Raw genomic sequence first — 72,089 nt, forward strand, 5'->3', positions numbered from 1 at the left:
ATATTATTGGCTCACAATGTTTGGAGTTTTGAGTGATACTTGTTACGGGTCACATTTCATATCACCGGTATTAGAGTTTTAGCGGCACATATTTAAGGTAGCGCTTTAGAGTTGCCTCCCTTCGGTGTGTTTTGACTGAATGTAAACACGAGGACTATCGCGAACGTTCCACACTGCATATATCAGGCTGGTTGGTGTGCTGACACACGCACGGAGTTGTGGCATTATTCATCCTACCTACATCTGTCTATCTCTTCGTCAAACCTGACGTACATTCAAGATCGCTCGCTGAAAGATTTAGTAGAACTGTTTTTCATTGAAAACCAAGACTTTGGTGAATTGATATTATATTTGTGACCCATTATTTTAGATTAATTGTACTAGATGCATTGCACTAGAAACCTCTATTGTGAATCATTGTATCTTGCTCTTTGGTCAATAGACATTGCTGAATATTTTAGACTTGTTTTAGATATTTTGCTGGTTCTCGGGGGATTTCTTATACCTTTTGTCACGGCAAACTATTCACCGTAACATCCTGAGTGTTTATGAACACTAAAATAACTGTGCAAAGGTTACTTTGGTAAACATGACTACAGATCGATTGCTTTACAATATTATGCTAACGTGTTTGGTAGTTTGATGGCATGTGCAGCTATTCCAGATTTACCTGGTCTTCTTAAAGAAGACTTAAGCTCATTCTCTGGAAAAGATTGTGAGGTACGTAAATTATCTATTGTCCACTTAAATGGTATCAAACTGTAGAAAACCTATATACAAATAGTACATGCATCTATTCAGAATATTTATAAAGAAGATAGTTGTCTAAATGTTGTTGCAGGTGGAGAACACTGTCCCCTCATACAAGAGGTTTGAGGGAATGGAAGATGATCTTTCAAGTTCATCCCTTTCTGAGGGGAGCTATGTGTTTAATATCAGACATCTGTTGGAAGCTATGTCTGTGTTCATGACGGTTCTTTAGTGCTACAATCTACAAAACCACCAAGCATTGCTCAGGATCAATGTGTTTTAGACCGACTGGTGCTCAAAGTGTTTTAAGCCAAAGGGAAAAAACCTGAAACTCAAATGACTGTATGCATAATTTCGTAATATAAGTGTTAGAACAATCACCTGTGCCCGTTTCACTTTTCTAGGACTATTCGATCTATTAAATTTGAATTTTGAAACTACGAGGTTTGAGGTTCTTTTGAGAAACTAACTTTAGGCAATTCTATAGTTGTTTGCTTATATGGCAAAAGTTCCAGTGAAAACGTGACCTAAACTTGTTCTCTGCTGCCTCAATTTCCATTTAATGAATTTGTTTGGTCAAACTGAAATAGTCTTTTATGATTCCGACTCAATAAATAATTTCTACTTTGAGTGTTCATCATTGTTGTTATGTATGAAGACATGTAATTGTCAAATCATACTGCTTTATTGAAATCTTTATACAGTTACGATTATCGACAAGTGGCTGTCATTATGACAATTGAATATTATTTACTTAACATTACTTTCAAGCTGTCCTGTATGTGCACATTATTATTCAAAATGTTGTTGACGTGGTTCAACGTTGCTTATAGCGACCAGCATGCTGACATACCATGCATCTTATTCCGTTACTTTTTATAGCCTTGTGTTGATCGCAGTGTCATTAACATTAACACCTCGGCTGCGTTAAATGTTTCATATTCTGCAGCTGTCACACACTCTGTGGAAACGTCCACTGTGACACACACACGCACACTAAAAACAGTACAGTTTTTACAGTAGAGTGATAATTCAACGTCATTAATTGTCACAAAAACAATAATATACTCTAAGCATTAGAACACAAGTTTATGATGATAACGTTTATATACTAAACAAAAGTTAAATTGTATTTTTCCACTTTCTCCTGAGAACAAACCTGTAATATGTATGGAAGTTTCCATGCATCACTGTTACACATGTTGATTCTTGTATTATTGTTGTGGTAGTTATCTTGTATGACGGGCAACTAAATATGAAGTAATTTTCGTCTTCAATGGCATAAATGTTATTTTGGCAGAGCAATATTCACAAAAATGTTTTTCTCTGGGTACATCTTCCCATCTTCCATTTCCACATTAGGTTATGGCTTGCACATCTCTATTTACACATGTATCTTATGAAACGAATGCTTTTAACGTATAAAAAGATACTTTTCATGTTGAAGTACTGATGTACGTTGACAGTACAATTCTAGTTCATGGCTTTTCTGTGCATTCCAATTCTGTGGGTTAATGTCCTTGAGACGTCGAGAAAAAAAAAAAAACAATAAAAATGTCTTCACACACCCACCACTTAGAGCAACTCATGCGTATCCAAATTCTGACGTTAGCAGGCCACGTTTTCCTACCATCATTATCCAGAGAAGTTAGCATTTTATAACAGTTCTTAAGGTGTCTGTTCCTCAATATGTCTAGCATTTTCAACCACTAAGCGATCCATTTCTTCATATAGTTAATTGGCAGTAGAAATCTTCGCCAAGTACAGCAGAGTTACAAGGTTTACTTCCCACCTCTACAAAACTGATGGTGATCCTTTCCATGTGTTCCTAGTACTTGTAGCTCCAAATTTCAGATCCATATGTTAATATTGGCAGAATCATTCTGTTAAACAGAAACAAATATTTATCTGAAATTTACATAGAAATTGAACGTCTTTCCTCCTCATCCATTCTTCTAAGAACATAAATAAAAAGTGTTGCAACAAAGCGAAGGCTCTAGAAAAGGCGATAAACATTGCATACATTCTGCCTTTCCTCTTTGGTAGGTACGTCTGAATGATAGAATGTTGTCTGTGGTTGAATATCTTCTACTATAGCCGGCCTGTTGTTTATGAAACTTGCTGTGTTCTCCGCCCACGTTACGATCCTTTTTTTCTTGGTGAAGAGCTTTCCCAATTACATTCAGCAAACATATTCCTCTCTAATTATTCGGCCCTCCATTATCACCACTCTTGTATAAAGAACGTATTCCGTCAATAAAAGCTTAAAATGTCCTGTGTCCACTGCTCTGTTGTATATTGACAATAAATAGGGTAAGGTAAGATGAATGGACTATTAAAGCACCTCAACAACGATACCATCAGGAGCAGGAGCGTTTTGGATTTTGAACTCTTGAAGTAAATTGCTATCGCCTACGTCCGTCTGTGAAATCATGAGTTATCTCTGAGTTTCCGTTTCGCCATGTTTGCTAATTACAGTTATTTAACACAATAGTAAAGTGACCAACCCATCCGTCTGGTGGACAGTTTGGTTTTCTAAGAAACGGATGTATCTTCATCCACGTGTACTAAACAGAGTCAGCACGTTCGCAAATATTCATAACTTCTCTTCTTCAATTTACCTTTTCTTCCTGTCACATTACAGAGGTACTTGAAGTATAATATTTGAGGTCGTCATTATTGTTTGGTCTCTTGAAACATATTGTTCAATTTTCAACTCCTCACTTTCACTGTCCCACCAATAAGACTGTTTCAGTGTGTGAGCACACTTTTGCTTCTTCCTGAAGCATTCTCCACACCGCTGCTCGTCAGCGTCATGCCCTTGAAATGTCGATCGGCACAGAGACCACGAATGCGGAGTCGTCTCAATTTCTGTATGCGGTTTGGATATCCAGTACTGTCGGCGTTTGGCGTATAGCAGTGACGCATCAGTTCCTCAAGTGAGACACCCGTAAATACCCGTCCTATTTTTGTGTAGTGGCCTTCAGTCTTTGGCCTATCTGCAGTAGTGCAAGTATGTCATAGACGTGTGACAAATCTTCGAATGGTGGGTTTGCAATACTGTCCTAGGCCCATGCTTTTTGTTCCACCTGTAGCATACCGACTGTTCTCTCCCTCTGCTCCCCTGTTAAAGGCATATTCCTTGTTGTCAATCGATCAACATGATGTGAGATAATAAAGCTGTTAAGCTTTTAAACCCTAATTTGATACGGGTGACTTTGTGCACAGTTTCCATTTTATTCGTAAAAATTCGTTTTTTTTCCCACAAAATACGAAATGCAAGTGCAAGTATTAACTGGGAACAGACATTCTGAGTTCGAGCTATTTACAAAGATTATTTTGACAATTTACTGTCGCTTTTATTTTGGTAGGGTTTCTTTTGGCCGCTATTAACTTGTGTGCTCAAGGTACTAACTCGTGCTCTCAACATACTAACTAGTGCCCTCAAGATATTATTTTGTGCGCTCAAGATATTAACTTGTGCGCTCAAAATATATTTTATTTCATCAGGTCCCTTCAGCGCTTCCGTATATTATACATCCTAGGCATTTGCGAAATTTCTGCTAACTGAGTATGTATAAACAGTTAGCATTGATGCCCACCTTTAGGACATACATAGGCAAGTATGTATGTAATTATTTTCTGCGTTACATTACGAGCAGGGTAATGTTGTTTCCACATATTTTTTAAAGCATTCTGATTTCGATGCTTTTCTGTAACAGCTTCGCTTTAATTGCCACACATTTACTTGTCTCCCCTTCCATGTTAGCAGTTGTGAATTATCAAGCCTGGACAGCACAGTCCAATGTCCATCTGTCTGTGCAACTGGAAAACGATGATATCTGTCAACCAAGGCAGCGAGACTAGCCACCAGATCCGGTTGGCCAGCTCTTACGGGTTGTAGTGTATTACAAATGGATAGCACATTCAAGTCAATATGGTCGAATACCATGATATAGTCATTACTAACCTGACTCATCGGCTGATGGCATGCAACAAGCTCTTTTGTGAATACGCAACACAGCCCGTGCGCATGGTCACATCACCACAATAGCACGTGCATAACCGCCAGGAGGAGTGCAAAATTGCTAGTCTTTGACCACTTTAAGAATCTTCTCATCTCGAGAGTGGTTAAAGAGTAGAAAACAAATCCGAATTCATCAAAATGCAAAGATTCTTATGCGACCTTCAGATTGGAGTACTCTCAAACCTTGAGAAATAGGATGAAATGATATATGAGTACAAGCGATACTAAGACATGAAACCATATAAATTCAAACACAGATTCCCAGTCATATCTGCAAACAACGAACAATTTGTACCATACCTATGAAGTCTTGCAGCTTGACGTCCATCTGAATGTCTGTAACTGTAGAATCTATCCTCTGGAGACATTGCAGGATCAGAGCCTTGACTTCATCATAGTGACTGATCATCTTCAGGGCGTCTTGTGTAGTTTCGTGAAGAACGATGAAATTGACAGATCCGCTCTCAACACTTTCCAAATCAGCCCTGTATTTTCTTCCTATACATTCCTTCAACCTTGCTAAATGTTTCTGTGACATACCAGAGTCAGCAACCTTAAATCCGACATCAGGTACACACAACCATGTTGTTTCCAATGTATATTTCTTAGTAGTGTCCGGCGTCGACTGGAACAGACACACGCCCCCTTAAATGAAAAAAAAAGTGTTTTGACAGAATTGTTTTATTTTAGACAACTTTGACGCACATATGAATAATGTCATATGCTAACCAGATATTGAACGTTCTGTTGATAATATTGTATCACTTTGCCCGGAACTGATGTCTTAGAACCTTTAAAATACATGTATGTAATGTAAGCAACAAGAATCAGAAATTCTAGATCCTTTGGTTTTGAGAGACAGCACCTGTTACATCGTACATATTGCATCATGTCTTTCCATGTTGATAACACCGACCCACCACTCAAACCTTCACACATATCACGGAGTATAGACTTAATCAGGTATTGCCTGGGTGGTACGCGCAAAAGTCTTATGCCATGTTAGACTAAAATACCAAGATGAGCATTTGTCACCTGGGGGGTCACCAGTTTTCTTCTGGACAAGGGAGAGGTGTATCGTCAGTGTTGTACACATCTACTGGGGGGGGGGGGGGGGGGGGGAGAGGGTGTGTTGGGGGTTGGGGGGGTCAGCAAATTCGTACACAGACCTATGAAAACGCATTGTTGTATTCTTGTGAAGGGAGGGATTGGTGGTGGTGGGGGGTGACATTGATTTTGGACATGACATTTTTGGACACCCTCAGAGCCAGGTACCTGATCGCCAGCACAGAAAGCCAGCCGCCTCACCCGTTCAGCCACCACGACTTCCACACATGTTACCTTTGTACCCTTTCTAAATGCCATTGTGTAATTATTGCATGTTTTGTTAATACAGTGTTATCAGGTCATAACACATCATATTCTGGGCTCAAACACAGCTGTCCGAGAAGTATATTGACCATATTACGACAGGGTCAAGCTTGTAAATACATTTCTCTGTTCCTTATGCAGCTGTGACGTTTTACCTTATATTTTGTTTTATTTAAAATGTCAGTAAAGAACATCAAACAACATTTCTTGTTGTAACATATACACCTCAGCATAAGCATTGCACCACACCATTTTTTACTAAACCGCTTTCTTATAACCCCATCTCTATTCCTGTGAACACATTTAATATTTTCAAAGGCATCAGTTTAAACAGAATTACATCTTTGGAGCATATGATAGAGATATCATTCTGACGATGGAGAAAATTGTGACTTTATTCAGGTCAAGCAAATCACAATGAAAAGCCCCAAATCAAGCAATGGAAAAGTTTTTTCCTACGGAATATGAACTTGCTATTTCTTGAGCAAGACATTTACAGAAGGTAAGGGCACACTTCAGAGTTACAGAATATGATGGTCTGTTTAATATCGGTCATATCCACCTCTTGCGTCAATGGTATCCCGTACATGACGTCACTTGCTCTGAAGCAGTCTTCTGATACTCATCATTGGGATCCTGTGCCATTTATCGACCATGATCTGTGTTCATGTGCAAATTGTGTGTGAAATACAAGTTTATTTACATATTCACTGCATAATCATTGGTGGTGCACTAAGCCTTGAGTGTCATTCTGTCCATAATGGTTGACCAATGGTTGTGGATACACGGTATCTGGCATACCGTAAAACCTGGGGTGGGGTTGGGTCTGGGGTCTTGGACACTTTCCGTCTACTTTCACATAAGGTGTCTACTTTCACATAAGGTGACTTTGGGGAGTAAAAAGAATCCTTTTAACTTCGATGGCTTATATAGCGGTGGCCCCAAACCTCCTATTCCCTATACTACTCTACGTGTTTCATTCTCTATAAACAGGGGTGTGGGGAAACCCCCCCACACCTATATCTATGAGTAATTCGTCTATAATTTCTTTCTTCTCACTTTGTTCTACAATCGCAGTTTGTAACTTCACTCCGAGTGAATTAAACATCATCCCCAAATACAAAGAACTCACATCGACTACACCCGAATGTTTCGTTCCTTTGCTCAGAAGTCTGTGAATGTTATTCTGATCTGGCACTTTATTATTTTCCATTAATAGGTGATATCCGACTATTCTATTCTTTAGGATGACCGGTTTACTCTTATCATAAAATCTCACATTATCAGCAAATTGAGATGAATCCGGCAGCTCTTGGATTTTCACCCTGAGGATTGAATTTTCTAACGCAGCCCCACTTTGCAGAGTAGTTTGAATTTGTGTAAACAGAGGCAGATTATAAATCTCAATTCCATTTTGTGGTGAGCACTTTGATGCAATTTCTTCCTTGACTGCTTGTGCGAGTAATGACACAGCTTTAGATAATGGGGATTCTCGGTTATCTTGTGTATATTTCATGATTGAAATCGGCCCATAGGGGCGGTTCACTTTAGTCATAATTCTATTTGCTTGAACTTCTTCTGGGAATTTGAGCTTCAGCAGTCTCTTCTTAAAATATGTTTGCACATAATTTGCTTCCGTCGTTGTCAATGCATTTTTATCCCAATCAAATGTTCTCAAATCTGGAAAGTCTTATTCTCGATTGTTGTTTCACAGGCGGCAATAAAATCATTTGCATGGCTCGTCATGGTATACCCATAAAGTATTTACAGTTTAAACATACTGCAAGGATGTGGGGACAAATATATCAATCTAAAACAATGACTTCAGCGAAACAGTTTAACATGTATCTTCTATTATGCCATTGGTTTTCGTAATAAATGCCTGTTGAGCTTGTTGTGTCCCTTGTTTTATATATATTTTTTTCTCATCCTTGCTTATAGAAGATGTTTTATTAACCTTTGATCGAATCTCTTCTTTCATTTTGTTGCATTTTACTGGTTCACCTAGGATCAAACGAAACTTCTCTTCTGAGATTTTGTTATCATTGACTGCGGTGGAAACATGATCTTCTATCGTGTTCAACTTTGATTCAGCAAGTATTCTAATTTCATCGTGTTTCCTCGCTTCACTATTAAATTTGTGGGAAACAAATTTAAACACTGACCCAACTGTTCCTGTCACTACAGCTGCTAATCCAAGTCCTAACAGTAGTATAAACAATGGTGGTTCTGGCTCAACCTATATAACCCCATGAAAAAAAGCCCAACCACTTTTCATCTTCCATGTAAAAAGTTTACGATTAGTGATAACAGGGCACTATGAGAGGTTGTGACTCAGCCTATATAATCCATGAAAAAAACCCTATCCTTCCCTCAATCATCTTCATTTATAAACACCATAACACTATCATTTTTCATCTCCCCTTTAAACATTGGGACTAGTTTCAATTTAAAACATTCGGTGACCTTCTCTTCTGTTTCATCATTTAGTACTTCATCCAAAGTATCTTTATGTTCATCTTCACCCTTTCGTACAAAAGCAGTTTGTAACTTAACACTAACTGAAGTACCAATGCTACTAATACATAAAGAACTAACATCAACCCTGAATGTTTTGACCCTTTAACAAGAAGTCTATGAATATTATTCTGATCAGGGTCTTTATCATTTTCCCTTAATGGATAATAACCAGATATTTTCCCATTTATAATGATTGGTTTATTTTTATCATATATTTTCACCCAACCAGCAAATTGAGAAGAATTGAGTAATTCATGTATTTTAATTCTTAGAGTAAACGATGCCTCAGTATTACACTTCTTCAGAGGGCCAGAAAGATCATGAGTTGGTCTTTGTGGCACTTGGTTTAGCAACGACAGTGTTAATTGTTAAACAATTAGACTAATTACACAAACTATTATTTCAATGAGATCAGCACTACTGAACATCATTGAAAACGCACCACCTGTAAATTTTGAAATAAGGCAATAGAATCTTTTGGAAATGGAAAATTAATGGTAGGAATTTTGATAATAACACACTAGATCGTAAATAACGCTCTACAGTAAAAAACGGATCGTTCGAACACATCATCGAACACATCACATGAAAACAACAAAATGCATGCACATCACACACGAACGGCACAAATTGCATGCAGAAAGCATGCCGTTCAGGGGTATAAATGACCTTCGGCACAAAACCGTTCTCATTTTCGCAGTACTTTCGTAAGTAAAGTTTTTTTCGCCATGCCAAGATTGTCACCAGAGGAACGAGAACAGGCCTTGGGTATGTTGCAGGTCGGGGCTTCAAGCAGAAACATTGCACGATTTGGGTGTCATCATTCGACCATTCTGAGGCTTGCTAACAGATACCACAAACAGGAACCAGCAGGGACCGGCAACGCCCAGGTCAGGCACGTGTTACCACCCCTCGTCAAGATCGAGACATTGTACGGCGCCATATTCGGGATCGAACCTTGCCCGCTGCCAGAACCGCCAACGCTGTCCAGGGTCGACGTGGTTTGATCGGCGCTTCCACCGTCCGACGCCGTCTCCGTGCGGCAGGATTACGTTGTCGACGCCCTTACGTTGGACCCATCCTGACTGACAGGCATCGCCGTGAACGCCGACAATGGGCTGAACAGCATCGTGTGTGGTTGTTACGACGTTGGCATGGTGTGGTGTTCTCCGACGAGTCGCGTTTTCACTTGCGAAATGCTGACGGGCGTCTACGGGTATGGCGTCGACGGGGTGAACGTTATCATCAGGATTGTGTTGTGCAAACCGATCGGTGGGGTGGAGGCAGCATTATGGTGTGGGGAGGGATAAGTTATCACCACAGAACCGCTCTGATTGTTTGTCGTGGCAGAGTGAATGCCGTTTACTACCGTGACAACATTCTTCAGAACAACGTCGTTCCCTTCTTTCACCAGCATCAAGATCTGCACACATTTCAACATGACAATGCATGAGCCCACACTGCACGTGTTTTGATACAGTATCTGGCTAACAACAACATTCCTCTACTTCATTGGCCTGCATTGTCACCAGATTTGTCACCCATCGAACACTTGTGGGATTACATCGATCGGCCAACGCCTCGCACGTCGTCCGCAGATCAACAACCTTGGGGAACTCGACAATGCCTTGCAGCAAGAGTGGAATGCAGTGCCTCAGGACTTTATTCAGAGACTTATCCGTTCAATGAGGAGACGTTGCACAGCTTGTGTTGCCGCTAACGGGGGTCATACACGCTACTGACTTTCCATTTTGACCCCATCTTTATTTCATTGTCAGCTGCATTAAATCTTCACTGTTTTGCTTGATTGTTTTTTGCTTCTTTTCTTTATCAAACATTGGTCTACACAAATATGTAAAATTTACATAGATTGCTCACTTCTGCTCTTAGAAATCCACAATTTTAGGGGTGGTGCGTTTTCAATGATGTTCAGTATATGTGCCAATGGGTATTTATGTCGAAAACTGGAATTTGTGATAAAAAAGCCGCATTGAGGGTTATTGTTTTTTTTACCATAAAGGTTATACTAACTATACGTGCTTGGTGTGTGGTATAGGAGTGAAAGGTCAGTACCGATTATGTAAAGGCCCATGGTGCGAACAAAATACGATTTCAGAGAAATAAAAGACCACATCAGTGAAGTTAAACATTTGTTAAAGATCAAGGTATAATTTGTAATTCCTCGTGAACAAATCCTCTACGTGGCCCATTTCCAAGAAGTAGTACAGGTTAGGTTCTCTGTCTTTGATATCCACTCCATTAATATTGTACATTTTCATAGACCAAACAGGATCTGCTGCACGTTTACGGGTGTCTCCTTCATATTCACCTGGTTGACATAAATATCTAACAAGTGTGCGATCTGGAATTTTTTCTTCTTTTTTATGATGGGGTGCTGCTGCCTCTGCTACAACAGATTTCATACGAATTTCTACAACTGGTCTCTTATTGAGTAGTCTTGCTGCTTCATGATTCATAATGTCAACCACTCAAAGAAGTCATTGGTTGTGTGTGGGGGGCCCTAATTCTAGATTGCATGAATATTGGTGTGCAAGCAAACATTCGGCTGTGGTGCGATTATTACTCCCGACTATAGCATGACTTTGATGGTGTCTGCCTGTGCCACGCCTTACCTCGACATTGTGCTTGGCTAGCAGTTGTGACATGGCACCCAGGAATTCCTGGCCTGGGTTGACTGGCAGCTCCGAGGGCCACTTCAGCAGACTGCGTTTGTATATGTGTTCGAATATGTGGGCTACTTGAGTAGCATCCCTTGTGGCCAAGGGTTTGACTTCCTTATAGCAGCTGGCTATGTCTACAACTGTCAGCCTACTTACAGATTTTACCTCTGACCATATCGTGTGGAAGAAACAACAGGTCAGCCTGGTGAACTTGATTAGGTATATGAATACCGAATTTTCTCCTGTTTATATATTTTGTTGCCGGTAGGTATATCTGCCATATAGCTTGTTTTTGTACCCAGGCTTTGGCTTTTTCTTCCGAAACATGTGCATCTTTAGCTAATTTGTAAATAACGTCTACCCCTTTCCAATATCATCGTGAGCCGTAGTAAATTTTCTCCATTATGTATCTGTAATATGAATACTTTTATGGCTGTAAGCATAGGTATTGACACCATCAGAAGTTATCCATCATTTTGTATCCATCGGCGATAGAGACGTCAACCCGTAGATCTTATGCCCGTCACAAGAAAGTGTTTGTTCATCTGGTGTTTAAATGCTTTCTTCTCGAATAGGGCCTGTTTGTAGAGGGTATGCCTGATATGTTGTTTCACCACTTTCTTTTTCACACCTTTAGCCTTTCTTGTTTCAGCGTCGTCTGCTGTTTTGATAGAATACATCTTAGTCTCAACCCAACGTATTCGGTGATTGGTGTGCCCGCACATTCACATCCTTCATTTTACCTAATACCTTTTTGTTGACTTGGCTATGCATAGGGTGGTGTCTCGGGTAATCGCTGGTATCATACAGATGTATATTGTTTTTCATATACTGCATAATCAAGTGTGAGGATTATATAATACGACAGGGATGTGCATCAATTTCAGACTTATCCATAACTTTAATTTGCACACATTGTGAACCGCCCCTTGGTATTCCCCAGACAGTGATCTCGCTCTGAAACACCATTGAGAGGTTTACTGCAGATGTGACAATGTGTGCTTTTGTTGTGGGTTTCCCAATCTCCTGGGGTCGTCTTCCCCTTATATTTTGATTGATTGTACACCAAGCGGCTGAAATGTGTTATCGTTATGTAGTGATATTGTTCACCTTTTTGTATTAGAAATATATCAGCTGTTTTTCTACCCTCCTTTTACAATAAAGGACTTATCCTGTTGACTATGACTTTTTCCCTTCACATCCAAAGACACTTATAGCCAAATCTGGATTCTGTTTTTCTATTTTTGTGCACTGAGAGATAGGAGTGGGTTCCTCTATACCATCCCAAATGATCCCATCATCTTCTGGATAACTGGAAAGTCTGTGTGGATGTTTCTTGGCTGGAAATTTGGTGACTCTTAACGCTATCCTCATGCAATTATCCTCAGTATTTGGAACATTAACCATAGCGTGTTTGTCTGTGAAATATTTAGGAGTGGGTAAAGTTCTCTCTCCTTTCAATGGTACATAATTTGTGATATCCAGGTAGACCATGTCAGTCTTGTCAACCACCCAACCAGATCCCTGATTAGTGTACCGTTCTAATTCACAATTTTTTGCAAATGACCTGTCAACTGTGGAGTTAATAGCTTCTGAGTGTGGTGTAACTTCCTGTTTACCTCTGAAGTAAACATTGGTGTATTCAGTTGCTCCATTCACATCTTGTTTCTCTAGTGTCATGTTTAATGTGAACTAAAATTCAATACCTCTTAAATCTTTCATTTCTTCATCACTTTATGAAATACCAATAGTTTTATATCTCCAACGTCTATATTTTGTTGAACTTCCATCTTTCGACCTCTCAAATACTTTCCCATAGCACGCTCAGTAGGCGTGAATTGTAATTCTATAGGTTTTGTTCCTTCACAAGTTCAATGAGCTCAGACTTCCTCATACGGGAATACCCTTGGGAATATACTTTATTAGCTCTTTCACAGTGGGTGTTTTTTGATACTTTAACCTTAAAAAATCTAGTAACTCATGTTTCCTCATACGAGAATAACCTCACATTGCACATTCATGCACTTGCTTTTTCAACTCATGTACTGTAAAACATGTTACACAGTGTTTATGCTATATGTGAAACAATTGTCTAAAGGTACATCAAGGGAGTGATATAAAAGTACATCGAACAAGTGATATGCATTGTTTACCACCGTTGTCATAGAGCTATCATGTGATCACAGTAATACAGGATAGGCCGTTTAACCAAGATTATTGTTTTCAGTCCTGAGTAGCTCAATAGCTTGAGGTGCGAGCTTACCGTGGACAGTTGCGCAGCTGTGCATTGTGAGTTTGTTTCCCGCTGGGCCTCATGTTGACTTCCTTGTCATTTCGAGGCAAGGTATCACGATCATATCAGCCTCTCTGAAAAGGGCCTTTCTGAGCTGGGCACTCCCATGGTGAGAGAAGGCACCGACGCAGTCCTCCTTGGGAGAAATATGCAAGGAAATCTTTCTAAGATCACTTGAAGGACTGTGGCTTAGAACAGACCTCTTTTACTCTTTTTTTAATCTTTCTGTGGGGGTTTCCCCCACACCCCTGTTTATAGAGAATGAAGCAGGTAGTGGGGGAAACCAGTTTGTAGAGAATGAAACACGTAGAGTAGTAAAGGGAATAGGGTTTTTTTGGTACCATCCCAATAATTATAAGCCATCGAAGTTAAAAGGATATTTTAGACCCTAAAGTCACCTTATGTGAAAGCAGACACCTTATGTGAAAGTAGACGGAAAGTGTTTCTGAAAAAGAGGGTCTAGATTCGCGTCATTGGCTATTATGTGGTTTATATGGGGGGTGGCCCAAAACCCCTATTTCCTAAACTACTGAAGGCGACAACCAGCACTAAAACGTCAGTCCATTATTGTAGTAAAATCTTACACTCAAAATTCAGTTAATGTACTTCAGTTATACTAATCTTAAAATAACTGGTTTGAATTGTAAATCACAGATTACGCAAATAATAGGAAAAGATTTGCATACCTACTGTCAACTTGAATTAATGGTCATCCAGATGTGATCATCATATGCTATGGACTTATGATTGTAATATTCTTGGATCAAGTTAAATATTAACAAGAAACTGGTCACAAACACATTTCTCACTGAATGAAATGAATATTATTTACGCTACGTTTACCTAATTAACTAGTCTGTATAAGCACGTAATATCCCATACAATAACATCTTTTCAGAAGGAACTGTCAAGCATTATTTTGATGGAATCTTCAAATCTTTTTCCCCATGACTGGCTAAACATGCGGCAGTCCACAGAGATGAACATGGGCAGCACAAGTACCTTAGGCTTGAGCTATCAAGAACATAAGTACTAATTTCTAGTACCCACCAGAATTTGTACCTACTCAATCAGTGTTGAACATTTCTAATCATAAAGACAAATGCACGTCCACATACACATCCTAAATATACTGATTTCAAGCTTTTCTGAAAGTAAATCCTTGATACCAATGCAGTAAGTGATCATGCCAAAAATCAAGTATTAAACCTACCTATAATAATATATCATTATAACGTTTTTGGTTTAAAAGTTTTGTAATTGTGATAAAATGGTGACAAACAGAATGCTAATAAAGCACTTCAGAAACGTCTGGTTTTATGGAAGTACATGTCATGTTTTCAGTATGTTCACAGTGCCAAATACAATGTTTATCACATATAAACAATTATATTGTGGTATTTCTTCACATTCTCTATTATGATTTTGAATTTCTTCCATCAGGACGCCGTCTGTGCATGCCGGCAGCCAGAACAAACAGGTTCCGTCAATCTTTTGTACCAGCTGGTATTCGCTATTTTAACAACAGTTAATATTTTCTATAACTTTTTTACCATCTTATCCCGTGAGGCTTCTTTTTTACAAACTGTTTTCACCTTTTATCGCAGCATGTTAGTCCTATCTTACTGCAACATCTTAGTGCTCTTTGTATGGTATTTATCTATATGTGCATGATTTTAACGTTCTTGTAAAGTACGTTGTAATTCAGTGTTTTGTTTATGATGTAACCAAAATTTCACTCGGGATAATAAAGTATTATCTTATCTTATCTTATCTTATCTTATCTTATCTTATCTTATCTTATCTTATCTTATCTTATCTTATCTTATCTTATCTTATCTTATTGTTTTCTTTCTTCCTCATTGTCAGTATAAATTGCCAGCATTCATGTAATAGTGAAGAAATACCTAAACAGACAAACAGAAATCATTTTGAATTCTGGAGGCATCAGTTAGTGCATGTACATTTTAAGAGTAAACTGTCAATGTTGCGGAAGTTGTTCCATAACTGCATTCAGCGACCTTTTTAACTTAATTATATCACAACTAACTAACAGGGACACCTCTAACAGGCTATGATAAATATCCAGCAGTGTCCTGCACAGCTATGTTTACATGTGCTAACTATTTATTGCCAACTATTTATTGCCAACTTCAGACAGAGAACATATGCTATGAACTAGTTCACAACCCAGCCCAAAACCCTATCCCGGGACCCCATCCCAAGACCCCAGCCCCAGACCCCAACCTAAGACCCCAATCCAAGAACCTTGCCCAAGACCCGAGCCCAAGATCCCGTCCGAAGACCCAGCCCATGTCCCCAAACCAAGACCCCAACACAAGACCCCACCCCAACCCAAGACCCCAGCCTAAGACCCCAGCCCAAACGATCTGGTCGTGCCTCCAGGGTGAATAGGCACTCCCTCCTCTGAACTTCTGGCCCACACGCCCGATCTGTTTCACAATAGGCACTATTCAGGGACGGCTAACTTTATTACACGCAGTGGATGTAAAGGGAGAGTGAGCGTGAGTGTGAGTGTGAGTGTGAGTGTGAGTGTGAGTGTGAGTGTGAGTGTGAGCGTGAGCGTGAGCGTGAGTGTGAGTGTGAGTGTGAGTGTGTGTGAGAGAGTATGTGTGTGTGTGAGAGAGAGAGTGTGTGTGTGTGTGTGTGCGTGAGTGTGTGCGTGTGTGTGTATTTGGCGGCGGAGTATTGATGGTCGCCAATCACGAATACCGAATCCGTTTCTAACTTCATGTTCCCGCGATTGCTCTATGTCGCCCACAACGAAGGGCATCTGCTATTGAATTCTGACGACGATATATCTCCCTGAAAAGGTGCTTTGGTGAACAATCATGTGTCGTGCAACTGCACGTTGAGACTAGCCAGCTTCAGGGAGACAAATGGCGATATGACAAATGACTTCACTTAGACGTGACATTTTGCGTTCGTCAATAATATTCTAAATATAGTGACTAATCGACAGGCAGCGATTCGCCTTTTATACATTTCATCGCGATTATCTGATCTCTAACTTGCAGGTGCATTACATGTGAATTGTGTATTCACTGACTCTATACGCCGAAGTTGAAAATCATGCCGTTAAATACAGATAATTTTAAGAACGGTGCGTTTTGTTGTGATGTTTCAAGACATAAACAACACAGGACTGATAAACAGAGCAAAACTTTTAAAAAATGAATCATGTTTTAATTCACAGCTACATGATGCGTTTCGTTTTTTGGGAGGGTATATTCATTTCTGTTGAATGTGATGTGCATATCGCTCATAGATGTTTCAGTTTTCCGTTAATCAGTTGTTGAAAATGAATTTGCGATAATACCCTTGTGATAAAAAAACATACAGTGTATATTGTGATATTCATATACAAAAATGAAATATTAACAGGGTGATGTCTTACGAATAAGCAGACTCCCACCCCACTGCAAGTCGAAGACGTGTTTTCCCGGCTAAGTAACTGTGACACTTACATTAAACATGAGTTATGTATCGTTTTTGTACTATCTACACTATTTATGTCAGGACATATATGTTAATGTTTTACCTCCGTTCTGCTCCTCTGCTGGTTCATTCAGTCTCTGTAGCTGAACACTCACACTGATATCACCGGCTGGTATTTTCATATTTCGCAGAAACGCTACAACAGTCTCTTTCACATCAATCATTTTACACATCATTCCTAGGGCGTTTTTCCTTGTGTCATGTCGGAACACAAGTTTGACCTTCTGTTCAGGGTTACGTAAACTCGCCAACTTCACCGCTGGAGGATTGTGAAAATGATGTACCATATCGCAGTAGTATTTGTGTACATTTCCTGAATATACAATTCCACATGTCCCCGATGAAGGAATGCATGTCCACTCTGTAGAGTACACCTCAGCTTGTTCTTCGTTCTCGTTGAAATCAACCGTGAAGACGCCATCTTTGTCACAATGCACTGTAATAATATAAACAATATGCAGTAAGCACGTCAATGTAATATATTCTTATGTTGATATTAGATCGACCTATGAGACGATTCCTGACCCGAAAAGTTGTTTCACATTGCATCCATTGTTTGTTTCCTTATGATTGTACGGAAGCGTATTAGGGTCATGGTGAAATTTTTTTGGGGGGTGTCACTATCTCCTACGTAGGACGTAGTACTTACTATACTCTTCCAAAAAAGCAGGGGATCTTCATTTTTGAATTTACAATCAAACATATTTAGGAGATTCATCGAAGCCAATCAATGTTGATTTGATATTGCTGAATGTTTTCAGAGTGCATCACTATTTGGATTTCCTAACAACCATAGTTATTTGGAATGTATTTTGAAAGATGATTGGTGGGTGGCATGCAAATTGCATGCATACGATTCTCATTAAAAAAAACCAAACACTAGAAACAAACACTAACAAATGTGTGATGCAAGATGAGTGTCAAAATTAATGTTCTAATTGATTTCTCGACCTTCTTAAAAAAACGTCAAAATCAAGAATGGGACCCCATGCGCATGTATGGGGCTACTGCGGGCTATAGGGCTATAATAGTGGGAAATGGTGGTGCGTTCATAAGATGTCTGTCCTTGAAACGTTTGTTAACGTTTACACTTCCTATCCAAACTGAAAGTTCAGGTTCCCGTACTTATTTTGAAGAGTATATATCCATTTTAAGGTTCGGATTATATGAAGTGTGGTTATTGAGAAATGTATGGTTATGCAGGACGTTAAATAGTAGAAATGCACTTCAATGCATACTTATGACTCAAACGCAGTGTTACTACACAGTGTTATTGTGGTGTGTGTGTGTGGGTGGGTGGGTGGGCGGGTGTTTGTGTGTGTGTATGTGTATGTGTGTGTTTTACGTTTGGGAGACGTGAACCTTGATCTAATTGCAGTAATGGGTACACACACACACACACACACACTCACGCACGCACACACACAGAGGAGGAGGGATCAGTTTCTGATATGAAATTCTCGTTATGACACGTCCTCCTAAAGTTGTTCTTGTCTTCATATGAGGCTAGGTTGGATCAGATATAACGCTCGTTTCCGGTTTTATTTTCGGAATCGTTACAAGTTGACTTGTCTCGAGTGGAAAAGTGTTGAATGCGGCGTAAAGCAATACGGAATTAAAAGAAGGCAAAAGAATGTCATTATAGTTGTTTGTATAGGTATAAGGATATAAGTACGCATAGGTTGCCACTGATAGACGCATCTGTCCACGCAGATTATGATTAATGTGCAACTAACTCTGAAATATCCAGCGCATAATAGAAAAATGTAACTGCAACGCGTAACAACAGGGCAAACTGAACGCGAGGCAGTAAAGTGCACAGTCGGTGCAACACATGAAAGTAATATGCAACAAGTATACTACCCATCAAAAGTCTAGACTCACTTAAAACATCCACTATATGTTATATATGTATACATAGTTACAAGGAAGATGAATTTCTCCAAAAACGTGGGGAAACAACTGCAAACGTTACGCAGATTAAATGCACGAGGATGATTCATCAAATTGCTGAAAAGCATGTGCAAATATCGTGCATGTGAACTGCTGCGTTTTGGTGCCGAGTTTTGATAAGAATTTGCCATTTCTTACCGAGTTTAATCATTTGTTGAACGCATGGCAATAATCGTGTCAACGTTACGCATTTGTTTTGTTATACATCATTTCATGTATGAACAGTACCTTTAAACAGTATGGAATATTTTGCAAAATGTAGTTTATAACAGTTGACTGAAGTATACCACTACATTAACACTAGTGAGTCCAAACTTTTGATGTGTTGTATAGTTGAACACAAGAGTCTAATGGTGAAGGAAACAGTAGACTCTTATCTTCAGAGTAAATGAAACACATAATAGTAGATTCCAGTGGTAAATATAACACATAACTGTAGACTCTAAACATAAATGAAACACATGGCTGTAAACTCTAAAACAGTGACGGATCAGTCAAAAAGGAAATGGTTTCCGTGCCTGGGGGAACTAAGTTGACCATTTCATTTTAATGTATGTCAAAATATATCGAGCATCTCTAACAGGAGATACTAAGTCCTGCGTAGGAGATGCTAAGTCCTACGTAGGTAATAGTAAGTCCTACGTAGGAGATACTAAGTCCTACATAGGGGATATTAAGTCCTACGTAGGAGATACTAAGTCCTACGTAGGAGATATTAAGTCCTACGTAGGAGATACTAAGTCCTACGTAGGAGATACTAAGTCCTACATAGGAGATACTAAGACCTACGTAGGAGATACTAAGTCCTACGTAGGTGATAGTAAGTCCTACGTAGGAGATACTAAATCCTGCGTAGGAGATACTAAGTCCTACGTAGGAGATACTAAGTCCTACGTAGGTGATACTAAGGCCTACGTAGGAGATACAAAGCCTTACGTAGGGGATATTAAGTCCTACGTAGGAGATACTAAGGTCTACGTAGGAGATATTACGTCCTACGTAGGAGATACTAAGTCCTACGTAGGGGATAGTAAGTCCTACGTAGGAGATACTAAGTCCTACGTAGGAGATACTAAGGCTTACGTAGGAGATACTAAGTCATACGTACGTGATAGTAAGACCTACGAAGGAGATATTAAGTCCTACGTAGGAGATACTAAGTCCTACGTAGGAGATATTAAGTCCTACGTGGGAGATACTAAGTCCTACGTAGGGGATAGTAAGTCCTACGTAGGAGATACTAAGGCCTACGTAGGAGATACTAAGGCCTACATAGGAGACACTAAGTCCTACGTAGGAGATACTAAGGCTTACATAGAAGATTCTAAGTCCTACGTAGGAGATACTAAAGCCTACATAAGAGATATTAAGTCCTGCGTAGTAGATACTAAGTCCTACGTAGGAGATTAAGTCCTACGTAGGTGATACTAAGGCGTACGTAGGAGATATTAAGGCCTACATAGGAGATACTAAGTCCTACGTAGGAGATACTAAGGTCTACGTAGGAGATATTACGTCCTACGTAGGAGATACTAAGTCCTACGTAGGGGATAGTAAGTCCTACGTAGGAGATACTAAGTCCTGCGTAGGAAATACTAAGTCTTACGTAGGAGATACTAAGTCATACGTACGTGATAGTAAGACCTACGTAGGGGATAGTAAGTCCTACGTAGGAGATACTAAGTCCTACGTAGGAGAAACTAAGGCTTACATAGAAGATACTAAGTCCTACGTAGGGGATAGTAAGTCCTACGTAGGAGATACTAAGTCCTACGTAGGTGATACTAAGTCCTACGTAAGAGATGCTAAGTCCTACGTAGGTGATAGTAAGGCCTACGTAGGAGATGTTAAGTCCTGCGTAGGAGATACTAAGTCCTACGTAGGAGATACTAAGTCCGTAGGTGATAGTAAGTCCTACGTAGGAGATATTAAGACCTACGTAGGAGATAGTGAGTCCTACGTAGGTGATACTAAGTCCTACGTAGGAGATTGTAGGTCCTACGTAGGAGATGCTAAGTCCTCCGTAGGAGATACTAAGTCCTACTTAATATCTCCTACGTAGGAGATACAAAGGCCTACGTAGGGGATAGTAAGTCCTACGTAGGAGATACTAAGGCGTACATAGGAGATACTAAGTCCTACGCAGGTGATACTAAGTCCTACGTAGGGGATAGTAAGTCCTCAGTAGGAGATACTAAGGCCTACGTAGGAGATATTAAGTCCTACGTGGGAGATACTAAGTCCTACGTAGGGGATAGTAAGTCCTACGTAGGAGATACTAAGGCCTACGTAGGAGATACTAAGGCCTACATAGGAGACACTAAGTCCTACGTAGGAGATACTAAGGCTTACATAGAAGATTCTAAGTCCTACGTAGGAGATACTAAAGCCTACATAAGAGATATTAAGTCCTGCGTAGTAGATACTAAGTCCTACGTAGGAGATTAAGTCCTACGTAGGTGATACTAAGGCGTACGTAGGAGATATTAAGGCCTACATAGGAGATACTAAGTCCTACGTAGGAGATACTAAGGTCTACGTAGGAGATATTACGTCCTACGTAGGAGATACTAAGTCCTACGTAGGGGATAGTAAGTCCTACGTAGGAGATACTAAGTCCTGCGTAGGAAATACTAAGTCTTACGTAGGAGATACTAAGTCATACGTACGTGATAGTAAGACCTACGTAGGGGATAGTAAGTCCTACGTAGGAGATACTAAGTCCTACGTAGGAGAAACTAAGGCTTACATAGAAGATACTAAGTCCTACGTAGGGGATAGTAAGTCCTACGTAGGAGATACTAAGTCCTACGTAGGTGATACTAAGTCCTACGTAAGAGATGCTAAGTCCTACGTAGGTGATAGTAAGGCCTACGTAGGAGATGTTAAGTCCTGCGTAGGAGATACTAAGTCCTACGTAGGAGATACTAAGTCCGTAGGTGATAGTAAGTCCTACGTAGGAGATATTAAGACCTACGTAGGAGATAGTGAGTCCTACGTAGGTGATACTAAGTCCTACGTAGGAGATTGTAGGTCCTACGTAGGAGATGCTAAGTCCTCCGTAGGAGATACTAAGTCCTACTTAATATCTCCTACGTAGGAGATACAAAGGCCTACGTAGGGGATAGTAAGTCCTACGTAGGAGATACTAAGGCGTACATAGGAGATACTAAGTCCTACGCAGGTGATACTAAGTCCTACGTAGGGGATAGTAAGTCCTCAGTAGGAGATACTAAGGCCTACGTAGGAGATACTAAGGCCTACATAAGAGATACTAAGTCCTACGTAGGAGATACTAAGGCTTACATAGAAGATACTAAGTCCTACGTAGGGGATAGTAAGTCCGACGTAGGAGATACTAAAGCCTACATAAGAGATATTAAGTCCTGCGTAGTAGATACTAAGTCCTACGTAGGAGATTAAGTCCTACGTAGGAGATACTAAGGCGTACGTAGGAGATATTAAGTCCTACGGTGATACTAAGTCCTACGTAGGAGATGCTAAGTCCGTAGGTGATAGTAAGGCCTACGTAGGAGATGTTAAGTCCTGCGTAGGAGGTACTAAGTCCTACGTAGGAGATACTAAGTCCGTAGGTGATAGTAAGTCCTACGTAGGAGATATTAAGACCTACGTAGGAGATAGTGAGTCCTACGTAGGAGATACTAAGGCCTACGTTGGCGATACTAAGGCCTACGTAGGACATACTAAGTCCTACGTAGGTGATACTAAGTCCTACGTAGGAGATAATAAGTCCTACGTAGGATATACTAAGGCCTACGTAGGCGACACTAAGGCCTACGTAGGAGATACTAATGTCTACGTAGGAGATACTAAGACCTACGTAGGTGATTGTAGGTCCTACGTAGGAGATGCTAAGTCCTCCGTAGGAGATAATAAGTCCTACTTAATATCTCCTACGTAGGAGATACTAAGGCCTACGTAGGGGATATTAAGTCCTACGTAGGAGATACTAAAGCCTACATAAGAGATATTAAGTCCTGCGTAGTAGATACTAAGTCATACGTAGGAGATTAAGTCCTACGTAGGAGATACTAAGGCGTACGTAGGAGATATTAAGTCCTACGGTGATACTAAGTCCTACGTAGGGGATACTAAAGCCTACATAGGAGATACTAAGTCCTACGTAGGAGATACTAAGGCTTACATAGAAGATACTAAGTCCTTCGTAGGGGATAGTAAGGCCTACGTAGGAGATGCTAAGTCCTACATAGGAGATACTAAGTCCTACGTAGGAGATACTAAGGCTTACATAGAAGATACTAAGTCCTACGTAGGGGATAGTAAGTCCTATGTAGGAGATACTAAAGCCTACATAAGAGATATTAAGTCCTGCATAGTAGATACTAAGTCCTACGTAGGAGGTTAAGTCATACGTAGGAGATACTAAGGCCTACGTAGGGGATATTAAGTCCTACGTAGGAGATACTAAGGCTTACATAGAAGATACTAAGTCCTACGTAGGGGATAGTAAGTCCTACGTAGGAGATACTAAAGCCTACATAAGAGATATTAAGTCCTGCGTAGTAGATACTAAGTCCTACGTAGGAGATTAAGTCCTACGTAGGAGATACTAAGGCGTACGTAGGAGATATTAAGTCCTACGGTGATACTAAGTCCTACGTAGGAGATGCTAAGTCCGTAGGTGATAGTAAGGCCTACGTAGGAGATGTTTAGTCCTGCGTAGGAGGTACTAAGTCCTACGTAGGAGATACTAAGTCCGTAGGTGATAGTAAGTCCTACGTAGGAGATATTAAGACCTACGTAGGAGATAGTGAGTCCTACGTAGGATATACTAAGGCCTACGTTGGCGATACTAAGGCCTACGTAGGACATGCTAAGTCCTACGTAGGTGATAATAAGTCCTACGTAGGAGATAATAAGTCCTACGTAGGATATACTAAGGCCTACGTAGGCGACACTAAGGCCTACGTAGGAGATACTAATGCCTACGTAGGAGATACTAAGACCTACGTAGGTGATTGTAGGTCCTACGTAGGAGATGCTAAGTCATCCGTAGGAGATAATAAGTCCTACTTAATATCTCCTACGTAGGAGATACTAAGGCCTACGTAGGGGATATTAAGTCCTACGTAGGAGATACTAAAGCCTACATAAGAGATATTAAGTCCTGCGTAGTAGATACTAAGTCCAACGTAGGAGATTAAGTCCTACGTAGGAGATACTAAGGCGTACGTAGGAGATATTAAGTCCTACGGTGATACTAAGTCCTACGTAGGGGATAGTAAGTCCTCCGTCGGAGATACTAAGGCCTACGTAGGAGATACTAAAGCCTACATAGGAGATACTAAGTCCTACGTAGGAGATACTAAGGCTTACATAGAAGATACTAAGTCCTTCGTAGGGGATAGTAAGTCCTACGTAGGTGATGCTAAGTCCTACGTAGGAGACGCTAAGTCCTACGTAGGTGATAGTAAGGCCTACGTAGGAGATGTTAAGTCCTGCGTAGGAGATACTAAGTCCTACGTAGGAGATACTAAGTCCGTAGGTGATAGTAAGTCCTACGTAGGAGATATTAAGACCTACGTAGGAGACAGTGAGTCCTACGTAGGAGATACTAAGGCCTACGTAGGCGATACTAAGGCCTACGTAGGAGATACTAAGTCCTACGTAGGAGATATTAAGTCCTACGCAGTTGAATCTAAGTCCTACGTAGGGGATAGTAAGTCCTCCATAGGAGATACTAAGGCCTACGTAGGAGATACTAAGGCCTACACAGGAGATACTAAGTCCTACGTAGGAGATACTAAGGCTTACATAGAAGATATTAAGTCCTACGTAGGGGATAGTAAGTCCTACGTAGGAGATACTAAGTCCTACGTAGGAGATACTAAGGCCTACGTAGGAGATACTAAGTCCTACGTAGGGGATAGTAAGTCCTACGTAGGAGATACTAAGTCCTACGTAGGAGATACTAAGGCCTACATAGGAGATACTAAGTCCTACGTAGGAGATACTAAGGCTTACATAGAAGATAACAAGTCCTACGTAGTGGATAGTAAGTCCTCAGTAGGAGATACTAAGTCCTCCTTAATATCTAAGCCTGCGTAGGAGATACTAAGGCCTACATAGGAGATACTAAGTCCTACGTAGGAGATACTAAGGCTTACATAGAAGATACTAAGTCCTACGTAGGGGATAGTAAGTCCTACATAGCAGATGCTAAGGCCTACGTAGGAGATACTAAGGCCTACGTAGGAGATACTAAGGCCTACGTAGGAGATACTAAGTCCGACGTAGGAGATACTAAGTCCTACGTAGTTGATAGTAAGTCCTCCGTAGGAAATGCTAAGTCCTACTTAATATCTAGGCCTACGTAGGAGATACTAAGCCCTACATAGGAGATACTAAGTCCTACGTAGGAGATACTAAGGCTTACATAGAAGATACTACGTCCTACGTAGGGGATAGTAAGTCCTACGTAGGAGATACTAAGTCCTAAGTAGGAGATACTAAGGCCTACATAGGAGATACTAAGGCCTACATAGGAGATACTAAGATACTAAGTCCTACGTAGGGGATAGTAAGTCCTACGTAGGAGATACTAAGTCCTAAGTAGGAGATACTAAGGCCTACATAGGAGATACTAAGGCCTACATAGGAGATACTAAGTCCTACGTAGGAGATACTAAGGCTTACATAGAAGATACTAAGTCCTACGTAGGAGATGCTAAGTCCTACGTAGGAGATACTAAGGCCTACATAGGAGATACTAAGTGCTACGCAGGAGATACTAAGTCCTACGTAGGAGGTACTAAGGCCTACGTAGGAGATACTAAGGCCTACGTAGGAGATAATTAGACTAAAAAAATTCTACACTAGCCTAAATGACGTGTCACGGAGACAGTTAAGATTTTTTTTATTTGACTGATGTCAAAGAGACTGTAATCTTCAAAGTAAGAGTATAAAGGTTACCATTAAATATTATGTGGGTGGATCTATCTGTGGCAGACATCACTCAGGAGATGATGATAAACTGAAAAAAAGAATCCATTTGCTAACTTGTGTAAAGTTCCTGTATGTCGGACAACTAAACCCAAAATGGAACAGTATTTAGAGAATCGCGTTGTCTTCCTTACCTTATAAACTCTCCATTGCGCATAAAGATAAAGGCTTAAGTGGTACGGCTTATTACCATAAGCAAAAAGGTGTCTTAGATGACTATGGTCGCCACACAGCCCCTTTAATACCTATCCCCTATATGCGTCCAATGTTACTAGATTTGGTAAAACTATGTGAGGGAAATTGTAGGCGCACTTATGTTAGTCTTTAAAGCAAAATTTTTAACACGGAGGCAGAACAAAAATAAGAGAGAATTCTGTCATTTATTTTTAGTGATCATGGCCAGTCTGTAATTGCAAAACGGAAGACGTATTTTATATTTCGTGTATTTTATTCCAGTTATGAGGATTTACCGAAAGGTTCATGCTAGCACAACTATTCAATTACCTTTAAGTCACTTTTAGCTTTTTACAGGGGTCCCTGTACATGTGTTCCCTTGATGTGTGTATTCAATTTTTTTTAGCTATTTATACTGCTTACTACACAAGGACAGGTCTGATTTTGGAAAATATAAGAAACCGAAAAAGACTTAACGAACTGTTGCAAAATTATTATTATGTAATACATAACTGGAACATGTAATAACATAATTACAGAAATATGAACAGCTTACCGTTAGATATACATGCAACGCTACCGTCACCTGCCAGCTCGACAACACATAGTCCGTGCAATCCAGCAAAGCAGTCCTACTGGTTGTCAGTGTTGTTTGGCAGTCTTTGCCACGACATCACTGACAAATGTGTTTAGGCTAGCGAATGAAAATGTACTTCGACTTATCAATGCTGGATATTTGAATAACAAAAGTGTCCCTGAACGACCAATGCGCTAACTTACAACGCGCTGTCTTCATAACCTCCATTTCTAATGTCACCGCATAAGTGTAGAGGCTTTGAATAATTATTTAGTTCTTGAGACTTATAGGCGGATAGCTGTAGAGTTGTCAGCTAGTGTAACGGATCATATATATATATACATATATTTAGGGAAGTGAAATGGATCATTTAGGAAGACCGACACTAAGTGGTTACTGGTTGTGAAGTCCGTGTGTAGCTGACGCCTAAAGATGCAGTGTAGCATAGGTCTTCAGCAAACCATGCTTGCCACAAAAGGCGACTATGCATCTCGTAAGAGGCGACTAACGGGATCGGCTGGTCAGACTCGCTGACGATGCTTGTGCTGTTGATCACTGGATTGTATGGTTCAGACGCAATTATCTACAGATCGCCGCAGTATAGCTAGAATATTGTGCGTCGTAAAACTAGACTCGCTCACTCACTCCATTTGTGGCTTCAATTGCCTGTTGTTCCTGTCATCGTGCTACAAACGGAGTGAAACATATTTTCACTCACTCACTCTAAAGAAATGATACAAGAAGTATCTGCTGAAGTCTGAACCGGAGAATGTGATGTAGAAACACAATACAAACATAGTATTACAACATAATTTTTACTTCGTATTTACAAATGGAGTAAAGGTTTACAAAGTAAAACGCGTTATTGTTCATGTCACATGACCCAGTGGAGTGGCAGCACAAAATCAAAGCCATTCTTAGAACTTGAAAAGTCGCACATGACGGATAGATCGATGCTGATCTAGAATCTTCAAGATTGCCTTTGACTCCTAGTCTAACTAATACATCACTGCCCGCTGCAGATGCTAAACAGAAACAACAAACAATGCAATATATGTGCAGCAGTATGTTACGGCAAATACATCTGCCACAAAATGACCTGGAAGGTCGTGACTGTATTATCTCAAGGAGTACAGTAGTACATGATGATTTGACGGGGAATTTCTGCTGTACGATGCAAAGTCGAAAGATATGCATTTGGCAAACTAGTTTCAATGAAGCTTCAAGCATAACGTTTTATCTGTTAGAAATTGACAAAAAAAAGACCATTGTCAGTTTGATGAACAAGTTGAAACTATTCAATCCATGTAAAATGTAGCTACTGTTTACAACTAAACAAGTTTGTCCTTGGAACTACTGAATGTTGTTGTAGCAACAGGTGAAGGCTGTAACTATGTCCAGCTTCACCGGTAGAGCATAGAGTTTTGAACATGTTCCATCATCTGTAAGTGTCCGCCCATGGCGATCAGTTGAAGGACTCCGAAACCTCGGTCGTCAACTAGTGTCAGGTCCGCCCCTCTGTTGACGAGTATGTCAAACACGTCCTTGTGTCCACATGCTGCTGCCATCATTGCCGGTGTCCTCTGAGATTGTCCTCTACTATTGATATCAACAATTTCCTTTGATAAGACATCTTCAACAATAGCTTTGTTTCCTCCGATACAGGCCATGTGAAGGACTGTGTTTCCGTTTTCGTCTATCCTTTTCATGTCACTTTTGTTATTCACAAGAAAATCAAATACGTCTTTGTGTCCATTCTTTGCTGCAAACATTACAGCTGTCATCTGGTTTTGTCCACAGCTGTCAATGTGAATAAGACCCTCTGCCAGAATACACTTTACAGTGTCGGCATGGCCAAGAGCACAACTCATATGGAGAACGTTGTTTCCATTTTCACAGAATAGTTGTATGTCACCCTGGTTAGTTACAAGAAGCTTAAACACGTCTGCATGTCCACACTCCAGCGCAAGTATGGCTGGCGTCTTTCCATCATGGTCTTTGCTGTCAACAGAAACAATGTTTCTCTTGAGAATGTCGCCAACTATTGCAACATTACCTCCTACACAGGCAGAATGAAGGATACCTGTACCATTTCTATCTTCTAGTGGTAAGAGACATCCCCGTCTGACAAGTAGATCAAACACTTTCTTATGTCCACAGTTTGCAGCAAGCATCACTGGAGACATCTCGTTGTGCCCCCTGCTGTTAATATCAACACAGTCGTTGTTGAGGATATATTTCACCATCTCGACATGTCCTCCAATACAGGCCATGTGAAGGATGTTGTTTCCATCTGAATCAACAGTTGAAAGATCACTTCCGTTCTTCACAAGTAAGTCAAACACTTTCCGATTTCCAAACCTTGCTGCCGCCATCAATGCTGTTCTGTTACAAAGACCTGTAATGTTTCCGTCAACTAGTTTCTTTGACAGAACATACCTCACTATCTTCAGATGTCCTTTGATAGAAGCCACGTGAAGGACAGTATTACCATCATCATCTGTCAGTGACAGGTCACATCCTTGTCTCACAAGGAGGTCAACTAGTTCTCGGCGTCCACCCTCAACTGCTATCATGACTGGTGTCCTGCCACCCTTTCCTCTACCGTTAATGTCCACTAGTTTATGAGATAAAATTTGTCTGACTTGAGCAAGGGTCCCTCCTCTACAGGCCTTATGCAAAATGTTGTCTTCTCTGTCCGTCAATGTCGGATCTGAAAAAACTGTTTATACAGTTAGATGGAATAACAAATCTTATCATAGTAGGGATATCACGGAATTCATGATTATGGTGGACGTTTCTAGAGAGAGAGAGAGAGAGAGAGAGAAAGAGAGAGAGAGAGAGAGAGAGAGAGATCGAGAGATCAGCCACAGAACCTACACTCATTTAGTCGCCAGCACAACATAAAGTCAGCAGTCTAACCCGCTCAGACACCGCGGCTTCCAAGAAATTCCAGATGGGGCTCAACATCAAAAAGTGGTAGATCTGTGCGTTACAGAGAAAGTGTAATACCAAATATAACCGGTAATATATTGCGATTTGTCATACCTTGGAGCAATTCATCCTGAACTTCAGGATCATTTGCACCTGAAAATATCAAACGAAAGGTGTTGAAATGAGTTCAGTACGATGCTATTCATGTATCTGCCAGTAGACTTTGCATGTTAGTAATACCCATTCGCAAAATGTTAAAAAGAAGCTCCGTGTGTCATAATACAGTTGTAATATTAAGAGGATATATCTCCTTACATAAAGAAGTTAAGTGACTGATAACTACTTTATGTCAGATATATATGCTATATATCTCTACCGTAGCAGTCTGCTAATATGTGGCAAACAAATTTATGATATAAATGCCAACATGAAAACTGGTAACAGTATAAGAGAGACTGTGAGAGACAAGTACTTGAGATCACATAACCTTTTAGGGATTCGTGTTACTGAGTCAATCAGGGCATTCATACATAAATGTTTTTGAAGGATTATGAAATATACTACTTACACTTTTTGTGTTTTTTCCTCTTTCTACACCTGACAGAGAAAAAAGAGAAACAATGGGAAATAATACTCACAACAAGAGAGAGCACTCTTCTCTTTTCCATCGTCTTAGCATTCAAATATTGGACAAAAGATACTTGCATTCGAACTAACTAAGCAAAGAAATTCAACAACCTCAACACCCTCATCTAACACATTGTAATATGTTATCTGGCAGTTGAGACAGCAACTTTCACTGCAGCTATAATCCTTGTATTCATTTATTAGCTTTCCTTGACCATGCTATTACAGACCCTGAATATTTCCTGGTGCTTACTGTCCACCGGTTTGGTGAATATAAGATGAGGCTGATTTTCTTGAGGGTAATGTATTGTTGGACGATACAGCGATAGACTTACACCAGGTGAAGTCACCAAGTATGCCTAGACTCCGTTACTTAAAAGAGACTTTCTGAGAAATCTTTGCCTCGTTTATGCAGTGTGTGGAGGAAAACGCCTTCGGCTGTGTGAAGACGCCTGGTATTCAATGTGAAACGTAAAGACGGATATATATCGTGACTAGGACCGGTCACTTCTCACTGGCAATCGCAACAATGTGATTGCTAGAGAACAGTGGTTATGTGAATTCGCTTAGACTGTTCAACAGCACATCAATTTATGGTATTGTTACTGTGTTCGCCTTTTTGTTGTGACCCTTAACATGTCAATGATATCAAAGAAAATTATGCCCAATACTTGAATAGGCCCGTTTGAGTGTGCTGGAGACTCACGCTCAACATGACCTATTCTTGTCATGAACTCTCCCCTCAAAGTGAGTGAGTGAGTGAGTTTAGCTTTACACCGCACTCGGCAATATTCCACTTATGTGGCCGGGGTCTGTAAATAATCGAGTCTGGACCAGACAATCCAGTGATCAACAACATGGGCATCGATCTGCGCAATTGGGAACCGATGACATGTGTCAACCAAGTCAGCGAGTCTGACCATCAGATCCTGTTAGTCGCCTCTTACGACAAGCATAGTCGCAAGCATGGGTTGCTGAAAGCCTGTTCTACCCCGGAATCTTCACGGGTCTTCTCCACTCAAAACATGTCACAAAAAATTGTCATTAAATTTAAGTTAAATGATCCCCGAGTATGTTTTGGGCAATTAACACATTTTGAAATAGGTACTTATACAATTCAAGTTTTGCCATTTTGATGGGTCTCCATAAGGCCACGACCTGACTGCTCTGTTTGCATCTGAAGGTGAATCGATGCTCAGAGGGATGTTTGTTCGAAGCATGTCTCAAACTGAAGAAGACATCTGCTTGAAAGAACAACCTACCTTGTTAAGATGATGCAGACGGTTACCACCAAGACAAGTACCACAACAACTGGAACGATGACAGCGACAGTGCCAGTCGGTGAGCTGGTTCTGCGTGGCGGTATTCGAGTTGTGGCTGTTGTTGTAGGAACATCAGTGGTTGTATCTGCAGTAATGAGACAAAGTATACAGAACCTAATGGTGTGTTCACAGAAAACCAACCAACAGCTAATATAAAAATGTATGTTTACATTATGTTTAATAGGGGTATATACATGATAGCCGGAGGATTGTATATTTGTTACCTGTCAGGCCTGGAGATGGATCTGTCAACACAAAAGAAAAACAGATTTCAGTGTGAAATTATAGGATGTTTATGATTATGATTATGAATGATGTCTTGCACACTCCTTTAGCAAAACGCACTAAAGGCTTTATAATGAAGAGAAGACACCATGGCAGTCAACCATTAACCTTATCCACGCATTTTATTTATCTAATAAGTATTGTATTCGAGTTATCGAAAATTAATTCATTTATAATCACATTACTGCACACTTAAGTATAGCATTTAGAGTCATAGCATAATTCATAAAAATGTGAATGCAATAAACCAAAAGGCTTGTAAACCTGAACTTTTCACTTTTGCTATCATTTAAACATGTACAAAGCTGTAGTCTATCAATTGACTAATCATCCTTTCACCTTGGCGGGTCTCACAGAAGTCTCCAATGCGATTGTCTATACAACCTTCACTGCAGTGCCCGTTGATCAGGTAACAGGCGTGTCTTTTGCAGCTCTTGCTGCACCGTTGATCACACCGATCTCCATAGAAACCTAGTTTGCACCCGTCATAACAGGCCCCGTCTTCTTTGTTGCAAGGCAATACGGTATGTGAAGTAATATAGCAGTTTTGCGAACAGTTTTTACTGCAATCAGCCCCATATGTCCCTGAAGTACATTCCTCGTTACCATTTACTGTGAAGCCTGAAATATATGAAAATGTTTTTTGCATTTTTAAATTTTTTAAAAATTTTGTTCTGTCATTGTAAAGATGTATGTACTGTTCTGTTACGAAAATACTGATTGTCCTTGATTGAGCATGTGATTTGAAGTAGGATACATTCTAATGTTTTATTGTTAAAGAATCTCTTTAGGAATGTATCATGGTACCCCTTGGCTATCAAGCTTAGAAGCGTTCTTCAGAGGCCACAATATAAGTTTGTAAGACTTGCCTACTCGTTTATGTCTTTCAGCAGATATTGCATGAAACAATAATTTCACGTCTGTCATTGAATTTTCTGATAAATCGTTTGTCATGTACAGTCATACTGCATACAGCCACATCTGTGACAGGATTACTTACTGCATACAAACACAATTATGCCAGTCACCCACATGTTGCAGTAGGGAACGTTTCCTTTCCTGATCATCTGTAAATATATAAACTGTGTTCGTTATTTGTAATATGGTGAAATGAATGCCTTCTGAATATGTATTGTCTTTTTAAACGTTCGTCTCTCAGTTCATCAATTGTTTCGTCAGTATCATTTCGGTAAGTTCCATTTAACTTTCTGACTCACATGCTGCTACCTCGGGACGCCTGACTACAGGCCTTTCAGCTTCAGAACTCCTGGTTAGCTTAATCAAGCAGTTGACATATGATGTGCAAACTTCAGGAATATATTTTCATTCCGAATTGTTGAAGAAAAGACATTTAACAGTTAAATGTGTGTGCGTTCGCTTCTTTGCATGCGTAATGAACTAAACTTGACTTTAAAATGAACTATGTATATCCGAATGAAATGGATTCTAATGCATTTCTGTACCATACTGATAACTATGTGCTATACTTAACGACCGCCAAGTCAAAATTCAGTTGCTAGAAACAGAAACGACTTCTTGTGTGACATGTATACCCTTCACAATGAAATACACGCATTGATACAGTTAATATATTTTGTGCTATGTGCTATACTTAACGACCGCCAAGTCAAAATTCAGTTGCTAGAAACAGAAACGCCTTCTTGTGTGACATGTATACCCTTCACAATGAAATACACGCATTGATACAGTTCAGTACTACTGACAAAAGATATACTGTAATATGTGTACGCCCGCCGTTCATCGTGTAACCCAGACACAATCAAAAACCTATATTCATGATTTACCATGGACTAGTGGTGACACTAGGGATGTTACGTTACAGATGGGAACTGTTTCTCACAAAATATAATATTACCTTCTGACATCAGCTTCAACACAACCACGCCGTGATATTGCTGGAATATTGCTAAAAGCGGCGTAAACTCAGTCAGTCAGCTTCAAGACAAACGTATGGTATTACAATTTATAAATGCATGGCGGCTGGCCTGGAATGTGTTTGCAGTTAAATAAGCCTAAACATTTACGCGAGGAAAGTCAAAATATTTACGGTATTACAACTGCCTGATAAGGGTGAAAAAGCACTATATGTTTGCTTACCAATATGTCAACGTTGTTTCAGATTATTAGCCTTTCACGCCAAATAACGTTCCGAGTTGATGGCCGTCAAACGATGTGTGCTTCTCCTTTCATTCTCCCTGCTTACATTCGCACACACTCCATACAAATGAATGTGTGCTAGTAATTTGAATGTAACCTGCCCTGCGACTCAGGGACGTTTTGCACTTAAACACTTCAATACTCGCAGATAAGACGTCAATACAATGTGTGCATATTCTGTCGGAATATTGTCGGTGTTATTGTATTTTCTTGTTTGTCAATGGATTCATACCGACAAATATAGGTTAGTACAACGCACTTGTGTAACTGTCTCCATTATTTTTATGTTGATGAGAAATGGCGCCTTTCGTACATGAATATGTTTACCACCTACAGGTTTATAAGTGTCAGCATAAGAGTCTGGATGACTATATTTGCGCGTGTGGATGGATGTGGACTCGTGAACTGTATTGGCGTATAGGCGTGTGACTGGATGTTGACTGTGGATTGTATTGGTGTACAGGCGCGTGGATGGCTGTGTGCTCGTGGATTATATTGTCGTATAGACCTGCGAATGGATGTGCACTGAGGATTGCATTGGGGTATAAGCTTGTGGATGGATGTGGACTGAGGATTGTATTTGTATATAGACGTGTGTATGGGTATGTACTTGTGGACTGTATTGACAAGTGGATGGTTGTGCACTCGTGGATTGTTTTTATGCATAGGCGTGCGGGTGGACTCGTGAATTGTGTTTGTATGTGTGGATGGATGTGGGCTCGTGAATTGTGTTTGTGTGTGGATGGATGTGGACTCGTGAATTGTGTTTGTGTGTGGATGGATGTGGACTTGTGGATTGCGTTTGTGTGTGGATGGATGTGGACTCGTGGACTGTGTTTGTGTGGATGGACATGGACTCAAGGATTGTGTTTGTGTGTGGATGGATGTACACTCGTGGACTGTGTTTGTGTGGATGGATGTGGACTTGTGGATTGTGTTTGTGTGTGGATGGATGTGGACTCGTGGACTGTGTTTGTGTGGATGGATGTGGACTCAAGGATTGTGTTTGTGTGTGGATGGATGTACACTCGTGGACTGTGTTTGTGTGGATGGATGTGGACTTGTGGATTCTTTTTGTGTGTGGATGGATGTATACTCGTGGGTTATGTTTGTGTGGATGGATGTGGACTCGTGGATTATGTTTGTGTGTGGATGAATGTTCACTTATGGATTGTGTTTGTGTGTGGATGGATGTGGACTCATGGATTATGTTTGTGTGTGGATGGATGTGGACTCGTGGATTGTGTTTGTGTGTGGATGGATGTAAATTCGTGGACTGTGTTTGTGTGTGGTTGGATGTACGTGTATTTGTGCTGGGATAGGTGGATGTGAAGTGAATGTGAAGTTGTGCTGGTATGAAGATTATGGAAAAGAATGGTTCGATGGCTGAACATGTGGAAGGATGCGAGTTTGTGTGGATTTTGAGGTGTTTGTACCTGTGGATGCTTGCACTCAAATTTAGAGTTTTTAACACATATTACTTACAACGTGTAATTGTAACCACAACATGGTTTCGCAACCCCGTTTGAAGCAAACTGTGAGTTGCTTTGGCGGCGACAGGATGGTGGGTTATGGGGATGTGTTTCATGGGGTTCGGATCCCTACCACTACCCATTTGTAAAATTCCTCAATCCGCCTATGGTCAGTAAGGTTCCTCAAAAGGTTTCAGCACTGAAGCATTACATTTCGTGATACTTTGAGCACGCCAAGCATGCAGCTATTTCTCAGGAAGGATAATGATTCCAGAGAACGCATGGTGTACAGTAGTGGTAGAAGACCTCATCAACTGAATAGTGTACACAGGTTTGAAAAGTGGAACTTCCTCACACTTGTCTCTTTCCATTTATTACAGTATAATGGACATATTCAAACACAATGAGGAAGAAGATTAAACAATCTTGCAAAATGTACAAAAGAAAAAAACAACAACAAAAAACCCAAAACAAGATAGTGAAATTATTAAAAACACTATGTCTTAAAGTTCCTTGTAGCACAGTCCAATGTCTGAAAGCTGAAAACAAGTGTTGATTACAAGTCCGAGTATTTGACTCACATATCACACTGTGTGTGATGTTGGATATGTCAATAACTTTAGAGGAAAACTATGGCTGGTCCCATCTCGTCTTCCTTGACTTCACTGTAGATGTGTTCCGACTGTCGGAACCTCGAAGATGAGTCGCCCCGTCTGCTTGTATAACACCTTGGACGCATTGCTGCCACCTGGTGCCCTTCCTCTCTGAAACATGTGAATGGGACAATCTCAGCCCAACAACACACACTAACACATTCCAAATAGTATTTAATCACAACCTTTCAAACATATGCGCAAAAATAACAATAAATAATAAAAGGTTTCTTCTCTAATCCAGGTAATCGTTAGAATTTTAAACAAACCTGAAATGTGCCTTTGAATTAAGTACGTCTCATACTTCACATAAGCGTCAGTTTGCACTACAATAATGTTAGGGCTCAGCTATCTAGAACTTTGGGAACTCGGTGTTATTTCGTTGTAAATTCGAGATATCCGGACTCAGTGTACAGTGCAATGAGGCATAAACGCCCTAATACATAGCGCTGTTACTCATCCACTGCTTAATAACTATTGTGGCAAATCGTATTCAAAGATCATCCTCATCATCATCATTATCGTCGTCGTCCTCATCATCTGAGGATATTTATATAACGCACATATCCATGCACTAGTGCATGCTCATGGCGCTGGCATAGTACGTACATAATTTGTTGAAGCATTGGTGTAAATCCAACTATACTTGATTCAACAATACATTCCGGATATGGGATTCGAGACAACAGGTTATGCTTTAATTCATATCCAAAAGTTATTTTAGAGCCGGATTTACTAACCCAGTATTGCATTCTTCAGGCACCATACCTCGATTTCCTATGATAAAAACGATATATGTTACACATAATCTAGAACAATTCCATGTAAGGTGATATTGTGCTTGTCGTTTGCCCGGGAAATAGACTGGATATACATGATATACAAACCTGTTAGCTACGACTCTTTTCCAGTGAAAATACGCAACTGTTACAATGATTCCAAAGACCAAAACCACCAACGCAGTTGACGTTCCAATAGTAGCACCACCTATCTGATCTGAAAAAAGAGGATTGAAACAAAACAAATATCAAGTATAAAATATAACACTAGAATCCATCCACTTATTTGGGTCCTTTGGTGGACAGAAATGAAAAGTCAAATGCACGTGTTCAATTGGATCCTAAGAGGAATGCGTAGATATACAATGTAAAACAGGATACTGTAAAATCATTTATTTTCGCACGGCTTAATTTTCGCGGAAACAGAAAAATTGACTAATTCGCGCGGTTTAATTTTCGCGCATCATCAAAGTACAGAAATCACGAGAGTATAACATAGGAAACTGTAAACTGTAAAGAAAATATAGGTATGGGTATTCTAGGTTACACATTGGTTCAGCAGATAGAAATGAATTCGCAAATCAGTCCTGGTAAATCGAATCCTTCAACTGCTTTCATAAATGATGGTCATTAATGTTGTATGCCACATCGATGCCATATAAAACAGATCCATTATTACTAAATGTTAACAGAGCGATGAAGAGTACATGAATTGATCACTGAAAATCAGTATTAACACAATGTGGCCACGATTGAGCTTGCACTCTCAATGACATACTTTGCATAAAACAGATATATATTGCTTAATGCCACTCCCGATATGATAGATAGACCAGGAATCGACACAGAGTTGAAACCTGAAATTCCTATTTTTGAATTTACATCCCCGCCTCACTATAAGTAAATGTTCTCATAAAACATATATAACGCTACTCCCGATAGGATCTATAGACCAAGAATCGAGTGATACAGAGCTGAAACATGAAATTTGCTCTATTTGAATTTACATCCCCGCCTCACCATATTTCCTTAAGAGCTTTCGGCCCTAACAACCTAAATGTTCTCATCAGTACAGGTTATTAATGCCAGAGTAGATATGTCCAACTCTGTCTTAATTCATCTTAGTGAACATTTACCTTCAGCGCATATCCCAGTACTAGCATCACATGTACCTCTCGGACAGTCTGTACAGGAGTGTTTACAGAATTGTCCATACTGTCCCCACATACACCCATTGTCACAAAATCCGCTCTTTGGGTGACATGTGTGATTGTAACAGGTCTTAGAACAAGGTTCGCAGTCTTCTCCAAAGTAACCGGGTAAGCACCCTTCAACACATGCACCTGTTTCATTACAACCCAAACAGTTTGAGCTACACTGAAGCTGGGAGGAACAGTTTGGACCAGACCAGCCACCTACACAACCGTTGATACACTGGCCACTATATCTTTGACATTCAGAAATGCACGCGTTGGAAGTGTTATTTGTGGTATTGTTTGCACGGTAAACTAGGCAGTTTTTGCTGCATCTTTTGGAACACGTACGTCCATACAATCCAGGTGCGCATGTTTGCACACAGTCAGTTGTTGAACAATGTTCACATGAGTATTTACAGTTCAGACCACGATATGGATCATGACACTTATCACATCTGCCTGTTATCCTGTTACAATGTCGACATCTGTGTGAACAGTTCTTACAGTTGGACCCATAGTATGAGTCATGACATCCAGAAACACAAGACGATGTCAGATGGCAGAACGTTCCATCACATCCTCCAAGACATTTTGTGCAGTTTTCCTTCGGAAGTGTGCACGGGATGTTGCATCGAGTACCATAGAAACCAGGTACACACCCGTCAGAGCAACTATAAGTGCTATGTGTCTGATTACATTTACTGTGTTTGCAATTCTCGCTGCAAGGTAAATTGCATTTGAGGCCGTAATACCCAGGAAAGCACTCTGTACTGCAGTATGTTGTTGTAGGTGAGCAGGTCGAACATTGTTGGTCCTCTGAGCAATATTCAGCTGCAAAACATAACAACAAATATCATGTAGTATTTCGTAATAACATAGGGTAAGGAAAACACAAATTAAATATAGCAGCAAATGTTTTATTTATGAACATTTTTTTAACATCTTCTGAAAATGATATGCAGTTATTATGTATAATGTACATACATAAAATGACTGTAATCGTAAAATCCCTCAATGAAAATGGTAAAAGTTATGTTAAGTTCTGCAGTAAAGTACAGTAAACAGTGGGCCGGGCAGTTCCTGTGAGACAACAATGACTTTGATGACTATTCAGTAAACAAGAAATAGAAACACAAACGAGTACACATATGAAACACAAAGGTGGATAATATATCCAACCAACGAAACCACGTACTCTGACTGCAGTGTGGCATAAACTATGACGTCGGTTTGAAGTGGGATGCGTTAGAAAATCGTGATTTGATTGGCAGACGCTTGGTGTCAGAAAACGCTTGAGAACATTTGCACACTCACGAAAGTCAAAGTTCTTACAGATTAACGCGGGCTGGGGCAAACGTTATGCAACTTCACAAGCCAATTGCATCTATCGTTGCTACAGCAATAAATGATGTTCAAAAGAAACACACTGTGCATGACATTAGTGTTTATTAAGCCAACGACAAAGATTACCTTGTGTCGACAACAATGTGAGTACGTATACACCGCTTAGTATGACGAGAACGTCCATCACTGTCCTGAAATGAATAAAACAAATAGGGTCTCACCTCATTGTAACGATAGAGTGACATAACTATGTGGTCTAATGGTGTTGTTCAAGTAAAAAGAAACTTACCTTTCCACGGAGATACTCGTGTGCTGTCTGATCAGCAGCGAGACGAACTGACTTACAAGTTTCTGATGTGTTTAGCATTGAGCTGTCACTCTGAACGATGGTCGATGTATATCGAATCACGTTTTGCTGTGATTATTTATCTGCCTTTTTCACCACACATGACATAATTGGGTTAATCGGTCGAATTCGGATTTTCCCTCCACAACTAACCGTTATCTCTCTGTCACATTCTGAAAAAAAACCGCATTGTCTGTTGACTTTTCCTTTACGCCTCTCTCAGCCAGTTGACATCCAAAGTCTGTCTGTGATTAAACGATGTCATAAATTTTAGAAAGTGGTCATATGCAACATATGTCATTCGAACCCGCATAATCAGAGTCAGGCACCTAATCGCCAGCACACAAAGTCAGTCGCCTAGCCTGCTCAGCCACCGCGACTTCCACAAAAATGAAAGTCTTACAATTAGTAGTCTAGACTGCGTACTTGGTGTACTCCTCTGATAAGTGTAAACTGGCACGGCGCCCACGCCTGAAAGCGGTGATCACAAATGCCATTTAGAAAGTGGTCAAGTGCAACATATGCCATATTTGGGATTTCACTTTCTTGGTTAAGTACAAATTCTAGTACTTTTTGGGTTGAGTCCCATCCAGGATTCGAACTCGCATCCTTAGAGTCAGGTACCTAAATGTGAAATTGGTTCTCACTCAGAAGTTGTCAGTAAATATTGGTGTTTATTTACCGTTACCTGTGTAATCTGTGTACCTCTCCCACTTAGAAGTTGTCAGAAATATTGGTGTTTATTTACCGTTACCTGAGTAATATTTGTACCTCTCTCACTCAGAAGTTTTCAGTAAATATGGCTATACATGAAAAAAATTAAAATTTGAAATTTCGCATATGTATTTCAGATGGGTCTTTTTGTCATCACCATAAGCAGAGAGAGTTTTGTAAAACATTTACTATGGCACATGTTTAGTAGTACATTCCAAGGTTAACACTGACGCCACCAAGTTCTTGTCATTCAACCATAGTCGTTAGAGTCCAGTGATTCATCTCAATGCTAAGTGTCTAATTCCAAGTGGGGAGGGGATCAGTCTACCCTCCTTCACTTACACAGGTATTTCTTTCGCTCGAAACTGAATTATGGCTCCACCATATACGGTGGAGCATGTAAACATAATTGGACAATATTAGCTCCTGTACTGACACTCTATATAGGAGCTTTCACGACTTGTCCCAGTGACAGTCTGTATGTGGAAGCTGAAGAACCTTCTCTCAAATTGCGCCTTATGAAATTATCTTCACAGTATATTGCTAAATTAAGTTCGAATCCCTCAAATTCCGCTTAAGAGTCAGTTTATAACTCACAGTTTGAGGCACTGTTTCAGAAAAATACTAAAATAGTGGACTATTTTTTAAAAATTAAAACCAGATGTTTCTCGTTACTCCTAGCATATGACCAAAAAATTGCCGATATGACCTGAAAGTTAGTCACTCATGTGATGCATGGGCAGACACTGCTGATGAGTAACCAATGGGAAACTGGTTATTGAGTGTGTTTTCTCATCTCCACCGAGGCTTTTAAACTTTAGAATAATTCTGCAAATTTTAAAGAATGTCAGCATAACGTAAATGTACAAAATGGGAAAATGTCCCAAGGAGAAATCGACCTCCTTGTCATACAGCTTTACGTTTTCAATCAGTTCAATTCCCCGTCTATCGTCACATCGATATTATCACTTACAATCTTCAGGAGTGTGTTGATGACGACATAATGCGTTCCAAGGAATCCATGAAGTGGAAAAAAGAACACCAGAAGATGTCCTGTGTCTTCTTCGTGGGACTCAATAAAGCCATGTACTCTGTAAATGTATTCACTGTTTTATTTTCACTGAGACATGTACAATTTTACTTGATTGCTCTTGTACATTTATAGTTATCAGTGCACTCGAACGTAGAAAACAAAGTTTAGCCCTTTTAAGACAAGAAGTTTTGGTTACATCATAAACACATGAGACAAAAAAACAACAAGATGACATATTTCAGTAAGCACTGAGCTCGTAGACGAATAAACAGATAAGAACACTATAACCGGCGATGGATAGGATGTGATGAGCTGCTCTGATGAGGTGGAAAAGCCGTAGTGTAAAAAGGCATATCTGATGTTAAGATGATGAATATAAATACTGAGTATTAACTGTTGTTAAAAGAATGGATACCGGCTGGCACAAAAGAGTGACGGAACCTGTTTGTTCCAGCTATCGGCATGCGCATGCGACGATCTGATGGACTTAATTCGCAGTAATAGAAACGAATGTGGGAGCTCTGGTTTACAATTTTCTGCACTTGTTTGATGACTTGCTGCTCGTAAAGTTAACCGATGGGTGCTATGGACTCAGTGTCCATGATTTACGTCCTTTGTTAACAATGTGGTTGAATTTAGCTAATTTTTGAACAACAGACAGATTACTAAACCAACACAGAAGGTTAAAAGTTCAAAATGCTTTGTATAAATGTTTTAGCATTATTCAGTTCAATCTGTCTTTATTTAGAAAGTAGCTTTCTGATAATACCAGTAGCAGTAGGAGTCACGTGATGCATACATTCTGATATGAGATTAACACATTGATTTCAGATGTTATTGATCACCCCTTTCCAAATCATTTCTTTTGGAACAAAATATGTACAGATTAAAATGAAGTCACAATATTACCGTAAGAAAATCTTAATACAAGGAATATTTCAGGTATATACAATTATGACAAACGATACAAACAAAGAATTGTCGTATTACCAAAACTAACTCTATTAAAATGGTATTAGTCCTAATTGTAAACCAAAAGTTACTGTGTTCTGTAATCTGATTGGTTGAAAAACATGATCAAATGGTATTAGATTCCCGGAAACTGCAAGACTATTCACTGCGTATTTACACGTAAACAATTGTTTTGTTGTGTCATCAACAGTGGTGACGTCATTCAAATCATATTGTGACGTAAAGTTAGAATGACGTCACAAATGAGCAACTCTAGATGCTACCATGGGAACCAGCTGAAACGGCCAGCTGATGACACCTTACTGCTGTACTCATACTCGATGTAAACGAGTGCGGACAGTAAAACCCTTTGGTTTACTTTTTTGTTTACAATGTCGATAAACATCATGTGTTGGCCAATTTCCGGGTGTTTTTGAGTATTTGAAGCATGGGAATATTTCACCGACGTGAACAAAGACGATATACACATGAAGGAAAATGCTTCAGACAGCAATATAAAAATAACACAAGGTAATCGTTACACATATAGTAACGACCTTTATGTATTGAATAAAGGTAACTTGTTGAAGCCATTCAAAGCGAAATTAGACAGTAGTGAGGTCACCAAGTAAGATACGACATGATGTACCTTCAAGGTTTGTCTCGGTGCGTTCTACTTCCAAACTCTAGGATTTATCTTCAGTTGCGGAAATATATCTGACTACGGTTTCTGAATCATCAATAAAAATGTTCCCCACAAAGGGAGTGTATGTCTGGGATGTACGTCCTAAGCTGCTTGATGTATCGCCGCGATGGTCTTCGGTGTTACGTGCAACACAAATGCTGTTCGTCAAAAGAGGAAGTGAGTTATCTCTATTGTTGACTTCGGCGTCAAGTGGCCTAGAAAAAGACTCTGCCCCAACAGATCCTTGTTGCTGCCCTTGCCGCTGCGACACTTCTTCGTAATCCCCTTCCACTGTCGGTCCTTGGTGCTGCGACACTTCATCAGAACTTGCTTCCACTGCTGGTCCATGTTGCGGTCCTTGTTGGTGACATACTTCATCGTAATCTTCTGTTTCTGCCTGCCCTTGTTGCTGATCTTGCGGGTGAGATACTTCGTCGTAATCGTCTATTTCCCAGTATCGACGTACTGCGTAGTACTCTGAGGTTTCTTCTGGCCTTGACCTCTCAGTATGTGTCGACTCATCTACTTGATTATCCCTGGAAATGTACACAAGAATGCTAATAGCAAAGCCCAGCGTCTGTCTGCTTCTACATGGTATCTGTGATCAGTAAGCCCGTGTGTTACATTCATTCTGTTGGTGTGCAGAATTGCGTTCATTATCTACTTTCGTCTATTGCAAAACACTCCGTGATTCCACAAGTGATAACTTCATCCTGAATCAGATTGGCTGATACTTTAAAAACATCTGAATGTAAACTGTTTTGAATTGATCATATTGATAACCTTGATGGACTGATATCTAAGCTATCTTAGCAGTTGCCATGACAGATTAGTTGTATTTGTACCGGGTGTACAGAAGAATGTTATTAACCTAAAAAGCAACATTCAACGAATTAGTCAGGTGACAAATAGTGTTCAATATACTTAGCATTGTTTAGCAATATTGAGATTACAAAACACCAGCCTTTCTGTTGAGAATCCTGTGCGGCAACGGCGGAAAACGAAGACACCCACGATCGCACCGATCAAAAGTATACACGATGCGAACAGTCCGGTTGATAGAACAGTCATGGTGCTCCAAGTGCTCTCTGAAACGTATGGGTTATAGCATACCTGTAATAACGGGTACTGAAGTCGAGGTCATTACGATACTTAGATTACTGGTGAATATACTACGACACTGATTATAATTTATCCATAAGTGATGTCAGCTGTCTACTGTTATGAAGTAATCACATTGTTGAAATTAAATTATTGATCATTTCATGTGTTTTTAGCATACGGTTTGCAGCTGGCAACACTTTCGTTCATTCGTCTTGTGACGTCATGTTCATTAATGCCAGAGTAGACATATCCAACTCTGTCTTAATTCATCTCAGTGAACATTTACCTTCAGCGCATATCCCAGTACTAGCATCACATGTACCTCTCGGACAGTCTGTACAGGAGTGTTTACAGAATTGTCCATACTGTCCCCCCACACACCCATTGTCACAGAATCCGCTCTTTGGGTGACATGTGTGATTGTAACAGGTCTTAGAACAAGGTTTGCAGTCTTCTCCAAAGTAACCGGGCAAGCACCCTTCAACACATGCACCTGTTTCATTACAACCCAAACAGTTTGAGCTACACTGGAGCTGGGAGGAACAGTTTGGACCAGACCAGCCACCTACACAACCGTTGATACACTCGCCACTATATCTTTCACATTCAGAAATGCACGAGTTGGAAGTGTTATTTGTGGTATTGTTTGCACGGTAAACTAGGCAGTTTTTGCTGCATCTTTTGGAACACGTACTCCCATACAATCCAGGTGCGCATCTTTGTACACAGTCAGTTGTTGAACAATGTTCACATGAGTATTCACAGTTCAGACCATGATATGGATCATGACACTCATCACATCTGCCTGTTATCCTGTTACAATGTCGACATCTTGTTGAACAGTTCTTACAGTTGGACCCATAGTATGAGTCATGACATCCAGAAACACAAGACGATGTCAGATGGCAGAACGTTCCATCACATCCTCCAAGACATTTTGTGCAGTTTTCCTTCGGAAGTGTGCACGGGATGTTGCATTTGATACCATAGAAACCAGGTACACAACCGTCAGAGCAACTGTAAGTGCTATGTGTCTGATTACATTTACTGTGTTTGCAATTCTCGCTGCAAGGTAAGTTGCATTTGAGGCCGTAATACCCAGGAAAGCACTCAGTACTGCAGTATGTTGTTGTAGGTGAGCAGGTCGAACATTGTTGGTCCTCTGAGCAATATTCAGCTGCAAAACATAACAACAAATAGTTATTATTGTGCAGTTATTATTTATAATTTACTAACACAAAAGTAACTACAGTATTTGAATCTTAACATCTCTCAACAAAAGTGGTAAAAATAACCATGTTAATCATAAGCAGTAAAGTACAGTAAACAGTAGACATACAATGACGGCAGTACAGTTGACGTGAGACAACAATGACATTGCTGACTATTCAGTAAACAAGGAATACAAACAAAAACGGTTAGACATATGAAACACAAAACACTTCGCAAGCTAATTGGATCTATCGTTGCTACATTCAGAAGAAATGTAATACTTTTAGGATGTCAATGACAAAATTATATATATACCTTGTGTCGACAACAACGTAAGTATAACACTTAGCAGGATGTGAATGTCCATTGCTGTCCTGAAATGAATATAAAAAAGAAGTCTAACCTCATTGTGATTTCAAATAGCAATAAATTGCGAGTGACATAAATATGTGGTTCAACTATAAAACTTACCTTTCTACCTTTCCACCTTTCTACGATTCTCTCAGGTCAACCGCGAGATGAACTGACTAAGACGTTTCTGACGCATTTATCAGCGCTGAGCTGTCACTCTGAACGATGGTTGCTGTTTCACTGAGGTTTCAACTTCCTTTGGGCATGATCGAAGCATTCATACCGCGTGTGAAACATGGATTGTATATGCAACGTTGATGTAATTATGTTCTTGATATCACGGACATGTTTTCTCGATGAAACTGGGGAGGTTTCCAAACTCGTATGACACAGTGTAATGCAATCGTTAAATATCTGACCTATCTTATCAATGCAAAAATGTTTTCTTTAAAACTGATTTTGTGTATAATCATTATTTTATGGCTACTATCGCCCCGTCGTCTGGACCTCTAGATGGACGTTGAGTGGGCATGACCAAAACCTCACAGTGATTATTCAATTAAGAAATGAGTTTCAATAACTTTGCACCAAAAGAAACTTGTGACAATTTGTGGCGACTCAGACACTTTAAGAGGTAATCACTGTAACAATGCCACTTGACTATGGGAGGAAACACAGTTTGGCCTAGCAGATCCTCTCTCCTCTGGAGATCCGTGAAGATTCACACAAGGCTTTTGATCAACCCATGTAGGTGACTGCTGCTCTGGTTGATATGTTAATTTGCACTCCTATAGTGCTATTGAGATAGCTTTGAAATAATGCATATTGATTTGCAAACCTTGCTAATTCAAAGTACTTCTGTTAATTCTTTGTTGTTTCTTTGATCCATGATCTGTGTTTCTGAAATTGCATGCGTGTTCCGTTTTGGAATAACTTTTTGTTTCAGTTTGGAAATCGATATGTACATGGAAATCGACAGGTACAGTGGAGGTGCAGTGGGAGGTGACGAAGACATGCACTTTCCCTATATTTATAGTCTTCCAGAATATTTTATACTTAACGGACAAAAGAAACAATACCAAGTCAAAATCACATATATTACAAAACGACAAACCTCCATTTTGGAAAAGGACAGAGAATTCTAATAATTGGCAGATGAGCAATATGCAACAAGACTTAGTTGGTACAAAAAGTCCATTGAACCACTATATAAACGATGGAATGAAGTGGTCGGTATACGATCACGAGTTCTCGAAACTCATAAACTCATACCTTTCAAATTAACGATATCGTGACTGGCATGACGTGAACCCTTACTTCATTCTGACTTCTATCGTCATGTGATTAACATTTCCTACTGGTCAAGTGAATGTTTACTTGACAAATGTTGCTTTTTGTTCATTGTAATGTTTGTACAGCTTACAGAACTCAGTCATATACCGCATAGACGGTATGTGGTTATTTCGTTCTTTTCTCTATCCAGATCAAGATACGCCCATACATTTGATTTCTTTTTATTTTTCTCCGTGCCTATCATTTGTCACGATAGTTACCTAATCATTTTAAGAAGTGATTTCACAGTACCTAGAACTCAGAATGTCAGTGTCAATGGCTGACAATCCTCTTTTCTCTCAACCCCCTCTAGGGCTCCACGTGGCTGTGTTCCTTCAGCCTTACTCTTCATTTTGTATACTAGTGACTGTTACTTGTCATTGAATGACTTGTTTGCTGTGAAATTCGCATATGACGCCACCGCTACTGGCCTAATTTCTGATTCTGAACACTATTATTGTGAAGGCACTGACAAACTGACAAAAGCTTAATGACAGTTGTGTAAATAGCACCCGTTTTGTGCGTGTAGTTATTGTGTATATTTTTGTGAATTGTGTATGTATTCATTTTGAGGCAGCCTGAATCTATAAAAAAAATTCCGGGATAATAAAGTTATATCTTATCAATATAAGATGTCAACGGATACTCATGACAGTCTGTCAACGTAATCCATTAAATCGAGTTATCTCCCCCTTTCGAGTCCTCACATCCAGCTAAGCCCGACTGGTCATCGTGTACCCGCGGAAGTCCCCCAAAGAACACACATGGTCAGTATCTGCTGTATCCACCGTGTGTGGCATCAATGCAAGCCCCAACTTGCAACACGAAGTGGTGAGAACGCCAGACGCTGTATACCTTTGGCAGGGATCCTTTCTCATTCCTCCTGAAAGGACAAGCTGACGTCGGTTTGCAGGAACAAGGGCTCTAGCACCAATCTGACAATCCAAATGGTCCCACAGTTGTTCAGTTGGTACCATGTCAGGTGACCTGGAGGACAATGGACTAAGCTTGACGTTGTTTCTGTAGAGAACCCATGACGGTATGGACTGGATGAGAAAGGGCGTTGTTCACTTGGAACATGATCCGGTTATGACGTTGGCGTAGGAATTTGATCAATGTGTCACTGAGCAGTGAGGTTACAATCCACCACAAGGTATGTCTTCATATCGTAACATATGGCTCCCAAAACCATGGTTACACAGCTGTAGGGTTTCTGCGGATACCGTACTATCTGAGTCTGCTATAGACTGATAAAATGGCCAAGCCCAGTCACTACTGATAACCTCACAGGAAGGAAACGGTTTCTCAGGTGCAGCATACGTAGGCATTTTCTTCCTTGGGGTGGTGACGCGAGGTCTTCCACTTCTGGTCATTTCTGCTGTCCGCCCTCCCTACCTGTAGCGGTCATCAGCCTCGTGATGGTTAGACGTTTATAGCCGAAGGTCGCTGCAACATATGCATGAGTGACACCCATCTGTACCGTTCCAGTGGTCTTGATCACTGCATGGATTCCTGTTATAATCAGTACATGGTCGCTGAAGTTGACTTGAAGGTCAGATGTCGATGTAGGTTGGTGTGCACTCTCATACCCCAAAGATGCACGCGCTTCATGCAATCCGTTCACGAGATTTCGTGCTTCCCGATCTTTTGTAGTGATACTGTTCGCCAAACCACAACACTTTTCGACGAGAGGAGTTGTGACTATTGTCATATGTTCATAACTACCTATAAAAGTTGAGTACGAGACGAAATTATCAAATTCACTTCGGCCTGTTTGTTTGCATTGTGCTAGCTATATCGCAATTGTCATAGAAGATTCACAAATACCCTTGACTGAGAGAATCAACAGTTGTTTATACCTCAGGAATAAAACTGTTGTGAAATGAAGACTTCAGTCAATGTATTGGTATGTATAATGGCCTTGCCGGGTTTCCCTCACCTGCTTACCTGCTTACATCAGATAATAATACATTCCAAACAAATTAACATTACGAAAACAGTGTAATAGCGTTGGCGACAATTGACCATTATGAAAACAGAGTATTATGATTTTTTACATGAAATCTTAACAGAAACAATTAAATCCACTCATGGAAAAAACGTTAAGCACCCCGGTGATTCATTTTACACGTAATTATATTTTCCTGTTTTGGGAAAGGTAGATTAACCAACTGAAGGGTTACTACGGGTCAATGCATAATCGAGTATGAGGTTTGAGTAAATTGGCATTAATGCACACATACGACATTAAATCTAATAGCTATTAACCTTATCCTGTACAGAAGTTTGATGTTTATAGACGTCGCATAAACGTGTGATTCAACAACTGGGGTTACCATTACCATTTTTTTCTTTTCGTCTTACAGGTGTGGGTGTTACTGGATCCTCGTCTTGTGTATGTGACGATTCATCGACCTCCAGTATGTGATGTATCCAGCATGACGCCCCCCCCCCCCTCCCCATCACAGTGACGAATGTTTTATTTATCTAAAGGAGGCATATCAGCGATCTTCAAATAAACAACATTTTAAATGGACATCGTTACGAAGATACATTTATATCAGAGAGTAGTCAGTCCCAAATATCGCTATCTGAAGTACACGTTGTATGTAGATAAGAAACAATTCAAACCCTAAAGGACACGAATTGCCATCTTATGGGTTTTAAATTTGTACAACCAGCCTTGTAGAATCTGTTCACTCCAGAAACAAATAGAACGTCCAAGACTACAATGTCCTCGAACGTGAAAACAGATGATCACTATATATCTAGAGGAAAACGTTTTTGGATTATATTTTGTCTATTCCCTGCGTTCAATTTCTGCTCAACCATGATCACGGTTTGCACATCTTGACCATCCAGTTTTATCCAAAGTTAGGCACTAAACATAAACTCACTGCAGAAAACTGTTTACCACCGCTATTTGAAGTACAGAAAAACATCAAAAAGTCCTCACATCTGAATGATCTATTAGTTTGCGAAAGTAGAAGTCATATTGAAAATTGTTGCTTGAACTCTTGTAACATTAGCTTAATGTTAAAGGGGGCAAAATACATGTCGAAACGTTGTTGGTGTATTTTGACCTTAACAACAGATGTGTTGCACTTTGACAAAACATTAACTAGTACACACTGAATCCATGTGATCAAATGTTTAACTGCCTTGAAGGTTCAGCACTGATGAATCAGCCCAGCTATATGCAGCGGTAAAAGTAATCCGCTTTACCCGATATATTTTCCACGTGGACATACTATAACATGCTATTGAAGGTGGTAAACATATACTCTTGCCAACACGACTAAACCTGAGGGGCTGACGTAGATCCCTCTTGGGTCCGTATGATCGCTACTTTTGAGGTCTATCTACAGTTATATCGGTCAGCCTGGACGACACCACTCTGGACAAAATGTTCATTTTGACGTCGATGGACACGTCCTCTTCCATGACGACACTGAAGCAGAAAGCAAAATTCGCTTGATGTGTCAGTTCAATACCACAATTGCAGTACCCGGATGTACCTATCCTGCGCTGCACTGGTAATCCGATGTCTGGTCGATCTTGTATGGATTTGGATTGTTGATATCGTTTCATAAACGACTGATAGTATTACTGAGGTTACCCGCAATGACAAATTGAGAGTCCCCACCTAATAACCGTATAAACGAATAACGGCCTTATTTGAACGGCGTCCCTTCTCACGATTCATCAGAACTGCACGTGCATACTGCGAACCACTTTGCTCCATGGCATTTCCTTTCGAACATAAACGTACATTAACTTTTCCGAAGATTCCAGCATTCTAATCAAACAGTCAAGCAGCTAAACACTGAATGTGAAAATCTTTAAAATGCGTTTCTTATGAGGGAGAGTATGCAAAACATTTTAGCACGAGTAGGAAGAAAAAGCTAGACCGTTAGTTATTTCCTGTTTCACTTTCCCGAAATATTGATTACATGAAGCAACAACCGCTTATCATCAAGACTATCTGATTTACATTTCTTTCGTAGTTCGTACAACACGGATAGTTTCAGACGGACTCAATGTACAAAGTCATATCAGTATTCTATGTCCTGTTGGACCTTGGTTTGGTGTCTGTACTTCCCCTCTATGATAATGTGGGAATCTATGACACAGCTGTGAACAATGTGTCAGTCAATGGCGTGGCGTGTGTGTAATAGTGTTAAGGAGTATAATAACCACTAACAAATAACCGCATGCACACACACATACACACACACACACACATACATATACATCTAGGGGCATAAATACTATTGAGGGTGGCTACACCGTACACACTACGATCTACAATACGACGAATATTACAGAGCATACTTGTTGTGACAAACAGAACACTTCCAGAGTATACTGTTTCAAAAAACCGAAACAACAACTTTCTTTCCATTTTTTTTGACGTGACTAGTCCTTTCAATTTCTAATTTTAGTGATGACATACTGCTTGTGACACATGTATAGTGTACTTTTGACTGGACGTTTGAACGTCTCTATGCAGTGTTTGCACGTTGTGTTTGTTTGTGACAGTATGGGTGCAGTTATCCTGAACCTATATGCTGTTTACAAACGTATTTAAATGGTTTTACATGCCACTGTGCCAGGTGTGATGTTAGGCGTTTAGCTCGACCATAGGAGTTTAGCTAGACTATATATGGAAATGTGTAAAGTCTGGGGAATGAAATGACATCGGTTCCATATTGAATGTGAAAACGCCACCATTTATCTGTGATTAACATCAACAGGGAATTCAACTACACCGTTCACACCAATGAACTCATTAAGTGTCTCCAGAGAAACGGTTAACGATCTACACAATATATAAATATAATATTTGAAGTGAAGTACATGAGCGATTTTGTTATGAGGTAGACCTATACGTTGTGTAACTATTCTTCACTTGTTATGCATTATATACATAAATAAAGTGGTGTGATATATCATACTTGTACTATATTTAGACATCATACTGGAATGTACCAGGAATGTCAGATCTACAGAATATGCAGATTTTCAAAAGATACTTATTTCTGTGTGTAGAACGTTATTTATTACCTCTTATCGCTAAATCGCTAGTAAAATGCACAAACATATTTGGTGAAACAGTGAATGAAACGTGTGGTATTTATTATCTATATTGTCGTCGTCTGGTGGAATTATGGAAACATAAAACGTCCTTTCAGCGAAAGATATTATAATGTGTTACTGACGTGAGATAGATGTGTGCGAGATAACTTGCTATGTAGAGAAAGGCCACCCTTTCCTTTGGAGTGCGACCAGATTAGATGTGCTTGATTTGCATATGTACTACGAAGACTGCAGGATCTTGGATGATGCCGGTCCAGGAGCCAAACATGGAGTAACTGTGCATGATTTGGAAGGGTATTTCACATGTACTACGAAGGCTCAAAAACATTTACATTACATTTCAGGATCTTGGATGCTGCTGGTCGAGAAACATGGAGGAGCGATACGTGGATTCAGTAACTGTTGCAATGTACATCTAACTGTGACGCTCAACGTGTGACCCGAATATGTAACGCGACAGATTCATGTACGTAAGGTATACATGGTTCATGATAAAAACACATGACGTAACCCCATGGCCTCGTCGCCTATTCCTGTATAGCAATACATGCTTAACAAACTATCACAGTTGGTGTCTTGGAGTGCCGGGCAAGTGATCCAGTCACTACTGGCCCTTGTCAGGTTATTGTTTTTATCATTATTATTTATTAGCCATGCAAACAGTTTTGTTGCGACCCGTTTAATTTCGAAGAAAACGACTTATTTCAAATGGCAGATTTTTAAACGATTAGTATTCATTCTTCAGAATGACCTTCACCAGATGTGCTGGGTTGTTGGCGGATGTAAATTCGTTTTCACTTTCACGAAAGAAGGACATTTGAAAATACATTTACATATCTCTAGAAATCGAATGAAAAGTAACGTTTAACTACATGACCTACTTTGTCAGTCCTATGTATGGCCAGCAGTCACTTCACAAAGCGATCTTAGCGCTACAACTGTTAAAGCCTATGTTGGAGACAGTTACAATCATTGCAGCGCTAAGATCGGTTTCTGCGTGTGATGCAGGCTGGTGGATAAGGCGTTCACTCGTCATGTTGCAGAGCCATGTTCGATTTCCCACATGGGTACAGCCGCATGCTGGTATGGCATTGCCAGAATGTTGCTAAAAGGGTCGTAAAACAAATTCACTCCATCCATGACTCCATTACAATAGATGATAAACTAACTTGTTCTATTAACATGTAGGTCAAGACAAAGGGAACATTTACCCTGTGACTTAGTGTACGTGACAGGTTGTTATTATCAGGACGTGGCAGGTCAATATTTTGTGGTTATACAATATGTTTTGTTTCAAAGGATTCCGAAGGAACTTATTTGATGTTCTCTTGACAGATGTTTTAGAAAGTCAAGCCACATCATACGTATTTCATATTTAGGATTATTGAACGAGTTCATCTGTCCAGTCTAAACCTCACTACACACTGTAGACGTTTTGGCGGGGATTATAAACTCATCTTTCATTTCCATGAAACAAGTACACCCGTCCTACTACTTCTTAGTACATTTACATTTGGTTTGAAGTTACTGTTTAAATTTAAAAATCAAGTTTTTTTTATATTTTTAGTCATATATATGACTGGTATTTGAACCGAATGAGATCTGTATGTACTCTATGTAATGGCGTTCATAGTACAGTGTGCATGGTGCAGTGTGCATGGTGCAGTGTGCATGGTACAGTGTGTATGGTGCAGTGTGCATGGTGCAGTGCGTACTATATCAGCCGATGTTGTCTGATGAGCGAGGTACATTTCCTTATGTGGTAGCTATCAGCTTAACAGCATTTACACGAAGTAACTGAATGAGTCACACGATATTGCAAACTGCTATCTGCATACGTGCTTTGATGCAATCACCATTCTCGTCACCGCCGATATGAATTTAATAATGATTTATTGGTCTTATGCAATAAAGGCACACGCCTTGTCCACTGCTACCCTGCTTTGTTGTGTTTGCATAATTAAACACAGTCTTCACACAGTGCAGATGTATAGACATGTTCGGTGTTAAAAAAAAGCTGGTAATAGACAAACTTCTACTTTGAGCTGTCTTCCATGTTTGGATCAAGGTGTAACTCAAATACATTCGCCCCTTTGAAATTGTTTTGAGTTTTGGTAACAATAAAATGACTTCTGCTCTCACATTCCATTGCTTAGGCAGTCATAGAATCAAATTAAATGTGCGAGGATCGTGTTCGTGCATAACGCACATGTATGTTCATTCAGCGTGCAACAGAAGGTGCAAGTATCTGACGCTGCGAGCGTGAGATGCACCTGACTGCATGGAGTAGAGTGTAAGAGAGTCCCTCCATATCTCTGTACGGTATACATGCGATAAGTGCACGTATAACGCAAACATGGAGTTGCATATTTAACATTCAATTTTAAATGCATACTGATTGCGATCGTTGTATCACAGAAACCTTTACAAACTCTTTAATGGCCTTAAATTTGATCAAAAGATTTAATTGGTGATAAGGCGTGTGTGTCTAAGCTATCAGGTTTAGTCATTACACATGATTCATTGTCACATTTGAAAGATGCCTGCACCCTAGTTACGGGGTACCGAACAAAGTCCAGTACATACGGTTTGTCCCTGTAAAATACACATGTGGCCCCATCGTTGACTGTTGAGGGTTCACCAATCACATATTATTGTTTAATCCTGTTTTACCGTACGTTCATTACGTTCACAAACAAGATTTACCCACTAGTTGCATGTATTGTTTCTATGTGATTTGTGACAAAAAGTCACTCGTGTGAAGTCTTGAAAGTGAAGTTTGAATTTTCGCTAAATGACAGGTGGCAGATACTACCAGTTTCGATGCTTCCAGCTATAAACCTATATAGAACAATGTGTTCTGTATACCAACTTCTGTATTTCGTGAGTGCGACGTTTCCATACAGATGCTTGTACGTTGTCAAGGAGATAAACTGTATATTAATTAAATCACTCCTGATCAAATCCAGGTTTGCAATACAGATGACTAGTTTTCACATTGCAAATGTGGATGATTTAAATAAGCAAATATAAAAACATATGGGTATACATGGCTTCATCGCAATATTCGACACATTTGAGCCTAGTTTAACACAGTCGAGGGCGGGTTTGAGGAAATAATTCTATTTTCACGTATTGACGACCCAAGTCAGACACATACTTCCTTCCATTACGTGTGGAGAAGAAAGAACACAGAAACGTGACTTTCACAACTACCTTGCCTTTTCCATAAGATGTATGCAGTTACGAAACACTGCATGTTCATTTTCATTTCCTGAACTAAACTCATGGGCAAAAGAAACTTATCACTTTAAAATTTCCATTTACGCTTCTAAACAAAACTGAACTAGGTAAAACATACTGAGAAAACATTCGCTAAAACACATTTTTAAGCTGAGTAGCAAGCAAAAAACCCGAGATATTGTGATTTTCGTGAAAGCACGAAAAACAGTGAAAAAGGTTTTTTGAGTGTAACCAAAAGTTCTCGTGCACATTGGTTGCATAAATACAGCTGTTCGACAGTGCAATCATGCATTATCAAAAAGCATATCAAAGTTATGCCACGACTGTCATCGGAGCAACGCAATAGGGCCATCGGTATGGCCCATATGGGGGCGTCACAACGTCAGATTGCCAGAACATTCCACTGCAGCCAGGCAACAATCAGCAACCTCCTGAGACGTTTTCAGCAGACAGGTCAGACCACTGACCGTCCAAGATCAGGTAGACCAAGGGTTACGACGCCCGCCGAAGACCGCCATATCCGTACGATACACCTACGGAACAGATTCGTCACAGCGACGTCAACGGCGACCACAGCCTTGGGACACCGCATCAGCAGACGAACCGTACTAAGACGTCTCCGTGCTGCTGGTATCAGAGCTCGCCGTCCATTCCGTGGAATGCCCTTGACCCGCCAACATTGTCAACGTCGGCTGCAGTGGGCACGAACAGTACGTCGGTGGCAGCGACGTGACTGGCAGAGAGTGCTCTTCACTGATGAAAGTCGTTTCAACTTGTACAGAAATGATGGCCGAGCCCGTGTATACCGACGTAGAGGTGAGCGATTGGCGAGGAACTGCATTCAAGAGGTGCACCCATTTGGAGGAGGTGGTATCATGGTGTGGGGTGGGATTTGTGCTGATCAGAGGACACAGCTTGTCATCCTGCATGGAAATCTGACAGCCCAAAGGTATAGGGACGAAGTCTTGAGGCCAGTTGTTTTGCCCTTTGTGCGTCAACAGCCAAGAGGTGTTCTTTTGCAACAGGACAATGCACGTCCGCATACTGCCAGAATCGTTGAAGACTACCTCAACAACGCCAACATCAACGTTCCCCAGACATGAATCCCATTGAACACCTCTGGGATCATCTCGACAGACAGCTAAGACAACGACAGCAACCACCAGCAAATCGCCAACAATTGGAGCAAGTTCTCTTGGAACTGTGGCAGAGGATTCCTCCTGACGTCATCAGGCGTTTGACGACATCAATGCGGAGACGTGTACTAGCGTGCATTGATTCAAGGGGTGGACACACTAGGTACTGAGTGCTCAGACACTTCCAAGATTCAGTTTTCCACACACTCTGTGAATGCAATCCTCTGTGTAAACTTTCACGTCCACCCCATGTGTCATCTACCTCACTTCCTGCATGCATGAACATTGACAGGGCATCAACAAATACAGTTTTTGCTGTGTAAATGGCTTATCTTTCTTATATAAACATTCTTTCTGACATTTTTTTGTTTTTGTCGTTTTTAACACAAATAATGTCGGGTGATAAGTTTCTTTTGCCCATGAGTTTAGTTCCACTTGGTTCTGACCCGGTTTGACATTCCAGAATACATTTACTTTTTATCATAAATTAGCAAACATTGAAACTGAAAACAGTTTTATCCCTCATGGTGTTGAATTGTTTAAAGCAAATGTAAATATCACGACAGGGACATGTGTGCTTTATCAACTTTGTTCATGACCTGTGACCCTATTCAAGAGATGGGGAGAGCTTTGTACTAGGATATGTGACTACAATCGGCAAACCCTGAAATCGCAACAAACAATCGAGTTCAAAGATTTCTGCTGTTATGAGTGTACATGAAAGTTTATGACGGAAATAATCCTATGCACTTTTCAGACGTAACTAATTCTATACATTTTGGACACAAGAGACCAACATTTTATGTGGCACCCGAGATCAACCGTAATGTCGGATTACTAAATCACTACTACTACTACTAATTGAGGAGTGAATGTCAATTAACAAATTATCATGACTGTATTATACAAATGCATGAGGGTCCGGGGTAGAATTAGTATTTAGTAATCCATGTTGTACAAGGCTCGCGAACTAGGCTGACACATTTCATCGTACCCCAGCTGTAGTGATTTTCATGCTGTTGATCAGTGGATTGTCGGATCCAGGCCTGAATATTTACAGACTACCAGTATATAGCTGTGACCATACTGAGGGCGGCGTTAAACAACAGACCAACCTTAAGATCTACTCAGTTACAGATCATCTAGGGCTCATTTTCATTTTCCTGAAACAGTGACTCAGGTTTAACACCCCAGAATACATTTACATTTGATTATATATATATTAGCAACGCAGTTTCCCCTCTCATAGTCTATGGCTTGCAGTTTCCCCTCTCATAGTCTATGGCTTGCATTTCATTTCGATTGAACTATCGGAAGCGGGTTCAAGTGTAAATGTCACGACAGCAACTTGTGTGTTCTATCAATGTGTTCAACTTTGTTTATGAGTTTGAACACTACTTTGTGCATAACTATAGTATTAGTCACTCATGTGGTGTGAACATTGTCCACTAAGTGATATAATCTAACATTTCTATGGCATAATGCAGTTTCGCGCGTCACCACGACAGACCTGACTATTACAAACTGCTCTCTCTCTCGAGGAAATCTGCTTTCATAATATTGTCGACAGGAACTGAATAATGATTTATCAGTCGTTTACAAACCTGTCTGCTCTTTGGTGATCACTGACTTTGTGACAATAACTTTCCCCACAGTCTGTCAATGTTGATGACGGCTCAGTGTTGAAATATTCGGGAACGTTCATTCTTGTATTGTCCTCTGTATTGACTGGTTTCTATAAATATTAAGGACGATTGCGAAACTTTTATTCACAAGGGTGTTACAATAAATCGAAAAAACTCCTGTATAAATGCATGCGTATATTTACAAGGTGCCATGGATGTCGGGAATATGTAAATTGGAAATACACTGGCAAGAAACCCTAACAAGCACTCGTGTTCAAATAATTCACAATGGCGGAGTTGTTATGAGTGCTCCTCACACAAAGGCGCTAGTTTGAATCCCCTGAAAGGTACAGTGTGTGAAGCCCATTCCTGATGTCTCCTGCTTTGATATTGCTGCAATAGAGCTATGTCAGTAACCAGTATTGCTCTATCGGTAACCAGTAATGCTATGTCGGTTACCAGTACTGCTATGTCGGTAACCAGTACTGGTATACTGATTTTCACCTCAGCTGCCAAGACTTTAGTGATGCCAGAATTGTTGTTCAGACTTTACGAAAGTTCTTTTGTAGTAATATATAATTTTAATCTAACGTGTGGAATATCAGTTGGCATATTGATCTTTTTTGTGTTTACCTAAATTCAAAAGATCCATTGAGTTAAAAGACACGCGCGTGTGTGTGTGTGTGTGTGTGTGTGAGTGTGTGTGTATGTGTGTGTGTATGTGTGTGTGTGTTTGAATCACTCCTAGTTTCGAATTACTAAACCACACTCACTACCACTGGAGTAGTTTTTAAACATCAAATGACCATGCTCTTATTACGCAATTCAGAAACTACACTAAGGTCCGGGTTAGAACAGGTCTTCAGAAACAGTTCGCTTCGTCAGAGGCGATTAACAGTATCGGATGGCCAGGCTCGCGAACTGTTGCATCTAATTATCATTGAATTATATGATGTTGGTTCAAAGGTTAACAAGGACGTGTCTGTCTTATCAATGTGTTGAACTTTTTCCATTCACGACATGGTGCGAACTTTGTACAAATATATTATTAGTCAGTCCTCGTGTGGTGTAGACATTCTCCATTGATTAATGTGGTCTGGCATTTTAAGACTTGTAACATAACACAGTTTCGGTCGACAATTCATATTGTCCTTGGTCGTAGGGCATATTGTACCGCGCTGTGCACGTTTTTGTCACTATCCGCCCCACCACGACACACAGGACATACTACTTTCTGGAGGAAACCAGCATGCATGATATTGTCAACAGGAAGTTTAAAAATGATTTATTAAATGTTTACGGATCTGCCTGTCCTTTGGTGAGCACAAACGTTGTGACAATATCTTTCACCAAAGTCTTTCAATATTGATGCCGCCGCAGCGTTGAAATATTTAGGAACGTTCCGTGTTTAAACATGTGCATATCAGACCGGGTTTTTGTGTTCGAGTTCTCGTAATCTCTACTGAACTGTTTTCTATACCAGATTCAGGGCAACTACGCAACTTTGATCCGTAGCGTGCAACAACAAACTGAAAGAATCTTCTGTACGGATATCTCGTTCTAAGGGTCTGTTTATAGCCAGTCATAAATGCATGCAGTTAGTATTACGATAATGCGACAATACACAGGCATGAAAACCTTACAAAGACCCGTGTTGAAAGATTTCTGTTTGATTTGGTTATGAGTGTGCATGTATGTTTGTAATGAATATACTTTTCACCCATGATGCATCTCGTCACTGTGATTACAATAGAGATATGCAAGATATATTTTATTAGTTGATATCATAAAGATGTTATGTCACAGAAATGACTAGTGTTTGATTCTAACTGGTGAATGGTTTTGTAGCAAAACATCTACAGATGAAGTCACATACGAACCATGAGGCCATGAGCAATACTTGCACGGTCGGCGTCTATTTGAGTGGTATGACGTCTCTCTAATAATCTATATACATCTGTATGGTGAGGTCGAACTAACTAACTTCTACTCCCTCATCCATTGTCTACCCGCTGGCTTCATCACCTCAGTCCCCACCCCATTGTGTTGATTAACTTGTTATCTTGTTGTCTTTGTTGGCCTCATTATATGTACTTTACCACCACTGTATGTAACATTCCTGCCTGACAACGGTGCAAGAATCTGTACCGAAACGTCGCACTATCGTAATAAAGAAGTTGTTATCCATAAAGTTTGCCAATCTTGTACTCCCCGAATTCTAAACTGCCACTCAAAGAATCAACCAAATGTGCTGCTGTATAACACCGCTGTGCTTCCGGAGAACCTGAATTGTTGTCACGTTAGGTAGTGGACAGAACAGCTATACAGTTTTAAATGTAAAGCAAGAGGCATGATAAGGTCCACAGTTTTATACTCATAGCTTGCACAAGACCCTTGGGTTACGTAACACATAAGTGTTGGTATACTTACATCATATGTATAAATAGCTCATGCCCGTCGATATATTTATTCCTTGTCAAACATTCAGACGTTTGCCACACCTTCATGCCCAACATTATGACATGACATTGTGGAAAGCAGGCTGGATATGATGAATATGAGGCTGTAAATAACTTGAGGTCTTTTGCTTACAGGATTTAATCTGCCCAGCTGCAACACAAAAGACACTTCTAAGTGCAGAGATGTGATAGCTGGTAAAACCAACAGTGTGAAATAACTACACGTGGCGACTGACCTATTTTAACAACTTACGTTATTCGTGTGTCATTCTACACAGGTCATACTATTCCCGAGGAATGCGAATGTTGATCACTATACAGTTTTGTACAATGGCATTTTCGACTGAAAGGTTGTTTATGCATGTGGTTGTTAGGAGCACGAATCGCCTATGCAGTAATGTTCTATACCATTTAACCATAACATAAGTCTTTTTATTACATCACTCACCTCAATAGAATTTGATTTTTTCCTATCGCTTCTCTCACACTGTTGCGTTTTAGAACTGGATTATGAAAGAGCGTATAGTATTAGTGACAGCGTTTTCTACAAGATCACCTGAGTTCACAGCTGAACGTAACAGGAGGCCGTGAGAAGTACCTGCCTTGCCTGACTCACCGCGATACACCCTATGCACCCCATGGCAACTCTCGGAGATGAATTCACCCTACATGTAAAGCGGGGATTACAAATGTATGCCGGAAACACTCTGTTGCAGGAGCACACAGGCAACGTGCAGTTGCCAAAATAAGCAGAACCATTCTGTGAATGTCCTTTCTAATTGATTACATGTTCATGGATGTATCAGTCGATGGGTTCTCGTGTAGAGTTTGAAAGAGAGTATCGGACAGTATGATCCCCGACGCAAACTCTGTCAACACGAGTTTACCATGAGGAACCTGATGTGGTGTGAAACAACTTGGTTGGTTTGTTTTTTGCTTCACTACACACTCAGCAATATTCCAGAGGCTATCTGTAAACAATCCGTCTAGTGATCAACATCATGAGCATCGACCTGTGCAGCTGGGACACGATGACATGTGTCAACAGAGTCGGCGAGACTGAGCCTGATAGTCACCCCTTGCTGCAAGCATAGCTTGCTGAAGACCTATTTCAACCCAGATACATACGATTTGAACCAGTTTGGGATAGCTGTAAATGCGGGGTTGTAACTATAGAACATAGAGGAGGTAATACCCCATCCTGTAGCCTCGGAATACTGATAAGAGTGTTAAACCACTGATGGTCGTCGCTCACACGCAGCGTGGAATATTTTCTGATGTGAGCGCTGATTAAAGGCAGGGTTTTTCACTGTGTCAAAACGAGGCCTCCCGCCTGCCATACTGAATCATCAATTCAGACGCATAAAAATATTTCCTTCATCAACGTTGACTAATTATCACAGAACATTCCTTTGGATTTCAACATGAGATCACCATCATCATCAACCCATCGAAAACGAATTTACACTAATAGACTGTGAAGTAGCCATGTCAGATATAACCCTATTTGATCCCTACATGTATTAAACGAGGAAGTAGAAATGTCATCACGTGCAGCCACAGTGCGGTGTGTTTCTATGTGTATGCATGTGTGTACCACCCCGTTCTTCTATGACCGAAACGCAATAGAAAGAGAGGTTGTATTAAACAATTCCACATGAAGTCATATATTTCAAATATGTTTATTTTAATGCGCGTCACACTGTCGTTTATGTAGCAACTATATATAGCCAGGCAGAGAGCTTTAACTGCATGAACATAAAGCATATTCAGACCTACACCAAACTTAGATCAGCAGGTACACATATACACATACATAAACGCACATACACTACCAATCAAAAGTTTAGACTCACTTAAAGCCCTCATTATATGTTATGTATATATAGGTGGTTAGATTGGAGATGGATTTCTCCACTAACTTGGGCAACCAACTGCAAACCTCATGTAGATGAACTGCATGGGGATCATGCAACAAATTGCTGAAAAGCATGTGCAAAAAAGTTTTTGAGAACAGCTGAGTTTGGGTGTAAACGTTTGTAAAGAACTGGTCAATTTTCACTGATTTTCATTATTTACTGAACTCATATTTCTCATCGTTACGAATTTGTCTTACAACCGATCAGCTCATGCATAAACGATACCTTTAAGCAGTGTGGAATATTTTGTTAAACCCAGTTTAGGACAGTTGACTTATGGAAATGGCTACAGTTACACTCGTGAGTTTAAACTATTGATGGGTAGTATATATGTTATAGATAATGGTAACAGGCGTCTTTGCAATCGTTATCAACGTTACCTTTGTTACCTTAATTTTCTTAATGTACCCATGTATACACATGCAATGTTACAATATGTATACTTCAAATACAAGGACATTTCTACACGTCAAAACACACCCTGCTGGTGTTTGTTCATAAATCAAATGACAGAATGAATATTGACCGGTCATACCATCTCCGCATTTGTCACATAATATCACATATTACTCTAAACTGCCTCCACTGGTAGGCGGTGTATTGAAATGTAGCAGAGTATTGCTATATGTTATCCAAGGCTAGTATTTCTTACACTCGCCAGCGGCTGAAGGGATGGTGTAAATCCATGCAGGTAGCAAGGGTACCGTAAGTCCCCATGGTGATATACCTTCAGTCGTTAGCGATCTGTAGCCCGTGTTTTATTTTGTGTTATCTGGTTTAATTACTAGAATGCTTTACTTTTCCATGCTAGCCATGTTAGTCTACAATGAGCAGATGGTTTTGCACTCTCAGAAGGGCGGAATCTATACTGTGGCCTAACATGTATGCTTCATGGTCTCCTGGTAGTAGTAGTTGTTGTAGTGGTAGCAGTAGTAGTGTTAGTAGCAGTAGAAGTAGCAGTACCAGTAGTAGGAGGAGGAGGAGGAGTAGCAGTAGGAGTGGTAGTAGTAGCAGTAGGAGTGGTAGTAGTAGTAGTAGTTGGTGCAGCAGCAGTAGTAGCAGTAGGAGTAGTAGTAGTAATAGTAGTAGTAGTAGCAGCAGCAGCAGTACTCTCGTCGTAGCAGTAGTAGTAGTAGTGGCAGCAATAATAGTAGAAACAGAAATAGCTGTAGTCGTAGCGGAAGTGTTAGTAGTAGCATTGGTTGTAGCAGTAGCAGTACTAGTAGTAGTATGAGGAGGAGGAAGAGCAGCAGCAGTAGTAGTAATAGTAGTCGTGGTAGTAGCAGCAGCAGTTGTAGTAATAGTAGTAGTGGTAGTAGCAGCAGTAGTAGTAGTAGTAGTAGTAGTAGTAGTATGAGGAGGAGGAGGAACAGCCGTATTAGTATTAGTAGTAGTAGTAGCAGTAGCACTAATAGTAGTAGTGGTAGTAGCAGCAGCAGTAGTAGCAGTAGCAGTAGCAGCAGCAGAAATAACAGTAGTAGTAATGGTAGTAGTAGCAGCAGCAGTAGTAGCAGTAGTAGTACTCGTCGTAGCAGTAGTAGTAGTAGTGGCAGCAATAATGGTAGAAACAGAAATAACTCTAGTCGTAGCAGAAGTATTAGTAGTAGCATTAGTTGTAGCAGTAGCAGTACTAGTACCAGTACTAGTATGAGGAGGAGGAGCAGCAGTAGCAGCAGCAGTAGTAGTAGTAATAGTAATAGTGGTAGTAATAGTAGTAGTAGTAGTAGTAGTAGTAGGAGTAACAGCAGCAGCAGTAGTAGTAATAGTAGTCGTGGTAGTAGCAGCAGCAGCAGTAGTAGTAATAGTAATAGTGGTAGTAATAGTAGTAGTAACAGTAGGAGGAGGAACAGCAGCAGCAGCAGCAGTAGTAGTAATGGTAGTAGTAGCAGCAGCAGCAGCAGTAGTAGTAGTGGTAGTAGCAGCAGCAGCAGCAGCAGTAGTAGTAGTAGCAGCAGCAGCAGCAGTAGCAGTAGCAGTAGTAGTAATGGTAGTAGTAGTAGCAGCAGCAGTAGTAGTAGTAGTAGTAGCATCAGCAGCAGTAGTAGTAGTAGTAGTAGCAGTAGCAGCAGCAGTAGCAGCAACAGCAGTAGTACTAATAGTAGTAGTGGTGGTAGCAGCAGCAGTAGTACTAGTAGTCATAGTAATAGTAGTAGTATGAGGAGGAGATGAGGAGGAGGAGCAGCAGTAGTAGTAGCAGTAGTAGTAGCAGCAGCAGTAGCAGTAGCAGTAATGGTAGTAGTAGTAGCAGCAGCAGCAGCAGCAGTAGTAGTGAGTGAGTTAATATTTAACGTCACGTCGGCAATGTTGCAGCCATATCGTGACGAGAACATACGTGACATAAAAAATAATAAATATGCATATCATGAAGAACCTGTCGACAAAGGACAGAAAAAAACACTAGACTATCACAGTTAGTATTTAAAACTAGCGTGGAAACTTAAAACCTAATATATCACTATTTGAACAGTACAATATAAAAACAGGCCATAGATCGCCAACAACAGAAGGTGATCACCATACTAGGGACCATGGGGACTTACAGTACCTCTGCTACCTGCATGGTCCCTAGCTGGATTTACACCATCCCCTCAGCTGCTGGCGATTGTACGAAAAGTTAGCCGAAATTAAAAGAACATGAATACTACGATTAAAAACCCGGTAGACTTAAATTTACTGTGAATGTTTGTGGACTTACGTACACTCTCAAGAGGACATTAATTTTACAATACTTCAACCCCCTTTGAGGGTACAGCCACCAACAATTCAAGCTACTAATTCAAACTACCAATCATTAAAATACATCTATTTACAGAAACATACTATTCAAAATTTAACTTTAACAGTTTTAACTGTAAAATACTTATCCCTTGTGATGGAGAATTTAACTGTCTTATCACAAGGGATACAAATTGGAAGATCCTCACCTTTTAACAGGTACACATGAGTATATCTAGTTGGGCCAATACGACATCGTCGTAAAATAACCTCTTCAAATCAGGACTGACAACCCAAGTGGGTATAACCAATGTAAGGTTCTATCTCATGTAATTTATTGATACCCACCTAGGTGTCCCACTTCTTTTGCATCAGATCATGGATATAAGATCTAATGGTGGCTTTATAATCACTATAAGGAGTAAGAAGTGGTGTCACAGATTTGTTGAGTGCTGCCTTGGCGGCAAGATCGGCCATTGTGTTACCAGAAATGCCCACATGGTTTGGTAACCAACAAAAGACGATGTCGTATTGGCCAGTAGCAAGATTATTATGCAATTCAATAATATCAATTAAAAGTGGATGTTTACATGATATTTTTTTAATAGCCTGAAGACAAGAAAGAGAGTCGGAATAGATTGTATATTGTTTACGTTTAGGGTGTCTTTGAATATATTTAGGTGCTGTTAATATGGCGTTAGCTTCAGCTGTGAAAATAGAACTATTGTCTGGAAATCTAGAAGATATTGTTCTGGATCCAATGACAGTGGCAGAAGCCACTGCACCACCGTCCTTGAACACATCTGTAAATAAGGATTTATAGTTATGTTTTAGTTGATTATATTCTTGTTAATATTGTAATTCATTAGTTTCTGATTTCTTAAATGTGGTCAATGTTATGTCTTCTTGTGGCCTGACCAACTGCCAAAGAGGAGAAGAAAGAAGACGGGAGGGAGCTATGTTTTCCAGCTCAATTCCGGCCGAAGAAAGAAAAGGTTTAATTCTATGTCCTAGAGGCGGGACAAGAGAAGACGTTTTGTTGTATAAATCCTCATAAAGGGGATTGAAAACACAGTTATATGCAGGGTTATATTCATTAGAGTATAATTTAGTAATGTACTGTTAAGCTAACTTTATGCGGCGCTGCTCAAGAGATGGTTCATCATCCTCAACATAGAGACTGTCAATAGGGGAAGTTCCAAAAGACCCAAGACAAAGTCAAGTCTAATCAAATTTAGAACGCACGAGTGATTGATAGAGATGGAGAAGGGTAGCTTGATCCCCTCCCCATTTAGAATTTGAAACCACTTTCAACAAGTCAAGTGCTTTCGGGCATTTAGTTTTAAGGGATTTAATATGCGGTAAAAACGTTATGTGTGAATCGATTATTATACACAAGAACTTAGCTTCCTTAACAACTTTAATTGGCGTGCAATCTAGAGATAGTTCAGGGTCCTTATGTGGTTTGTATTTACGACAAAAATGTATGCAGTTAGTTTTCGATTTAGAAAATTTTAAGGCCGTTTTCAAGACACCATTTGTTAATCTTGTTTAAACACAACTCAATGGTATGCATATTTTTACTACGACAAGAAATATTAAAATCATCCACAAATAACAATCCATCAATTAAATCGTTTAAAACTTTGGATAAACTGTTTATCTTTATACTAAAAAGTGTGACTGACAAAATACACCCTGATCCTGATTGTAATGATCAGACAGGGTAGAACCCACACGGACTTGAAATTGTCTGCTATTTAAGAATTTGGCTATGAATTCAGGCAAACGAGTCGAACAACATGACATTTTCTAGACATACGTGGACTTTCTTGGATACATGTACTTCAGGGCCTGTACGGCAGACTATGCTCATGGCTGTGGACCATGATGGCGCAGTAGCACAAGTACTGGCAGTGCTGGACCTCTCAGCAGCGTTCGACATAACAAACCATTCAATCCTGCTGTCATTGAGGGTAAAAGTGAGGGTAAAAGTACAAAAAGGTGGAGCTACAGTAAGGGGTATTGCAAGGTTCTGTTTTGGGCACATTCCCTTTACCTTGTACACGTTATCTGCGGGCGACATAGTCAGGAAGGACAACCTTGGATTTCACTTGTATGCTGACGACTCTCAGATCTATATGTTACAGCTCTTGGTGACTCAATAACTACATGTGTCAACGAGAGATAGACCTGGGTGACACCTCACTTCTGACAACTGAAAAGAGATAAGTCAGAGCTTCTCATAACTGGATTAATGTCTACAATGTCATTCAAGGACCACCTCTGTAACTCCTTTCGAGTGCTAGAAATTCCACTGACAGGAATATTCTCGAGGTGGCTCACTCACATATCGTAAGTGCTCCAGGACGCTGATGCATTGAAACTACAGCCGCATCACGTTCGCTCTTTCAATACAAAATTTCAATTCAACGTTTAGGCTTAAAAGTTGACATCTGCTGTGTAACATCACTGCATGGTCGTAACAAGAGACTTACAAAAGCAATGAATACACTAGAGTCATAGCTGATTGAGCATGGGGAAATATACATGAATAAATATAGTCAACGAGTTGTAACACCGGTCCATCGTGATTAAAACATCTGAAAACCATGCAGATATTTCGGAACACTCTTAACACTGACCGTAGGATCACTAGGATGTAGTATTTCCTTCAGTACATCTAACATTCTAATATCTGATCTATGTGATGTTTTGTTGAAAAAAAACCCAACAATTTATGACATACAAATATTACACTAACGATCTAGATGAAGCGATTCATGTATCACTATCCAAATGACTAGAGATATTGTAGATGTACAACGTCATGTTAGAACAGAGACACACACTGTTCACACTCTTCCAATGACTTGTATGTATTTTTCGAGGAATATACTGTCAGGGCACTAAATACATGGCAAATAATGTATCACGATAGAGATCATAGAATCTGTATGTTCCTGAGTCAGGCTCGTGTGTAATAAATGACACAGTAATTATCATTGATAAAGGTGTTGAAATCTGTCATTTCCACAGTGAGCTAGTGCCAGGGTTTAATGTTACAATCGGGTACACGTTGTGTGAATTAGGTGACAATGAAGAAAAACATCTATACCGGTTCAAGAATCTATAATGAGTGAGCGAGTGAGTTAATATTTAACGTCACATCGGCAATATTGCAGCCATATCGTGACGAGAACGAGTAATTATGATCAAGCATCTATAACGAAAACGTAGACTTTTCAAACGGTTCCTTCTGTATTGGCAAACACCAAAATCTCTGCTTTCAGACATAGAAGTTTCAATTTCAACAAAATCTTCATATCTGAATGGTGAGATCGGAGTAACATGTACCAAGGTGCTCAGTTTCAACAAAAGCAATACTGGAAGTGTGGAGAAGCTCTTTCTTGTCAATCATTTGAGTGTCGTTGTTGGCAATCTATCGCCTGTGTATAAATAATATCATCCTGCACACTAAAAGGTTTTCACTAGCTTTACAAGTTACACCTTTGATAAACTAAGCGTTATACTGTCCTTCTTTGACATGTATTATTATAATTTAACAACCACTTACCTATCTGTTATTACTGGATGATCTATTGCATGTTATGTAAGAAGCTTTCGTAGTTAATTACTCAAACAGATTTTGTTTCGAGCACATTTTTTAGTGCAGTGTTAAAGGAACCTTGGTTATATCCCTCATTCCACCGTCCTCATATCATATGACCTTCACATCCCATCAGACCATGTCATCTTCTCATTTTATCTTCTCATTTTATAAGATCATATGATCTTCTCATTTTATAAGACCATGTGATCTTCTCATTTTATCAGACCATATGATCTTCTCATTTTATAAGACCATATGATCTTCACATCCCATCAAAACATATGACTTGTTACGAATGTATGGAAGGTTGACGTATTGCTACTTTAGCTGTCTCGAGGCTGTCTGCATTCACGTCACAACATGTTAAGAATGGTGCAAGGAAGTCAGTCAAGGTTTTGTATACCACACTCGATGCTGACAGTACACTGTTAGTGTGCCGCGTTTCTTGAACAAATATCACATTAGCACTGTCACTCTATATTACATACATGATTTGTAGTATATCTAACTGATGCAATGAAGCATATACACACCAAATTCACACCATTCATACACAATACGTACCTTGCAAATAAAAGGACATAAAATAACATAATAACATTCTGAACACATCCGTACGGTGTTGCTCCTGCAAGGCTGCCCTGTGAAAACAATTGTAGAGCATGTAAAGAGAGGGGCCGCTGTGATTCTTTGAAGAACTGTTGTAGAATCACTTCAGTCCCAATCATGAATGTTGTCTTTACCTCTTTGAAGATACTTTTCAGGTCCCCAGAGGTCGTAACAAACTGCTTGATGGCGGTAGTCATGTTGTCGGGTGAGTCAACAAAGAAGACAAGACTTTCACTGGCAGTCTGTTGAACCTTCCGGTTTTGTCTGCTGCAGACTTTCTGTTGTGTGCCGTATGCTGTATCACCTGTCTGCTTATTTCAGCTTCCCTCATGTCTTGTGTTCCCTGACATTTTGTTAGTTTGGTTTAGTTCTTAGCAGCCTGCCCAAATCACAAAAGGTCATCTCTCACCGTGTGGCCTCATCCCCACTTGAGGATCTGTATGATACGAAACCTTCACTTGTTCCACCTCTTGGGATACGAACCATTTATTTCTGCTGCTGGCACTGAGCTGCTTTCCATCTGCTTCCTCCTCCTCCTTGTCGAGTACCCGTGAAGATCCGGGTTAGAATCGGTCTTCAGTAATCCGTGCATGTCGTAAGAGATTAACGGGATCGTGTGGTCAGGCCCGCTAACTTGGATGACACACGCTGTCGGTTCCCAAATGTGTAGATATGCTCATTCTTTTATCACTGGATTGTCTGGTCAGATTCGATTATTTACTGGTTGCTGTCATGATCATAGCTGGAAGATTGTTGAGGGCGACGTAAAACTCAACTCAGCTCATTCATTCTTTGGCGATTAGTAAGGCCCCAAGTTGGTCTTACCATAACCACATTAAGGAAGTCAGAAGCAAATGAATTACAGTACAGACACTAATTTAATCAATTACGAAATATTTACAATACAAAGACATCTTTATTTACAAAGCTGAATTACCAGACAATTGCAATATTTTAACAGAAGAAACTACCGCCATATTAACTACTCTTTAATATGTTAATAAAAATAATAATAGATAATATACTCATTAAAAAAGGAAACTTAACATGCTCGACCGCACATTGCACGTATTTGACAGGCTCCTCCAGCGAAACAATGTTCAGGTCTTCACATGTCCTTCTCGATCACCCCATTTGTCCAATATTGAACATATATTATATATTTGTGAGTGAAGCATGCACCAGCGTAAATCGCAACCTCGATCAGACACTACAAAAACTGCACATAGCACTTCAGCAAGAGCATGAAACCATTCCTCAAGGCAACATTCAGCATATCCGTATTCTGTGGGTCACCGCTGCTGTTGTCGATACTCATCATGGTTATACAAGACATTTTCTCTGTCCAAGTGACTTTCCTCATAATCATGCTTTGGACATTTGTAAAATGATAATTTCACTGTACTTAAAGATTGATGTCATTTTTGAATCAGTTTTATGCTCTCCGTAAATAAACTCCAAAACCGCATGTAAAAAAGAAAAACAAAATTCTCCTTTGGAAGAGTATATTTCTCACTTTCTTGCTTCAGGCTATTAACTTTTTCTTCTCAACATTCGCTTTTCTTGACTTCTAATTTCTTCTTGTTGCAAGCTTTCTCACCCTGAAACAATGAATGCAGGTTTTTAATCTAGTTCATACAATTCTCCTAATTATTGTCAGAATACTTAAATGTATTTATGTGTGATTTAAGTAGTGAGATTTGCCCTAGATTTCTCGTCTGTTGGAAGAAATAACGATACAAAAGGTACCAAATGAGCATCAGAGCATCTATAAGTGCCAATCTTTGTTCGACTAAATTTACTGTGTTGGCAGTTCTTACTGCAAGACAAGCTGCATTTGAGGCCGAAATACCCAGGAAAGCACTCTGTACTGCAGTATGTACGTGAGCAGTTCGAACAGTTTTGGTCCTCTAAGCAACGTTCCGCTGAAAACATGACAAGAAATACCATTTAGTATTTGGCACATATATAGCATAAAGAAACAAACAACAACAAAATATTGATTAAAGGTTTTAAAGCATCATCTTGATCTCGAAATGATATGTAGTTTTTTTGTATAATTTACAAACACAAAAGCAACTATAGTAATTGAATCTCAAAATCCTGAATGAAAATGGTAAAATGAATGTCAAGTTCAGCATTAAAATACAGTGCAAAGACGAAGGGGGCAGTACAGTTCCTACGAGACAACTATGGCTTTGGGTAAACAAGAAATACAAACACAAACGGGTAGACATATGAATCATTATATTTCATAATTAAATAAATAGGTCCCTAGTATCTGAACGACGAAAACACTAATT

General features: G+C 40.0%; 2 protein-coding genes across 2 annotated transcripts; one reads left to right on the forward strand and one right to left on the reverse strand.

Moving 5' to 3' along the window:
- Positions 1-19,721: 19,721 nt before the first annotated feature.
- LOC137282205 (uncharacterized) lies at positions 19,722-25,473 on the forward strand. Its single transcript, XM_067813935.1, has 6 exons — positions 19,722-19,735; positions 20,230-20,449; positions 23,142-23,415; positions 23,820-24,106; positions 24,293-24,566; positions 25,196-25,473. Exons 1-6 carry the CDS (start codon positions 19,722-19,724, stop codon positions 25,471-25,473), a joined length of 1,347 nt encoding a protein of 448 aa, XP_067670036.1.
- Positions 25,474-28,252: 2,779 nt separating this feature from the next.
- LOC137282208 (ankyrin repeat domain-containing protein 50-like) lies at positions 28,253-29,425 on the reverse strand. Its single transcript, XM_067813942.1, has one exon. The coding sequence runs from the start codon at positions 29,423-29,425 to the stop codon at positions 28,253-28,255; it is 1,173 nt and encodes a 390-aa protein (XP_067670043.1).
- Between the last annotated feature and the right edge of the window lie 42,664 nt (positions 29,426-72,089).

This window comes from Haliotis asinina, chromosome 4 (assembly GCF_037392515.1).
Source record: "Haliotis asinina isolate JCU_RB_2024 chromosome 4, JCU_Hal_asi_v2, whole genome shotgun sequence".
Taxonomy (NCBI): Eukaryota; Metazoa; Mollusca; class Gastropoda; order Lepetellida; family Haliotidae; genus Haliotis; species Haliotis asinina.

Coding starts and splice junctions, on each gene's coding strand:
- LOC137282208 (XM_067813942.1), bottom strand. CDS start 29,425: ATGATAGCAGTTGAGGGTGGACGCCGAGAACTAGTTGACCTCCTTGTG.
- LOC137282205 (XM_067813935.1), top strand. Junction 20,450..23,141: donor TAGAAGATTCTAAGTCCTAC/GTAGGAGATACT, acceptor AGTCATACGTAG/GAGATTAAGTCCTACGTAGG. Junction 24,107..24,292: donor TAGGAGATACTAAGACCTAC/GTAGGTGATTGT, acceptor AGTCCAACGTAG/GAGATTAAGTCCTACGTAGG.